Consider the following 72,089-nt stretch of genomic DNA (forward strand, 5'->3'; position numbering starts at 1 on the left):
CAGCAGATAGTTCACTATATGCAACATGGTTGGCCTGAAAAGCTCGATAAAGATTTCAAGGATGTTTATGCTCAACAACAGGATTTGGAGTATATTGAAGGATGTTTAGTTTACCAAGACCGGGTCATCATTCCAGGAAGTTTAAAAAAGCGAATCTTGAGTTTATTACATAAAAATCATTCAGGTATAACAAAAATCAAACAGTTAGCACGCAGAACAGTTTACTGGTTTGGAATGAACAGTGACATAGAGAACTACATAAAAACATGCAATATTTGCTGCCAGATTAATGCTGCTCCCAAGAAAGTCCCAGTTCCAGGATGGATTCCTACAAATAAACCGTTTACTCGTATTCATGCCGATTTTTTCTATTTGGACAAAAAGATGTTTCTAGTAATTGTTGATAGTTACTCGAAGTGGTTGGAAGTGGAATATATGAAGTTAGGAACAGACGCGATCAAAGTTAAGTCAGTGTTTATCAGCGTTTTTGCTAGATTTGGTTTACCTGACATTATTGTAACAGATGGTGGTCCACCGTTTAATTCAAAAGAGCTCATCAGTTTCTTCGAGAGACACAACATTAAGGTGATGAAAAGTCCGCCTTATTTTCCCTCTAGCAACGGACAAGCTGAAAGGATGGTACGAGTTTTAAAGGATGGTTTGAAAAAGTTTATGCTGGATCCTGAGCTTCGAAGTTTATCGACCCAAGATTTGTTGTCGTTTTTTTTGTTTGGTTACCGTAATACCTGTTTCGGTGACAATGGTTTGTTTGCTTCAGAGAAATTGTTTAGTTTTAAGCCAAAGACGCTTTTGGATTTAGTAAATCCTAAAAATAGTATTATTCTTTTTAACGAATAGTCACCGTTGATTATTATTTTATGAAAGTTTAATGGCATTGCGGTGAACTTGTTACTACGAAAATTCTTGATAGAAGAATTAAAGATTGAAATTAAATGACGGATAGACAAAGCAGATGCTTAATAGAAGAAAATTGAAAGATGTTGAAAATGAGCCAAGAGCATATTTTATGGAAAGCTTCAAAGGTGCGTTCTAGACCCTTTGTCCCACATCAATTGAATGGCTGAGAGAAGTAATAGCGAGAGGCGCAATTACGTTCACCCATACATCCAACCCGATGGATTGGTAAAGCACGTGCTTCCCAATCGGACAGTCTGAAAATTTACTTTTATATTGGACTTTGACAAACGTTCCAAAACCATGTAAAGTTTTCTTTCACAGCTCGCTTTGTCGCTACCCGCTATCAAAACATCATCAATGTAAACATGAACTCCGTTGATTCCAGCCAGGATCCTCTCCATAAAAGATTGAAACAAAGCCGCTGCAGATGAAACACCTTGTGGAAGACGATTGTACGTAAACAAACCACGTATTGTGTTTATGACCATTAGTTTTTTGGACTTTTTTGATAAACGCAACTGTGTATACGCTCCTGCCAGGTCAAGTGAGCAAAAAACTCTGTAGCCAGCTAAAGAAGCAAAAGTTTCTTGGGGCAGAGGCAAAGGATAACAATTCGGGATTACTACTTTATTTATGGAAACCTTGCAATCGATTACCATTCGTATCCCCCCATCCTTCTTTACAACTGCGATGACCGGAGATGCCCATTCGCTAGCATCTATCGGAGTTATTACGCCATCCTTCTCTAAACTTTCTAAATGTTCAATTACTTTATCTTTTAAACGGAATGGCACATCATAAGCCTTTTTAAATATTGGATAATGATTTGGCTTCAAAACTAGATCAGCAACAAAACCTTTGATTGGAGTAGACAGGGACTTGTCAAAGATATTGGAAAACTTGCTTTGTATTTCCTTTATCGTTTGATCCGTTGACACAGCCAGTTGATTTATTCTGGACCCAAACGCATTACGCCAGTTATCAAAAAACGTATCTAGCCAGTCCCGACCCAATAGTGGATCAAAAATGCTATCACTCCTCAAAACGATCAAGTAAACATCCTTTTTTAAATGATTTAACTCAACCCGAACCAAAATGCGACCTTCTACTTGTAAACGACTGCCGTTAATGACAGCCAAACGAGTATTACTTTTTTGCAAAGGGATATGCTTGAGCTCTGCTTTATATTGAAATAAGCTTATGACTGAAACAGCAGCGCCACAATCAATTTCCATCTTTAACCATTTTTTTGAAACTAAAACGTTCCGAAAACAGGGCTCGTGTAATTTGTTTACAGTGGAAATCTTCAAACAATCATATTCATAATCTGAAACGGAGTGATATGAATGATGACGTAAACTTTTTCGAAAATCATTTAACATGGGAGTCAACTTCTCCAACTTTATTTCCTGCAGGTCAAAGAAAAACCTACGCACATGCCCTGATCGTTTGCAAAAATAACAAAACAATGGCCGTAGGTTGGGCGAAAAACTTGATCTGCAACCAGAAAACAAACTACCAACTCTTTGATATTGACACGACTTAGATTTCATTTTTGATTTATTTTATTTATTTTACTTTTTATTTTATCTTTTATTGCTTCTGGTTGTACTGCTTGTTCTGTTTCTCGTTCACCAAAGTTGGTTGAGGTCTGGAACGCTTCATCAAATCGAATTTTGTGCGAATTTTCCGACCCAGGAGAGCTTCAGCAGGAGATTTGTTCTGTGGAAGTGATGCGTTCGGAGTGTACCTGTAGGTTCAATTTTCTTCTATGAAGCATCTGCTTTGTCTATCCGTCATTTAATTTCAATCTTTAATTCTTCTATCAAGAATTTTCGTAGTAACAAGTTCACCGCAATGCCATTAAACTTTCATAAAATAAAAAAAAATAGTATTAAGAATCACTTGACGAAGGATGTTTTTGAAGATGTATCAAATAAACCCAGAGAAGAACGTTCAAAATTTGATTGGGTTGATCGTTTACGTTTTGGAGAGCTGGTTTATTATAAAATTTTTCGACCGACAGACAAGACGTTGGCTCGAGGCAAAATTTGTAAGACGAATTTCTCAAAACACGTTTGAAGTTTCCGTCGAAGGCAGGTTATACTCAGCACATCGTAATCAATTGAAAGCGTTTGGGCTTCAAAGTCGGTTTAAAGGTGTTTATATTTCTGGAAATACGAGGACGACAAAGCGAAAAAGGGAGGATGACAAGGATGAAGACGATCGAAGCTCAGACGATGATGGCGATTTTTATGGTTTTCCATCGGATTCTTTCATTTATCAGGACAAAGATATTGATTCAGAAAACAACGCTGAGTTTTGGTCAACGGATGCGCTGATCAGTTTATGCGTTTATGATCAGTTTAAAAGAAACGTCTATCAACAAAAAGCTTCAAGCCCCAGTTTAAAAGATCCAGACACAGCACAACCTCTACGTCGTTCCAGTCGTATTAAACGGAGTCGAAAAGAACCTAATTATCGCTATTACAAATGAGTTGTAAAAAGTATTTAAATTTTGCCAGTTTTCCTAGTTTAGAAAAAGAAAGTTTGTAATTGTTTTATTTTTAAGTTTTTTCCAAATTATATTTTTAACGATGTTTCTCTTATCTTAAGAATGGAGATGTTATGGTCACCCTATTTACCACAGCATCGCTGGCCGATGCTGTGCAATAAATCAGTTTATGTTTGACCATTGACGCGAACACAACTTCTTTAACACTAAACGTACCGGATGCGGTCAAATGACGGTTTTTGAACTTTAAACGATGATTACGCCTTATATAATTGTTTTTTCGCAAATTTAACGACAGGACTATTTTTGTTTTTGAAATGCAAGTATTTTTGCGTTTTTAAATTTTTTTTAAGTGTTACGGTTTTCGAATAACGTATGTGGTATACCTATTCATACCACGAGCGGTCAAATGACGGCAAACACCGTTTTCGCTAAAACTCCCTTGTTTCTCAACCGATTTCTACCAAATTTATAGTTTTGAAAAGCTTATAACTCGACTCAAATATGTTTCTCAGACAATTTTCAGTTACAATCAATAACTTTAAAGTTATTCACAGTACAAGAAAAATTTTATGAAAAAACATGCTTCAGGAAAAAGGTTGTAAATCAGTTATTGAGTGCTCGAAAAAAATTTCACTTAGTGCCTGAGAAAGCTGAAGTTAGAAGCTATATGTTGCACATATGGAAAATTTTTTTAAAAATTTTCTAAGATCATGGCCACAAAAAATGTAAAAAAGTTGTGTAAAACCCGTACTTTTCAATCAATCAACTGCCAAAGCTGTTCCTGTTACAGTAGAAAATTTTGAAAAAGTGAATTGAAAAGTAGACGTAATTTGTCACATTTTGGCATCTTTAGATTTTTGAAATACGAAGAACATAATTTATGACGACTTTTCAAAGGTAGCTGTTTTTCGAACTTTTTATCAATTTGGATTTTCTAAGACAATTCCTACACCTAAGCTAAGCTTTGCACTGGATTTTGAGTACGTTAACGTTAAGTTTAGGCAATAAAACTATATGCAAAAGAAAGCTTATTTCATACCGGTTCTAGTGATGTAACTGCATTGGCGGTGCAATGCTTGGAAAAAATTTGATAAATAAAACAGTGAACTATTTTCTGAATTTTGAGAAGTCAGCACAAATTCTTGCTTGGCAGACGGGCGCAGTGGATGGTAATATCTCAAAGCTATTTAACACACGAAGACGGGTGAAAGGAAACGAAAAAACAAACGAGCATTCGCTCAAATTTTCTGGTTTTACTTTCAGAAATATATTTATTATATTTTTGTAAAGCATTGCACCGCCAATGCAGTTACATCACTAGAACCGGTATGAAATAAGCTTTCTTTTGCATATAGTTTTATTGCCTAAACTATACGTTAACGTACACAAAATCCAGTGCAAAGCTGAATTTGGTTGTAGGGATTGTCTCAGAAAATCCAGATTCACAAAAAGTTCGCAAAACAACTACCTTTGAAAAGCCGTCAAAAATTATGTATATAGTATTTTAAAAATCTAAAGATGCCAAAATGTGACAAATTACGTCTACTTTTCAATTCACTTTTTCAAAATTTTCTACTGTAACAGGAACAGCTTTGGCAGTTGATTGATTGAAAAGTACGGGTTTTACACAACTTTTTTACATTTTTTGTGGCCATGATCTTAGAAAATTTTTAAAAAAATTTTCCATATGTGCAACATATAGCTTCTAACTTCAGCTTTCTCAGGCACTAAGTGAAATTTTTTTCGAGCACTTAATAACTGATTTACAACCTTTTTCCTGAAGCATGTTTTTTCATAAAATTTTTCTTGTACTGTAAATAACTTTAAAGTTATTGATTGTAGCTGAAAATTGTCTGAGAAACATATTTGAGTCGAGTTATAAGCTTTTCAAAACTATAAATTTGGTAGAAATCGGTTGAGAAACAAGGGAGTTTTAGCGAAAACGGTGTTTGCCGTCATTTGACCGCTCGCGGTATGAATAGGTATATACAAAGTGTCGGTATGTTTAGTGTTAATTACTCCCGATAATCACCTCCCGCATATAGTGTAAATATAAAAGGTGCAACAGTAAATCTTTGCTCGACTTGTAATGTTACAAATGATGTGAAACATGTTTTGTTAGAATGCCGTAAATATGATAATGAAAGGTGTGAATTTAATTTAAACGGCTCATTGCAGTTCGTACTAGGAGATGATAGGGAAAGAATAGAAAATCTGCTGGGTTTCCTACAAAAAACTAATTTATTAATTGATATTTAGAGGAAAATTTTATATCTTAATATGTATGTTGACAATTGTAATAATTTTTATGACACGAATAGCCTCATAAGCCTAGTCCACACTAGGCAACATGAACTGCGATTTTCGTTATGAGACGAACTTTGTTGTCTGTTGTTGTTGTTGGAAACCTGAGACGGTCTCAGTGTCTCCCGAAGAAAATGGGAGACGCTGAGACCGTCTCGAGACGAGCCGTCTCCTAGTGTGGACTAGGCTATAGGTGTAAAGTGTCACTAATAAAGGAAAAAAAAAAAATCTGAAAATATCATTCGATTTTGAAAGGTGTAGCAAAGCAGCCGGGTCAGCTAGTTGATATCATAAATCCCAAACATAATTTCAAATCAAATCTTACGAAACCTCATGATGAGGCAGATGTTCTTTTTAAATGTGATGATACATATCTTGAAGGCGTACAACCGGAAACAACATGCCAAGATGATTTTACAGGGTTGCTAGCGAATTTTCGTTTTAAAATTCCAAAGTTTTTCCCGGTTTTCCACCGGCTTTTTCCCGGTTAAAAATTATGATTTTCCCGTATTTATTATACTCGTTTTTGAATATAAAATCATGGTGAATAAAAAAATCAATGTGAAGCCCTCAATTTTTTATCAAGTGTTTTTCAAACCTTATTAACCAATAAGAAATCGAGAAAAAACTTTCGACGTATTTTAACATGTTGTCGTTTCGTATCAAATTAACAGGTTTTCATAAATTTTTGGATCGAATGCAACGAAATTGGCATCTATTAGTGTTCAACTTCCAAAATAAAATGTGGTTTTTTGAGCAACAGTGCCAGAATTTCAGTTTTTCTAGAATTGGTATAGAGTTGTTGAAAAAAAATGTATAATTAGTATAAAAAAATGTAGAAAATATGCATCGACCCATAGCGTCATATCAGCTTGCAACTTAAATAGGGATTTCCATACAAAATTGAAAATCATCAGATTGCAGGAAAATATTTAGTTATTTTCCAAGTGCTGATATTTTTTTTGTACAAATTCAAAGACATGTTTTAGAAAAAAAAATTGTTTTTAACAAAACAAACAATAACTTTAGTATTGTCATTTGAACAAAAGATCCGTGAAAATATAGAAAATCGTGAATAAGACAGGACTGAACTTTATGGTTTGAATGCAGATATTATTTTGTATCAACATAAAGACCTTACATTTCGATAGGAGCTTGTTAGGTTCCTTATCCCCCATGGTTGTCAGCATCTCAAAGCATTGGTGAGCTCTTTCCATTTATTGAATTTGTTATTTGTGAACATTATATTTCTTTATTCATCAATCCTATCTGTCAAGTAGGAATTTCCATCAAAACGATTAACCCTTCCCTTTCCTGTCTGAAACAGCATCTTTACATGTAGAGTCGTATGAGTTTTCTGCACCTGAAAAGTTCATCTAGCTGTTCAGACTATCCCTATATGATTACATTGACTTGCCAAGGTGTGCATTGTGGTATACACTGATTCTCAATAACAACACTTGAAATAAGTATTGAATCCAGGTACTTACGGCGTGTTCGTAAATAGATTTTTTCTATCGAAGTGATTTTTTCTATCGATGCTGGCGTTCGTAAATTCAACCAACTGTATACAAAAGCATTGGAAGGTGATTAAATCAAATTTTGACATCTACCAAAAAAATCGATGCATCACCCAAACAAATCAGTTTACGAACACGCCGTTATTTTGGCATCTTGTGTTGGGTTTGATTATTAGTTGTACCTCGTGTATCAGCCAATGCAAGATGTGTGCTATGCTATGCTATGCTACATAAAGACCTTACATTTCGATAGGAGCTTGTTTTTGACACAATTTTTACATAAGACGTTAGACATATATTGAAAAACAAAACATAACATACAAGGCTTCGTTCCTCAGGCCAATTCAAATGATATAAATACCCAACAAGAACAATGAAAAACAATATCTTTTCTGGTGAAAAAGAGATTCCTTTGGTCAGAAAAATGTAACTTTGCTTAAATATTTGCTTTTTGCATAAAATAATGTTATAAAACATGTAAATTGAACACTGATTCATTTGACGTCAAAAGCTAAAACTGGTATGTAGTCGGAAACTAGAAATAAGGCCCTAAGAAATTTACTTCTCACTGGTGAAAATTGTACAAACTTGGTATCATTGAGTTACCAAACATTTTGTATTTAATTTTGTTGATTAGAGTTTCGCTTTTAAATGTTTAACATTTGAGTTCTGCTTGTAAAAGGAGCGCGCTTGCGTAGAGAGAAAAATTAGATATCTCTTATTCGCTCCGCAAAATTAGTAAAAAGGCGATTGTAACTTCGTTTGTCAACTAATGAACGGAAATAAGCGTTGATGATGTCAACCTATATCGAGACTGTCGAAACTAGTCTTACAATTAAATATAAATTAAAAAATATTTTGCTAATTCAGTGAAAAAATTTCAAACATGACAATTTTCCCGGTTTCCCGGTGACGCGATGAAATTCCAAAGTTTTTCCCGGTTTTCCCGGTTCGCTAGCAACCCTGATTTTAAGAATCTGACTAAAGGAGATGCAATTTATTATAAAAATAATAATAAAAATTCTATTCAAAAATGGGTGCAAGCACAGTTTTTAAAACAGCTTTCTACGACTATTTCTCAGGTGATGGTAGGCGGAAGGATTGTTCTGGCTCATAGGCGCCAGCTGAAGTTGATGCCAGCTTCTCAACGAAGGACATCGGTACATTTTACAATCCAAGAAGAAGAAGATGATGATTTATTACAAAACCGTGGATTTGGCAATGGCAAAAGGCGACGCAGCGTAGATGAAACAGCTCAGTTTTTGTCCGATTCAGATTCTGACTTTTATGGATATCCAGCTGATTCGTTTATCTACATGGAAACAGATCAACCAGATGATACTGCACCGACCATGGATTTAAATGCTTTGAAGGCAATTCGAATAAGAAGATCTGATCGAAGATCAAAGAGAAGACGCAAAGAAGATTATATTTACTACTAAACAACGAACATTATAAGTGAATCAAAATATCGATTGAATTATTGGTTACGTTTTAATAAGTTGCATTCAAATATCATTTAAATAGTTAAAGTTTGGTTGTTACATTTATACTATAATATTTAAGTAAGTCTTCGCTTAAAAGGGTGGAGAAGTTGATGTATCTGCTCTCAGCGTGTAGAACGCTTTCGACATCATGGGCTCTTTCGAACAAGAGAGGAAATTCTCTCAGAGTATTAGAAGGTGATGATTGAGGGACCTAGACTTGTATAATGTAGGATTAATACAGCCTCTTTGATTCTATCATCCAACCGAACAAGGTGTTTTATTTGGTTCCGGAATTTGGCTATCCCTTAAAATAATTTATTAATTCCCCTGCGTTGAGGATATAAAAGTTGTCAGCTGCGGTACAAGAGGCTCTATGGTGGCGACGACTGCGTGGAAGAATTGAGGAGGAGTAGGCTGTTGTAATCCATTGCGACAACCAAAGCGCTATTTTCGTTGCCCAGAATGGTGGATATCATGCAAGGATCAAACACATTGATATCCGTCATCATTTCATCAGGGATGCATTGGAGAAAGGCGAAGTTGCTGTTGACTACATCTGTACGGAAAAGCAAACTGCTGATGGACTGACCAAGCCACTGAATCGAGAGACGATACATTTCTTTCAAAATGCTCTCGGTCTGCAGCATCCAGAAGTTTGAGGAGGAGTGAAGAAGTTTTCCAATCGAAGCAATCAGGTATTCTTAAGAACACTGGTTGCTATGAAGAATAAATAAAATTTTCATTATGTTACTTGCCCTTACGAAAACCACACGCGTTTTATTTTACTCTGCCCATTACACATGCATCTGCATTGATGACAACGATTAGTGCGTGTGTGCAGAAGTATAGGCAAAGGAATGACCGATAGCAATTGTACTCAACCCATTATTGCAGGGCTCTGTTGGTTAGTAGAGAGCAGGGAATCCAAAAATCGGTATCCTCCGATAGAATTTGCCGATCAAAACACCCTTGAGAGAGATTTTCATCCTCCAGAACACTTTACCTAGCGCTTATCAACTTCAATTTTGCTCCCGATAAGTTGTGCTTTCCTATTCAAATTTATCGTCTCTTGTAACGTTAAGGATAAGCAACAACAATTTGCTGGCACTCAAGGAGGACACCAACAGAGATATTCTTTTAAAAAAATTGGATTTTGCTGGCATTCGGGGAACATCGTTGAGTTTATTTAAAAGTTATCTGACTGACCGATCTCAATATGTCAGCATGAGTAATAACCAAAGTTCTATACTACCTATCAATGTCGGAGTCCCACAAGGCTCGGTTTTGGGACCACTATTTTTTATTATTTACTTAAATGATATGGCCCTCCTACCTTTGAAAGGAACACTAAGACTCTTTGCTGACGATTCCTCCACGTTTTACCACAGTGATAGTCATACAATCAATGATAATAACTTATGCAGTGATCTTGTTTTATTGAGTGATTATTTCCGTATCAATAAACTAACTTTGAACCTAGATAAATCAAACATATTAAGTTTCAAACCTAGTAATCGTTCATCATCAAATCCCTTACCAGTTACCAAATCCATATATCCCAGTATAAAAGTTGTCACTGAGTGTAAATATCTTGGAATAATTCTTGATGAGCAATTAAATTGGAACCAGCATATCGATAATCTTTTAGCAAAGCTGAACAAAATAAATGGAATTGTTTGTAAAATAAGACGAAGATTGCCACTAAATGTACTACTTATAATATATCATTCACTTTTTCACTCAATACTGACATACTTGGTTTCAACTTGGGGTAATGCATGCAATAGTCAGATCAATAAATTACAGATCACCCAAAACAGAATTCTTCGCTTAATTTACAATCTTCCTATCCGTAGCCACACAGTTGATCTTTACAATAGTATCAACAACATCATTCCAGTCAGAGGTTTGTACATAGTCCAGATTTGCAGCTTCATTTTTCAAAGTCTTAATAGAACTACTCATTGCAATATAACATTTAACCGTTCTATCTAACCACCAGTATCTTACAAGAAATAGAAACATGCTCGATCGCCCCACCGTTATTTCTTCTATTGGTGAACGTTCTCTTGCCTTTAGTGGCGTTAAATTTTTCAATTATTTTGAAAACAAATGTGGATCTTTTAATAATAACGTTCAACTGAAAAAACTTATAAAAGAACATCTTTTGCAACCTCATTTCTTATCAACACTTCTAAAATCTTATAACATCTTTATATTATAATTTCAATTTTACTTTTAATAAAAAAAAAGAGACATCTGTAATATAGTCATTTTTGTTATTTGAGTTTGATAGATTATTAAGATTAGTTTAGGTATAAGTAGTATGTAATTTGGGTACTCCTTAAGCGGCTTGACCAGTGGAGTATTAAAGAAATAATGTAAATAGCAAACTTATGAATAAATAAAACATCAAATCAAATCAAACAATTGCTTGATGCACAAGGTGCCGGGCCGACCCGACCGGTAGACGCACCAACAAAAAATACCAACAATTGCTTGATGACGCACAAGGTGCCGGGCCGGACCGATCGATCGGTAGATGCACCAACAAAAAAATACCGAAAATGCCAACAATTGCTTTATGACACACAAGGTGTCGGGCCGGACCGACCCGATCGGTAGACGCACCCACAAAAAATACCAACAATTGCTTGATGACGCACAAGGTGCCGGGCCGACCCGACCGGTAGACGCACCGTCAAAAATACCAACAATTGCACGGGGCGCACATAAAGAAATCTGATGTTCACAGAGCAAAGTTCGAACAAGTTATCTTGATCGGCATTGGAAAGGGATGAGAAGTCATCAGTTTTTAAAATTTATCGCTAAGTGTTACGCAAGTGATAAACCATTTATCATTATCAGATCGGTTCGATTTGTTTCCCTGGTAGAGAGACGAAGAGACTAGCTAGAAAACGCCGGTGTCGGTCGGTCGCACAGAAAATACAGTCCATTTATTCGAAGTTGAGCGTTTTGATTTAAGTTTTTTCCAAATACATGTTCCCTGTGATCGTATCATCTTATTAGTGCCGTGTTGTTAATGAGTTATCCGAATAATCAATGCCTGGGAACTCCGTGGCTTAACCGGACCAGTTACTTTAGGGATTGGCCCTAACACAATGTTTATGTTTATATTGTTTGCAACAATGCAATTTGCACTGGTGCATGTGTGTGCGTGGAAAAAGTCGAAGCTCGAGCTTCGATCTCAACCCGTCAACCCTAATTTGGCGCTAGTGTTTTGTCGCTAGAATTTCGTGGAAGCCGATAGCGCCTGCAAATATCCAAAGAAAATCTGCCCGTAGTCATTATATTGCACATACATTTACTGATTGTCACACAAGTTATTTCCAAGGTTGTAATTTTGTTTGAAATCCCATACATATCGTTACACGGCTCTGTCGATTTAGGTTAAGCGCAATATACCTTTTCATCTACCCTATCTTGACTTAGCCCTACTCTTCTTCACAGTTGTACCATTTGTACTGTGAAGCAGGAATGCAGGTGACTTCAAGGAATATTTAAAGGAGGTAGTGCCGAGGCAGCCTTGCTTTAGTATTAGTACCGTCTGTGACGTCACTGTTGCCAATAATCTGTGAATTTATATGGAAATTTTTCCTTTTTTGTTAGCAATTAAAAAAATTTGAAGATTTTTTCAACTTTGAAGGCACACAATTCTAGAAATATTATTGTTCTTCAAGACTGATACTGAAAAAGTTGAATTTAGTACTTAGTTGTTTTGCTTTAATTCAGACGATTGAAGTTGCTGAGGTATCTAACTCAAATTGACAAAACTTGATAATTAGTTCAAAATTTTGCTTATAAATGTTGAAATCAGTTAGGTTTGAATCGTTGATAAAATAAAATAACCAAAAATAGTATTTTTCGAATCCGAACCCAATCTTTAATTAGAATTTAGTAAACCAAAGTTGCAATGGTTTTATTGGGGTTAATTGTTCTAAACTAGAAATTCATATGGTACACCATGTTAGATTCAAATCATGACGATGAGGTGCACTGCCATAAGCTACCAATCAGACCTTTTGAAAAGGGAAAATTATTATTTTTGCTCGTTTCACATAGAGCATGACTGTGCATTCAATAACAAATATTAAATACAAAGAAACCTCATAGCACAATCAAATAGTGGCCTTACAACCTAATACGAATAAAATTGAATTTTAATTTAGTTCGTTAATGTGTTTAACTTTGAAATTTGAGTTTTACTAGTATAAACCTTCGACAGCTTGGCAACAGTGACGTCACGAAAAAAATCCAATATGGCTCTCGGCACTACCTTCTTTCAATATTCCTTGAGGTGACTTAGTGTATTTTACAACAATAAAATGAAAAAAAATCCGTCATCAGATTCGTTCACAACCTGAGGCACCTGAGGAAGGACAATTACTGGTTGTGACCTTCCAGCTAACTACTCTTTACGTATCGGATGCTTCATGTTCAAGGCCTACAACAACAACGTTCCGGATTATCTACTTCAGCACATACAGCGCGGACAGATGGATAGAACTAGGACATTAGTTGTCCCCCAGCATACTAACAGCAGCGGAAAAAGCGTCCTTGTCTACGGAGCATTTCAAGGGAATTCTTTAGCACTACCTATCATACACTCAGAGGAAATCTTATTATAAATTTCATAAGATACATCTTATGAACCACTTTTTTGCGTCCAAACTAATTTTTCATAAGAGACTTATGAAATTCTTTCAATTTTCATACGATGTTCTTATGAAAAATAGAAGAAACGGTATTGTGAAAAAATGATGAACACATTCATTCATAGCATCAGTTTTTTTTCATCATCTACGAAGCAATCGCCAGTTCATAGTTATTATAGTTTTCCTTCAATGTTAAATGTTATTGTTATCTCCGGAATGGTAAGTTCGATTTGATGTTTTTGGTGTGAACGTTGAATATATTAGTAAACCAAAATACATTATTTGTTTACTTTTCAGCAAGCTGATCGGCAAAAAACGAAAGGTCGAAGATTAAGATGCGGCAAAAAAAAACTTTGATGGAGCCGTCTGTTGATGCGCTGCTGATGGTGACCATGAAGGATTTAATTTTAAACAAATTTGGCAAACAATAAAGTGAATGTTTTCAGCATGAAATATCGAGAATTTTTCTTATTAGAAAGTGATCTACTGTTTCCATAAGAATCTCTTATGAAAAGCAACAACCTCTCAATGAAGTAGGCGTTCATCTTCAGAATTCATTCGCGTCATAAGACAATCTTATGAATTTCATTAATTTTTCTTATGGCGCCACTTCATAAGAGAATCTTATGGCATACATAATAGTATTTTTCTGAGTGTACAGAAAAACACTATCTCCTCATTTAAGTCAGCTTTCTCTTTAGAATAGGCTAACCAGATACTTTCAGAAATAAGCGGGACATTTCACGAAAAAAAAGCGGGAAATTGCCGAAAAAAGATGGTCATTTAGGAAGCTCATACAAAACATAATTTTCATGACCATCCTTATAGATATAATATGGTCAGTGGATATAAGGTACACCGGGGTAAGTGGGGACGGGTTTTCGTATAGTTCGACTTTAAAAAATCATTAAAAAATCAGCAGTGGGTAAATTTTGATAAAATCGCGTTCAATGTGATGCAGAACATGTTGTTCACAAATGCTGAAGAGATGAGCTTGATAGACGCAAAGCGAAAAAAGTTATCACGTAAATTGTTATGGACTGCTGGTGTCTTCACTTACCCCGCTTTATGGGGTAAGTGGGGACGGTACACTCAGGCAAATTCTTATTATAATTTTCATAAGATGCATCTTATGAACCGCTTTTTAGAGTGTAAAATAATGTTTCATAAGAGTCTTATAAAATTCTTTCAATTTTTATACGATGCTCTTATGAAAAATAGAAGAAACGGCATTGTGAAAAAATAATGAACACATTCATTCATTGCATCAGTTTTTTTCATCATCTAACTGTACGAAGCAATCGCCAGTTCATGTTATTATAATTTCCCTTCAATGTTAAATGTTATTGCTATCTCCGGAATGGTAAGTTCGATTTGATGTTTTTTGTGTAAACGTCTAATATATTAGTAAACTAAAATACATTATTTGTTTACTTTTCAGCAAGCTGATCGGCAAAAAACGAAAGGTCAAAGATTTAGATGCGGCAAAAAAAAAAACTTTGATGGAGCCGTCTCTTGATGCGCTGCTGATGGTGACCATTAAGGATTTAATTTTGAACAAATTTGGCAAACAATAAAGTGATTGTTTTAGCATGAAATATCTAGAATTTTTCTTATTAGAAAGTGATTTACTATTTCCATAAGAATCTCTTATGAAAAGCAACAACCTTTCATTGAAGTAGGCGTTCATCTTCAGAATTCATTCGCGTCATAAGACAATCTTATGAATTTCATTAATTTTTCTTATGGCGCCACTTCATAAGAGAATCTTATGGCATACATAATAGTATTTTTCTGAGTGTAGATTTTCCCTTTAATTTCTCAGGAAATTTTCAACAAATTTGTGTTTTTTTGGTTGAATACGTTACTTTATTACTCGAACGGTCCAAAATTTTGGAAAAAGTTCATGGTACTATTAATAAGGCATCTTTCAATGATTATTGTGTGTTATCCTATATTATCGAAAATATATACTTATTTAAGAAAAAAACAAGTACTTTTCCCAACTTTTCATGATCTGAATGCTAAATAAAGCTAAATTGCATTGAATGAAGGAGAGAAAATGGAAAAAATGTGTAAACATCAAGTATTTATAAAGCCGTCCCCACTTACCCCAGGTAGGGTTTGGAGACAAAATTTTAAATTTTTGCAAATAAACCCTTTTTTCTCAATTTTTAACCTTCGTTTCTTTTCCTAACTGGTTGTTTCGAATGTAAGGATTGTTTCAATGTAGAGTTTTTCGTCAAGAGCCAGCTAGTTTACGAGAAATTTGCGATTGAAAAAGATGCACATGAACTCCACATCGTAGTTAAAAATAGAAAATTTACAAAAAGTCACCGTAAACATCCGCAATAGTCGGAACCGTATCTCTTTTACAGTTATTGGATAGATTACAAGTAAATTTAAAATTCTGCATTAAAAGTTTGAAAAAATAGTCCACAATATTGTTTTAATAGCCACCGTCCCCACTTACCCCGCGTCCCCACTTACCCCGGTGTACCTTATTTATATGTTCCTTCAGCAAAAATAGTTCATGGGAAGTAATTAAAAATCGACAAATGAAATTTGTTAAAAAAAATTAGATTCTTAAGAATACCTACTTCCATCTTTGTAAACTGCGAACACTTCAGTCAAAAATGTTGTAGTTCAGAGTAATTTAAAATCCCGAATTTGACGAAAGTTTTCATATTTTTCAACAGCAGTTTTTGATCATCTACCAAGTTTAATCAATTTGACTAGTCAATTTATTTATTGTTTGATTGAAAATATATTTTATCGCTCGATAGTCCAGTTCCATGTTATCTGGCGTTTTTCAAAAGAAAAAGCGGGATATTTTGAGAAAAAAGCGAGACGGCGGGACATTTTCTAAAAATCCGGGACATGTCCCGCTTTTGCGGGACGGATGGCAACCCTACTTTAGAAAGATTTCTAGGAGCGTGACAGAATAGAATTAATTAATTCACTTGTTACTATCAAATTGTATTTGCTTGACCCTAACTATGATTTTATATCGATGGGCTGACTTTAAATCAATAAAGCACAATTACAATTACAAAAATATATTTACAAATCATGCAAATGTCCTTTATTTTGGAAAAATGAATGAAAAGCTGTATAAAAGGTTATCAATATAAGCTGAACCTGAAGATAGCTGTTATCCCAACTATCCTAATTGCCGAATTTGCAAAATTTTGCACTACGAGCTACAAATTTTCTTCTGGTCAAACTAAAATCTAAAAAAGTAACAAATCAAATTGTTGTCCCGTTATTAATCTGTATTTATCTTTAATTGAAATACAATAATCAGTACTTACTTTTTTGGTTATCCGAAAAGCGTATCCTGATTGCGATTTAATAATTAAATATCCAGAAATTATAGGTAGATCTTCCATCATAACATTTTTAGAGGAATAAGTGCACAAAACTGTGGTTTACACGGTAACCAAAGTTACTGTATTCTGTATAAAATTTCATACAGTTTCGGAAAAAGTGTCTCCACTTAGTTCTATGTTTGGGCGCTTTACGCAGAGCGTGAGCAAAGAGCTTTTACATTTGAAAGCTTTTGGCCAGTTGCTCAATGAGGCTTGTCGGGAAGCGCTCTAAACTAGCGACCGCTTGGAGTCGCCACTCTCATTGCACGCTCACTCCAGTATACTCAAATCGATACACGCTAACTTTTTTTTCTTAATCTGAAACACACACTTAAATTTATAAAACTTTACACATTATGCAGTTACGAATATTCAGAATGGAATGGAAATATTAGTTTTAAATCACTGATCGTTGCAGATTTATTTTTGAGTTACAAATATAACCATTTATTAAATGCAATGTTTATAATGAATTTGATATGTTTTTGCATTCATCATCCCCAACATCAAGTTTCAAGCTTCTCGATCAGAATATTCGGGATGGATTGTTCTGTATGAGGATCAGAACGCGGATGTCAATACATAAATTGAATTATTCAAAAATTTGAATAAATGGGAAATTGCCCGTTGCATGGTTGGATTTTGTGAATTGTTGTGCAGTTGCAGCCATTATACTTATTTCACCATTTCTCCAACTTGCCAACTTTCTTACACTCAGTTTCAAGGTGAAATTTATTTAATACAACGAAACTTTTTTTAACACTAGAAGGACCGGCAAATTGAATATACCTATTCGGACCGTGACCAGTCAAAATGACTGGTAAAGGGGAAATTTTTTATATCATAATATTTTTAACTTTTTTCTTCTGAAATTATTTTATTATTTATTCAATCACATTTTCGTTAAAAAATGGAAATATTTTTTCACCATGGGTGCACGGAATCACCTCAATTTGGCATAGTTGACGAATGCGTGTATGTCATAAATTGAATATTTCAAATAATTATCAAAAAACTAAAACACATTATCAATCTAATTATAAAACCAAGTTAGATGGCTATAAGTATTGACCATGGGGGCACGGTTTCACTTTAGTTTTGTTTTAGTTGATATTTTCTAGCATCCATCGCTCTGAAATTTTTCAACACGTTGCCTATAAATTATACCTGATATTGTAGGTTTTAAAGCGTATTTTCTCTATAAATAGAGCAACTTACCATGGGTGCACGGATTCACCGTCATTCATCCAAAATCAATTTTTTGCATGCTAAAGGTAAAACATAAAAACTTTTATAGATTTAAATGAAAATTTGTGTTATATTTATGGTTTTTCACTATGGGTGCACGGATTCACTGCATTTTAATCAAATATTGGACTTTTTGACAATTTTTTAAAAGCATTTTTACAAATCTTAATTAAACCAAAATTGAAACCATGGCTTTCATGTTGAGACACAATGATTTAAATAACGATTTTTATTTTAAGTTCCGTTTTTTATATATCAATAATATCTTGAAATATGAAATTTATTAATTTTTTATAAAAAAAACAGGTTTTTGCAATCGTATATTTATCTGATAAGGTCTGATAAACATCCAAGAAATTGGAAAACCGTTACCATGGACCGAGTAAATTTTTGAAATTATATGCATCAAGTTATGTCGTGCGACGGAAAACAGTGAAATAAAAATAATGAATCAACATTGTCAAATGTACACGTTGATTTGTTTTTCCTTAAAAGTTTTTCGATTGACCAATATTGCATTTCAAATACCTATCATATCTAACTCAAAAATAATTTGTGTTCTGAAGCAAGTTGAAAACTATTTATCTATTATATAAAATTCTCTTGTAACGGTGTTTGTAGGTGGTTTGTAGTACTACTCCTCTGAAATCACCCAACCGATACAAATGAAATTATTTTTAGAATATTCTGTGGGCATGCGAATCGGTTTATATCGAATAAAAACAACAAAAAGTCGCATCAATTGTCCGCAATCATTAAATTTGTAATAAATTGAATCAAATTAAAGTCATGGCCTTCAATTTTTTCGAGATTTTCTTTACTTTGGGCGCCGGGCGGGCGGTTTGTTATTCGTCTCCATGGTCGAGGCGTCGCGAGCAAACGTCGTGAGAGGATAGTAACCAGGGCATAGCATACTGATCAGTGGGAATATTTGGGCGCTTATTTCTCAACCAAGCATACTTTCAATGCACGTGGTGGCGATATGAAGCCTAGATGTGTTTTTTTTCTACTTGATTCCTAGCTTATTTGTACAGCACATATGAATAAATGAAGCCTAGATGTTACCCAGATTGATATTTTGCCGATCGAATTAAAACCATTTAAACGATTTTGAAATTTACAACTATTTTGATTTCGTGTTAATTGAAGCAGCAATTGTTATCTTAAAAATATGAATTTAATTCTGATGCATAAGATATAACGGTATTACTCTTCGCGGAATTTTGAATAAAAAAAGAAAGTGAAATGATTTACGTACAATTGTATAATTTTTATGCTTAGAAGGTTAGTTTTGATTTATACCGAAAACAGTAAAATGAAAAAGATGTATTCAACAGAATAGATCTAAAACATTTTTTGAACATGTACAAATGTACTTAACTGAAGACGTATCAAGCGTCTTTAAATTTGAAGAACAACAACAAAAGCCATTTAAAATGAACAGATATAAACTGAAGAAGAGCCTGTCCTTTAATGTAAATATAAATTAACTCTTCATCTATAAATTGATGGGTCCAAATTAACAATCTGACAAAATAAACTCAACTTTTTTTTTAAATCATTCACCGAAAAACTGTTTACACATTAACTGTTTGTTTACACACAATTCAAGTACGTACCTAATATTAAAAGTGTGTTTTGTTTTACATACTTTGTCTACATTGAAGAGACTTTTGATCCACTCTTCTGTTGAAAAGTTTTTTTTTGTGATTGATATTCCGGTGGCAGCAGAATTTTTTCGATATATTTTTAATATGACCTGATACAAACATCGATTTTGGCAACATTCGATTTTGGCAACATCCGATTTTGGCACATGTGCCAAAATCGAACGGTTTTTAGAAACAACATTACCTTTTGGTTTTTGCTATAACAGGACCAATTTAATTTAGACAAACACCATTAAAACATTTTTATGTTCTGAAATGGTGATAAAATGTAACAATAAAAACAAAAAAAAAATTAAAAAATTTGTAAAGTATCCAAAAATGACAAAAAGATGAAAAATTCAAAAAGTTCAAAAACAAATTCAAACAAAAGAGTGAAAATGATAGAAAACAACTAAAAAATGATGAAGAATAACAAAAACAGCAAATATGACAAATGAAAACAAACATTATAAACAAAACCGTGTGTCCGTTCGGCACATGTGCACACTCACATGGCGGTCGAACCATCCATAATTAACTGTATCGAAAAATGTAGTGCCTTCTCTATTGGGTACTACTTCTTCAATACAGTTAATTGATGCAGGACAAAGAATTTAGCATGTGGTAAAGCTTCTATTTCGAATGCTCTTCGCTCTTTTCACCACCTTAGAATTTTCTTCTGATCTTCTATCCGTCTTTCATTTCAACTCTTTAACCCTCACCGATAAAGCCGCAAATTCATTTCATAAAAACAAATTCACGGTGATTTCTCCTCTTAAAACAAAACAAGAAAAGTGCAAAATGCATCAAAAACATGATGAAAAAAAATTAAAAATGACTACAAATCTTCGGAAATTGACTAAAAATAACGTTTTTGATCATAATAATAGTTATTTCGTAAAAATAACTGAAAAAAAAAGTTGAGAAAAAAAACCGTTCGATTTTGGCAACATCCGATTTTGGCAACACAAAATGTACGGGCGTGTTGCCAAAATCGAACGGGGTCTGTAATTCCTGTCATTTGACAGGATGAAACAAATGCAAACACGCCTTTTTAGAGAATTTTTTAGAGAATATGAAAGTTGAACTGTGGTAATATCCGTTTGCACTTGCCCCGATGATTCTTTTTTGAAAATTTAGAATTACAATCAAAAAGACATTAATTTTTTTTATTTTTTTTGTTTCGATTATAGTCATTTACCATCTTTATGGCATTCGCGACTTTATCAACGTTACAGTTGGCGGATCGTTATTGAAAAACTTATCCGGTACAACTGTGTTCGATGTTTACTCTTGGGCTCGAACTCGCGGGCATCGGCTCAGGAGACAACAGACTTGCCAACTGAGCTATATCACAAGCCCATTAATTTTTTTTTATGGTTTTGAGAGATTGTTCCAGAAAATAAAATGAACTCATGAAACCATCGATTATTGCATTTTGTTCTGTTTAATATAAAAAAAAATCTGCTTTTTGATTAAATGTTATTGAATGCTGAAAATATTACATAAACCTAAATGAATACGCAACATACCACCAACAATGTTGAAGAAATTTTTAAATCAGAACATCGCAATGCTTCAATTAGAAACTCTTGATAAAAATGGGTTAAATTAGCTCATATGCCTTTTAAGATAAAGTAGAAAAAATGCTTTGATTCGGTTGAATAACAAAAAAAATTTTCAAACATATTTTTTCCTCCTTTCAAAACCAATTCTTTCCTGGATTCATTGGGTTAAAGTTCAAAGGAATTTAATTTGCATTTTTTGATTGCATGAATATTAAAAAATAATTTTCAGTATGAAAAATTGCTAGATTTCATGCCATGACAAGTGCATTTCGGGAACTGATTCGAGTAAACGGAAGGAGGGAAATGTAAAAAAAAACTAGGACAGTGAGACGATTAACAACTCAATATTGAATGCTATTTTTAAGTTAATCAGCGACGTATAAATCGAAAATGGGCACAAAGTTTGACATGGTAAGACGAAGTTTACTGGGTCTGCTAGTTTCTATATAATTTTCAACGGCGAATATACAGCCAATCTATCAGAAAGGCTGGCGCGAGCCTGGTCTAGGTATGCCATGTGTACTGGGTTCGATCCCCGATATCGGCAAGAAAACTCTTGGGTTCAAACTTCAAACCCCATACACTGAACAAAATCGGGCTATATAATATATCGGGTCAATCCAATAACTTCTATAAATTAGGGTATTGATAAAAGATAATAGCATTTCTAATGAAAAGTAAAAGAAAATCCAATAAATTCTAGCACTTGGTTTTGGTTGATAAAAATCCGTCTGAAACTACTAAAAGATCCTATAAATTCTATAAGGCAGTCACCCGTAGTAAAATGCATAAGAAGATCCAATAACTTTTATCAAATTTAAACCATTTAAATAATATCGATTCTGAAAAGGAAGATTATTCGTTTGTAAATTAATCATTGTTCATTTTCAAAGCTCAATCCAAAATACTGGTAAGTAGTTTATTTCGATCCAGCTCAAGAAGAAGACGATTTATGTGAGGGAAAAACTTTATTCGCAGCTTCATGTGGCTCAATCAAAACATCCAGCTTGATGAGATGACTTTTTTTTGACGTCGCAAAATATTTCGTCGGTAAGTTTATATAGTTTAATTATTTTGAAGGAAAAGTAATAGCGTTAAAAACCATTCCAGAACAAAAGTCCATTAACCATATTTTATGGATACCACCACACGGCAATGAGCAATACAACACAGGAAGAAAGACCAACTGTATTGAAAGTACGGAGAACATCCATAAGTGCATGATATGGAGGATGCGGTATATATATTAATTTAAAAAAAAACTAAATTTAAGGAAAGCAAGTAAAATAAAGCAAAACAAATTTTTAGCAAAATAAACATTAGTAACTTTCATTGGATCCCACGATACCGTTTCATTTCATCGGCAAAAATAATAAATCATATCAACTTGCCACACTACTGGATTTATCGGAATTTCCAATGAAATCAATCCTTCAACCATTTCAATAGAATAAATTCTTTCTAGTACTGGTAAAAAGTATTGGATTTTCTAGTAGTGCAAAAGCATTAAAATTTCCGATATTCTTTATAGCCCGATTTCGTTCAGTGTAAGTTGCCGACAGGTAAGATGTGTTCCTTTCTCTTATAATAAGAATGTTCAATCAGTTGCCAGCTGGCCAGGTATATACACGGGTGCCGGAATACCTGTTAATGAACTTACATTGGAAATTTGTCGAACCTAATAATCTAAGAATGCATGTGAATGCATACTTGGGCAGAAACTGCGATGAATCCGTGCACCCATGGTGGATAACCAACATATAACAAATATTCCGTGCACCCATGTTGAAATATCATTTAAATTATTCAGTTTCATAGCTGATGTCTTCAAATTTGAATAAAAAAGTACACAATTCATAATTATTTTACTCATACTAGTTTAGTATAAAACATATTTATTGCCTAAAACTACTCGATTACTCGTATTTATTCTAACATAACTTTTACAAATCTTGATGAAATTCCGCCAAATTTTGACAGAAAGTTTGATTATAGTTGAGCAACAAAACAGACCAAAAAAATTGGGAGTAAAGTGCTTGAAGCGCCACACAGCGGCCAGTCCGAGAACTTTTTATACAAATCTTCGTGACTTCGCATCGAAAATCAATAATTTCATAACGAATGACACACTTCTGCTCACCATAAATAAACTTGGGCTCATTGACTTGAATGTAGCTTGTAAATGAAACCAAAAGCAAGCGAAAAATTTTTATCTTGTTTGAGTTATAGGGTTGTGAATTTTACCAGTCATTTTGACTGGTCACGGTCCGAGTGTCCATGGCGAAATTTTTCTCGCTTATTAAAAGAGCTAGTGAAATAAAAAATACACAGTTTTGTAGAGATTCAAAATTCATGAAAAGTCGTATTTTTTGCGAATTTTTAAAGCGTAGTGTTCGAAAGATATTCAACAAACGAAGTGCCCAACCATTCATTTTGACTGGTGCGGTCTTTCTAGTGTTAAATATGATAGCATCTTTTCAAATTCTGGTAGTGTTAGTTTGAATAATGGTTGCACAAATTGTGCTACATAGGAAAAAAATCTGATACTTCATTAATAAAAAATATTGCATTTCATAGCGTTATCAAAGCACAGGAACGAATTGAATTTTTTTCAAGTTTTTTTTTCAAGTGATTATAAATAATATTTTTATTTTTCTTTAACAAAATCCTACACTCAGGGGAAATCTTATTATAAATTTCATAAGATACATCTTATGAACCACTTTTTTGCGTCCAAACTAATTTTTCATAAGAGTCTTATGAAATTCTTTCAATTTTCGTACGATGTTCTTATGAAAAATAGAAGCAACGGCATTGTGAAAAAATGATGAACACATTCATTCATAGCATCAGTTTGTTTTCATCATCTAACAGTACGAAGCAATCGCCAGTTCAAAGTTATTATAGTTTTCCTTCAATGTTAAATGTTATCTCCGGAATGGTAAGTTCGATTTGATGTTTTTTGTGTGAACGTTGAATACATTAGTAAACTAAAATACATTATTTGTTTACTTTTCAGCAAGCTGATCGGCAAAAAACGAAAGGTCGAAGATTAAGATGCGGCAAAAAAAACTTTGATGAAGCCGTCTGTTGATGCGCTGCTGATGGTGACCATGGAGGATTTAATTTTAAACAAATTTGGCAAATAATAAAGAGAATGTTTTCAGCATGAAATATCGAGAATTTTTCTTATTAGAAAGTGATTTACTGTTTCCATAAGAATCTCTTATGAAAAGCAACAACCTCTCATTGAAGTAGGCGTTCATCTTCAGAATTCATTCGCGTCATAAGACAATCTTATGAATTTCATTAATTTTTCTTATGGCGCCACTTCATAAGAGAATCTTATGGCATACATAATAGTATTTTTCTGAGTGTAGAAAAGCGAAACAGAACACGCTAGAAACTATTAAACCATTTACGATTCAAAAATAACCATTTTTGACCTTTTCCCGGGAAATGTCATTTTATGAGTTCTCCATGAGAAGCCATAAAATGACTTCTAGGGGAGAAGTTCAAATATGGTTATTTTTCAATCGTAAGAGACAGCAACCTAGAGGTAGAAAAATGGTTATTTTTGAATCGTAATTCGGAAAGCAGAATAGCAAATGTGGAAATTTTCAAAATTGTAGATAAAAACTTAGAAAAAAAAACAATGTTTCATTTTTTTAATATTGTATTTCTTGTTTGTTCAACACTCTGGTTTCTCTGGTCCCGATTGGCTTTCCAGTAAAGCAAAACTTTGTTTTCCGGTTCTGCTCTGAACTTTTAGGAATGGCGTTTTTTTTCATTTTTGATTGATTTTACTGGCGGATGTAACCAGCCAATCGAACAGTGTATTCCTCTACCTCCCTCAAATACTTCTTAGCCGAAGCGCCTTGATCTGGGCCGTTCCGGCCAATCCCGAATCGTTCTCATCATCGAAGTTGAAATTTCTTCCAGCGGCCTCAAAGGTTTGCCCCTCTTCCTCATCGCTGTCGTTTTATTTTTAAGATTTTTCCAGCTCCCGGCGAGCAGCCTTTCCGGAAGATTCTTCCTAGGCCGGTTTGGTTTTGTCAAACTGAAAATAACATGTAGTTTCAATGGCAAGTTGGAGGTTTTCAAAATCGAGCGATACTAACCTTACGTTTGGTCGCTGTTCCATCCGGATGAGCGTTTTTTGGATTTTTTCGTAGCTTTTCGGCGTTCCGCCTTAAAAAAGGAGCATCAATCAACTTATCCTTGACGACGAAGGACGAGACGATAAATTCCGAAGAAAATGCGGTTCCTGCAGAGTTTTGATTTTTAAAGTTCAATGTCTTTAAATAGGATGAATGTTAATGAATAAAACTTACCTTATGCGTTAATGGTTGCAGCAGTTAAGTCTTCACGTTGAATCCGGAGACTGTTGAAAAATTGTACTGCAAATTACTAATAAATAAAAAAAAATCGGAAAAATGCAGCGCGAAGAACGACCCCATGATTGCGGAAATGTACAATATTTTTCCGTTTTTTTTTTAATTGAGGTTAAATTTTCATCCTTTTTTTGGTTAATACCCGAAAACTAGAAATATGGTTTAAATGGTACCATAAAATATTGTTGAAAAATAACCATATTGGCAGTTTTACAGGAAACACCAGAAAATGGTTATTTTTCAATAAAAAATGGTTAAATTAAAATGAGCGTGAACTGCATTTGCAGATAATATCTGCCTCTAGAGATAATATCTGCCGTTTGTAGAATTTCTCACTTGAGGAACCATCATTGAACGTAGGAAATGTGTGAGGGCGGGATTCACACCATGATTTGATTAATGTTATTTAACGGGACACATTATCCAACCTTATGATGAAATATTAATTATAATTTGAAACACTATATGCCTTCTTTAACCTCCCCAATCTTCACCCAGAAAGCAATGTAATGGAGAAAAATGATAATTTCCTCCTTATCACAGTTGTTTTTTTTTCGTTCTACCAGACAAAATTCCAACTGCAGATTTAAATTGCTATTCTGTGTACTTCTAATTGGTTAGTTATTATCTTTCTTGGAATGAAAATAGTTTTACTCTGTATTTACATTGGATGCAAAATTGGGTTATTCATAAAAAGTGTAGCACTTACACCTTCAAAATTATTAATCGATTGTTGCTCAAAAATTGTATTTCATTTATACAATTTTGGGTAATTTTGGGTAGCCAATATACAGATGTAAACTAATGCCATATTCGTTTTCATCCTGGTGGTGCACCGGTAGTGCACCAAGTGCTGTCAAAGCGTTTTTTTTATATGAAGATGACAGCAGTTGGTGCACTACCATCTTTCCACCAGATGAAAACGAATATGGCATAAAATTCGATTATTCAGCTCTGTATAAAAGTTTGTTGTTGGTGGAAAGCTTTGGAAGGGGATGTTCAGCATTGAAATTTTCCAAAGTTATGTTATGATGTTTTTTGTTTTCCATATTTTTTAAAGATGAATCATCAATTTCAACTCCCAAAAGGTACGTACAATTCTTTGACTTAATTCGTAAATGTAATTGTTTGTTTTTATGGAGAATGTCCCCACAAATGCTGCTGTTCAAGAAACTTTTTTTTTCTACAACCGCCTGATAAAATTGTCCTTCGTGTGTGATGCTAAATGAAGCAAGCGCAATTTTCGCACAACTCCGAAAAGTTTTACGATAAGCTTCGAATAATGATAAGATGAACCGGCGAGCCGGAAGGATCGGGAAGATTAATAACAAATTGATGGAACGGAACATTGTAAGTGTTTGTTGCTGGCTAAAGGGTAACGTATCTAATACTTATTCAAACCACAGATGAATTTAAACTTCAAATTGATAACTGTATAAACCTTTTAATTATTTTTTTTGTAAAAATTAGTAATCTACCGACACTGCTAAGAAAACCTAGATTTTTTTTAAATTAATATTCTATTCTTTGGTTATCCTTTCTAGGAAAATTCCAAAAATTCTAGAGGGCAGCAGGATGTGTTTGATAAATTCTTTGCCCGTGAATCGGAAGGATCCATCGTTTAGTGCTCGGGATATTGCTGATCCACTCTTTTTTTCTATTTCTGCGATAGCTGATTTGGGCTCCCGTAGGGTACCACTGTAAAAAAAAATTACAGTATTCAAGAAAAAAATGAGCATTGTTCTACATAAGGATTATTTATCGACTGAAATTAAATCGGATGAACAAGTGGAAAACATTGAAAGATGATTAAATAAAAAGTTGTCAAACAAACGTGTATACCAAATTTTATTATCGGATTATCTATTGTTTATAAATCAAAAAATTGTGTTTGCCTTGAGCTTGGTCAATCAGCGGTCAAAATCACGGAAAAATTAATAATAAAATAACCTGTTTGCGATGAGGGCAATCGGCGGACAAATTCACGAAAAAAAAAATGAAAACCTGTAGTTGTTTAAATAAGTTTAGAGTTCGACGACACGGTAGCGATCACTCATTGAATGTTGGATTTCGTGCTATGTTTTGCAGTCGGAGTTATCCGTATAAAGTTTAACTAAAAAGCGGTTAGCCTGTAGAAAACCATCAGATTTTATACTGATTTGACAGATCGCACAAATTCCGCAGTTATGAGTTCGCAGTCCAATTTTTTGCGATGCAAATGGTATTTCCAAGCAATCAGAATTCCCTTAAAAAGGTTTCATAGAAGCTTAATCAGCTCTCGTTTGTGTCTGAAGGGAATGCTAATCAGCCCAAAATTTAAGTTCTTAAAGCTACTTTCAAGTTCGTTTAGGTGGTTGTAGAGAACGCTCTTCAGCTGCTAAGAGAATGTCAAGAAACTTCTACGCGCCGAAAAAAAAATCCGATTGACAGATTGCTCTGACAACCAGATTGCTAGGTTGCCGGTCTATCATGGTCTATCTCATTGATTTTAATTTTATTGTTTTGATTACAAAAGCTGCTTACGCCTATATAGAGAATTGAACCGCTGCTCTCTCGGTTGCAATGAAACTCACCAGCCTCTCGACCAATCCAGCAATAGATAATTGCCACTGTAATAATTAGTATTTAAACTCAATATCATTTGAGATGATTGAATAGGTTGGTCAATGGTTTGTTCCTTATGTCGTTTGAAGGACTTTCAGTACACAATATGAATAATAACAATAATTCGCATCATCAAAAATTTATTCGAATATCTTAACATTTATAAGAAAAATTCGAAAAAATCTTGAATTCCATTTGTAAATATCAGTACAGATATAAACAAAACAAATACCATGAGAAGAAATTGACAGACATTTTTGACATGTCGCTCAGAATTCCCATATAGGTTCTTTAAAACACCTTCAAGTATCTTAATGGTGCGTTTTAGGATGTGACTCGAACGTTATCGACCTTCTTGAAAGACATTTTTGACATGTCGCATAGAATTCCCATATAGGTTCTTCAAAACACCTTCAAGTATCTTAATGGTGCGTTTTAGAATGTTACGCGAACTTTATCGACCTTCTTGAAAGACATTTTTGACATGTCGCTTAGAATTCCCATATAGAAGTTTCTTGACATTCTCTTAGCAGCTGAATAGCTTTCTCTACAGTTCTCTGAAAGTAGCTTCAAGAACTTAAATTTTGGGCTGATTAGCATTCCCTTCAGACACAAACGAGAGCTGATTAGGCTTCTATGGAACCTTTTAAAGGGAATTCTGATTGCTTGGGAAGTTCCATTAAATGCGCTTAGAAGTTCCGTTATCGAGAGTTTATCCTTTCAAAGGGCGATAGAAGTTCCTGAGTAACTTTTACGCGACAAGAGTCACCTGAAGTTCCCGTAAAACATTTTTTCAGCCAAATGTGAACTTCGTAGTTCGGAGTTAAGTAAAAACGCGACTTTTGGTTGCTTGGGTTATTTTCTATAATAGATTATTCACCGTAAACATTTCCTTTTTTTAATTTCTCATATACGATTTGTTACATTTTAACGACAACATAATTGAATTCAACCAGCATATAAAGTATCAATGACGCATTTGTCGCATCAAAAATCTTCGTCATGCCAAATTCGTTAATTCTCAGGCTATGGAAAAATGTGTTTTCAATAATGTAGATTGCTTTTTGTTTTGTCTGGGATTTCACGCTCGTAATTAAATCAATCTCAATGAATACTAAGAATAATAATATTTCATTCCGATGACTTCATGTTTTGTCCTCTCTTGCAAAATAATGATTGATTCAAGAATTTACTTCTTAACTTTTCAATGAAATTAGTGAGTAAGAGTGAATTTTTAACTGTGTTTACTGCTCCGGCTAGCCTACCGCACGGAAGGCTACCGTCGCGCGATTAGAAATTTTCCCAGTAACCGCAATATTTTGAAGGTTTCGCAGGAAAGAAATTTCCCCTGGTTGGAGCTACCCGATGATCGTATTGACACAACCGGGGGATTACGAGGCAATACTGTTCTATATGAGCTCCCCCAAAACACCAGCTGCTTTCGTACGTTAAAGGAAATCAATTTTGATTACAAACAATAAGCATCTATTCCCTTTTCAGTGGCTCTACTGTATCCGCCCAAAGAACCTGGGCAAGCTCCGGAAGCCAAGTTCCAAAAGTTACGTTTTCATGACGTTAAGGTAATGATATCCTTTAAATTTGATACTCATCAACAAACTTCAGTTTCACTGTTATCGGAAATTTGAAAATCTTAACTAAAACTTGTTCGTGTTTCTTTGCAGGATTCGACGCAGCCGTTTAAAGTATATTATTCCGTGGGTGGAAATCTCGGGTAAAAGGACCGAACTGAAAGCAGGAACGATGACTGGATGTCAAAAATTAAAAACAACAAACACGGATGATGAGCCAGCTAATTTTGTTGTTTCCAAAAGGCAGCCAAAATTTTACAATAGACTTCTCTCCTCCAGCGAGAATACAAAACCGGAAAAAAATAATTTGACGATGGTAACGAGCTCGCCGAGCACCCTTCAGCACCTGATTTATACCAATTTTGAAGATGCAGCTCAAGGCGCTGAGCTGCTACAGTATTTTTTTTTGCTGCCGGTAAACAATCGAGTTTACACGTTACTGGGTTGACCAGCTAAAGTATTAATTCGTATAATAAAGAATAATTGCTACGCAAAAGAATAAATTTTGTGATTCTATGCTCAATAAATTTTAAAACTTTCATTTTTGCTAAGAAATCTTAAAAATGCATGGGCATCCCCATGTCGAAATATACAGAATTGACTAACCTGTAATGAACCGGTCTAACGATATTCTAACTGACAGCTTTTTTTTAACCAAAGCGCCACCTGTTGCACAATAGCGTACTTATTCTTGTCTTGGGAGAAAAAAAACTTACAGCACGCACTCAGCTAATTATTCAAGTGTTAGTCGTTAGATGCCAGTATAAGTTCTACCCACCGATAAATTCCTGGATACCTATGACCGCGAAAAAAACAGATTCTTTTGTCCTCGGGAGCTTTTAGTGCCACCATGGCTTGGCTTGGCCTCTGAAACAATGAGGTTTTCACTTCTAAAGGGAACACCGAGTAGTTCAGGCGGGTTGTATCGCCAGTGTCCTCGATTGAAAACGTGCTCACGATAGTGTTCACGAATAGTGACATCACTCGGTGCGATCGTTGCTAGTGCGTTTTGGCACGATCACTAAACGTGAGTTTATCAAAAGCTATAAGTTAGGTAGATAGATTTTAATGTTATATTCTCTCGTTTGTTACATATAGTGGTTGGCTAGGACTTAACAGCTAAAAATCAAAGTCCCCAACGTGAGGATAGAACTTTTCAGTTGAGGTAAGACGTTTTGAAGCTCAATATAAGACCTATTTGTTAAAAAAACCACCACGTTGTCCAGGTTCTAAAACCCACACAATCGTGGGTCCAAGTGTGGGCCCAGCTGAGACGAGGTGCACTTGGCCTAAGCATTTCCGGCCGCCACGTGCCTCGTGGATCGCTTGCAGATCGGTAAGGTCGTTCGTAGCAGACAACTGGTGAGCTCAGAAGAAACCAAAAAAATTAACCATCTACCTGAAAAATTGTAAAGTCATTATGGGGCCCCTAAGAAGAAGAAGACGCAATAACATGTACATGACCACTAAGATGTGACTTCGTCTTTTTCTATGAGGTGTTCTCATTCGAAGTGATCGCGATAGATTTCCCTTATCGTTATTTTGTTGAATTGGATTTAAGAATCGGTTTTCCTAGCAGGTCTTGCTCCTATCCTTTCCTATTTTCCCTGAACTTTAACTTGGCAAACGACAGTTGGGTTGGCAAGATTGTCGAAGTGATTGAGCCACTATTTGAAACCCGCCGTGGGAGGGAGTCTTTAGCCGGTCAGTGACCTTGTGTCAGCAGCCTTCCATTTTGGGAGTGGCGCCTTTAAGTTGTTGACATTGCTGGAACAACTACTTCCGTTACAGTTTTGGCGCCCAACGTGGGGCCTTGCAAATAGTCTATAGTCAGGTGAAATGAGGTTAGGTTAAAAGTTAAACATTTAAAATTTCGGTTTGAAAAACAATCTAGTTAGATCAAGTTAGAATCTGTTGACTTTTTAGAATCATAAATTACTAGGTGTACACGAAATTTTGAGTTGAGCTGTTTTTTTTTTATATATATTTTTTTTGCGATTGAGCTAATATTATTTTTTTTCGAGATTATTGAAACATTTCCCGAATAGACCAAGACCATGGTTCTACATTGTAATAACAATGGTTTTCGTCTTAACAATGAAAAACAATGTAAAATCTCAATCCCTTCCAAAAGTAAAATTTGTGTTGTACTGTGAAATTACCGTAAATATAACGATAACCATGAAATATACGGTTAATACATAATATTTCACTGTATGTATTACCTGATAGCTGGGACTTCAAGATGAGCGTGTACGGTTTGATTTTTTTTCGTGTAGAGGAAAATTTCCATTCCAATTGCACGCCATTAATGCGCGCCATATTTTACATTTCTTGTGGTCGAAACCGGGTTATCCCGGACAATTTGTGCGGGAAACACCTGAAAGATTATGATCGGAAGACGACGGCACGGATTCTGATGGTGAGTACTTGTATTTTACATAAGACTTAAAAGTTATTTGTGAATTATTTTCTTCCAGAGGCAGATGGAGAGAGCGGAGTATCACAGAGTTAGTGCTTCAAACTTGGGCGCATGCAATGGTACAACCCGTGCTAATTGTTCGCACATCCGGAGCCTGGGGTTAGAATGTGTGCCAGAACCGTCTCCCGAGAATGGTTCCGCGTGAGGTAGTCAGTCGGTGCGCAGTGCAGATCAATAAAATCAATCAAATTAGTGCCAATTTAGTGTATCACAGTGTACTAAATTTTCTTTTCTTAAAACTCCGACTATCAACCGTGATGTGTGAATCAAGTGTTCCAAATAAAGAATAAATGTAAATAAATAATTAATTTTTAAATCAACCATTCTATAAAAATGATGACAACCAAAAAAATATAAAATAAAATCCCACCACGAGCAAATTTTTTTTTTTATTTCAGTGGGTTAACAATGAAAATAACAGGATTTTCATGGTTCTACTATGAAAAAATGGAAGCTGTAACTACCATGAACTTTATATTTTTGGGCTTCTGAATGTATGGAAAATCGCAATTTTTTTCATGGTCACGCTGCATAACAATACCCCTTTTTCATGGTTATTTTCGTCAAAACGATGAAATGTATGGTCATAAACTATGAATTTCAACGTGCATTCACGGTATCGTGGACCATACACACTACCAAAAAAATCTGTGAAATTACATCATATATGATGTAAATAAAAAGAAGCATCATATATGACGGAATATTCAGTGCGAGTTGAAAATTACATGTCGCTTAAATTTAGAAGAAATGTAATATTAATCTCGCATAGAAAAGTCAGACAAGAATGTCGCTTGCTTTTGTTTACATCATATGTTATGTAATTTTAATGGTATTTTTTTCTAGGGCTTTTTCGTTTCCAATAAGAAATAAATCCATTAAGAATTCTATTCTTTCCAGTTTTTATTGGATTTTGTTAACATTGCACTCAAAAATAAATAATAATTGCACAATATCACTTTACTCAAAATCTATCCAGAGATTTAAAAAAACTATAATCCCAAGAAGGAATTTCCACCACCCTTATCCTCCTCCATCTTTACGATGAGACACTCTAACGGATATGGCACATACGTAAGCCTCTTCCGGAAGTTGAAGCGATCATCGCTCTCCGGTCACATGTCGGATTCCATTTCTCAAACGGGTGCAACGGCCGTTGTAGGAGTCTGAAAAAGTTAGAATAAACAAATAAAATTAGAACTTCAGGTAACGATCAACTAATCATTATTTTATACAATCTGAGGAAAATAATATCAGCTTATCATATAGAAAATACACCTTCTAAAGTAAAGACAAACGAAAATATAGAAAAAAAAACTTACCAGCACAATCTTATTTGCTTTTCTCATTAAGGCCAGTATCTGTACCACTCTGTACTACATCTGTAAACACCTTCCTCAACAATAGCACTCCGAAGTAACCGATTCTTACGATGGCCATCCTTGATTTCCCCGGCGTACTGGATAGTTATTGAATTTAATGAATACTGCAAAGAGATGAATTTGTGATGTTAAAATCACATTAGCACTAAATAGAAAAAGAAAATTTTCTCAAATATTTTCTTAAATATTACTGTTTCGGTAGAGAAAGATAAGTAGAAAAAAAAATATTCAAAAACTAATTCGGGGAAAATGTTCATAAAATGCCGAATAAAGCAACTGGATTGCTTACCATTTCACACCGGAGCAGCTGTTCCATCTAGGGCCTACATGTTGTTGTCTTTGGATGCGTGACGTTTCCCAATAACATCTCCCCGCCGGGAGTTCTGTATCGCAGACTTTTCGGGAACGCTCCTATTCGCCTGAATCAGGTACAATTCCGTAGCATGGCATGGTTCAATCTGATGTAAGTGGGATTCAGATCCTTTAAGGAAGTGAGGAGGAATCCTCACTTTTTGAGAAACACATAAGGTCTAATCGAATCACTTCTATTTCGCTATCTGCGGGACATCGCTTGCACCTTTTTTCTACCTTCGAGTTCCGAACCTTGAAGGAAATGAAAATTTGTTCAATGATAGATTGACTCCGTATAAAATCAGCTCTACTAACCTTTTCTAAATTCTTAATCCACTCTGCGAACCAAATTGCCATTTCCAAACAGTAAACAAAACTGAAAAAAGCGAAAATCAGCATAAAGGAAGATAAATAGAATGACAACTTGAAATATTTCGCTATCTATTTTTCGTTCACCCGAAATCTTTCACTTGTTGTAATAACTTTTGATATATAGCTCGCACATTAAATAATTACTGTAAATTAACTTAAAAAAAAACTATGAATTCAAATAATTACTATGTCTAGCTTCTATATTTTGTCGATACCTGCGTGATTTTTTTACACCTCAAATATTTTCACGGAAATTAAGTTCAAATGCATTTGTAAATTTACATTACAAAAACGATTTCTGGGTCGTGTAATATTATTGTGCTTCTTTTTCAGTGCTTTCAAGGATTCAGATTTTGTGTGTACGAAAAGCATCTGTAAAATTACATTACATATGATGTAAATAAAAAGAAGCATCATAAATGACGGAGTTTCACATTAGAAAATCGTGTTCAATGTCATGTAAAATTAGTGTGCTTAAAATTCTGTGCTGCTAATGGTTCAATTTTTTTTATTTTGTAAATTTACATCATGAAACCGCGTTCAATGTCATGTGATATCAAGAGTTTTCAGATTCTGTGCTTCTAAGGATTCAGATTTTTTTGCAGTGTAGAAATGATTGTGCCAACCATACAATTGATTGTAATGTGAGCATGAACTTCATGGTTTTTTCACGGTGCAAGTCTATTCGGGTTGGTTGGTCAACATGGAAAAATATCGAATAAATCCCGAGTATTTAGAACCCGATGAATTGGATTACGAACTGAAGATTCGTAATCAATCCACCGAAGGATCAGTAGGAGAGCGAATCAAAAGATTGTTAGATCTAATGAGGACAGAGGATCCTGAATTCGTGCTTAGCATTTCCGATATGAATATGGCAGTAGATTGCCACATTGTACCTTTCAAGCTCCAAGAAATTGGGCGAGCATTATCGAGGGGAGCTTCTAAACCATTGTTCACTCGTTTAGTCCACTATAATATGAGAGTAAACCGTTATGTGCCAAAAACTCGAACTCAGGAAGAACAGCAGAAGTCATTGGCCGATTTACTGAAACGATTGTTCACAGAATATTTCCAAATTAATACTGAAAGGGGTAAAGAGTTAGATTCAAATCAGTTTCCGGAACTTCGATCTATTGATTTTAATCCTGGATTTGATAGTCGGAAGAATTCTACAGAATTGGAAAGTAGATTTGTGGGATTTACTAACCCAGGTGGGTTTGATGAGGCAATTGGAGGCCAGGGTGATGTGTCTTCTGAACCTGAAATGCAAGAGAAATCGTTGTTAACAAATGCTCCCTTAGGGGCAATTCCAAAAAAATTGACTTTTAAACCGTCAGTGCATACCTTACCTGATGACCGTTGGACACAACTAGGGGTCACAAGAGGATCCCTCAAAACGCCCAAAGTTCAAAACTTTAACGAACAAAATCCGCTAGGTACTTTAGGACAGGTAAACCCTCCATGCTGTTTGATTGATTTGACTTCTGTCGGGTCGTCCGAGGAAAATAAAACCGCTTTGAAAACGTCACCAGGCAATGTCGGAAAACTAGAATCGCCGCGTTTCAGATCTTCCGAAAATCACACCCGCCCTCCGTCGGGAATCAAACCAATGCGGGCCGAATGGAAAGATAGCGAATATGTGCATATTTCGGAAATTGAAGCTTACGTTCAATGTTGCGTTCGGGACATGCTTCAACCCGCTTCTCTCAGTCCCCTGGGGCCGAACCAGGACATCGCGAATCTTTCGAAGAATTTTTCGAAATTTCGTCTCTCGGATTACGACAATCCTCGCGACCGTATGGAAACCGCGCCGTTCCATGTTAACCCCGTAAGTTCTACGCCGGGAATGCCAAAGTTTGAACCTTCTCCTCCGTTGCAATTATCAGACATCAATAACTATCATCCGCGTTTCCATATCCCGCCGGTTACAGAAAATGAATGGAATCCAACATATCATAAAAGCCCGCGAAACTATAATCTTCCGGAACCGGATCCTTATCAGCCCAGGCCATTTAATTCCAATTGGATTCCGAACCCTTACGTAGACACTCGCGTTGGACCACATAGACTACCGCATCAACAATGTTCGATAATCGAAAAGTGGCCAAAATTTACAGGAGATTCTAATCAGGTACCGATAACAGATTTTCTCAGGCAAATTAATATCCTTTGTAGGTCTTACGCGATAAGCAAGCAGGATTTGCGTATGCACGCCCATCTGCTTTTTAGAGACGGTGCGTATGCGTGGTTTACGACGTATGAAAAGAAATTACCGACGTGGGACGCGCTCGAAACGTACTTAAGAATGCGTTATGATAATCCTAACCGCGATAAATTAATCAAAGAAGAAATGCGAAGTCGTAAGCAAAGGCCGAACGAGTTGTTTTACGCGTATTTGACAGATCTGGAGATGCTTGCGTCACGCATGAACGTTCGAATGACTGAAGGTGAAAAATTTGATATAATCGTTGAAAATATGAAAATCTCATACAAACGTCGGTTAGCCTTGGAAACGATCACTTCTATTGAGCATCTCGCGCAGCTATGTTTTCGGTTCGACGCGCTTGAAACGAATTTGTATTATTCTCCGACAACTAAATTACCTATCCATCAGCTAGCTTTCGATGAATCCGAGATAGATATATTTGAGGAAAAAGAAGCGGAACAAATATGTACCATTCGTGGTTCTTTTCCGCGTAAAGAAAACGTGTCTTTACGGGTCGACGAAAGAAAAGAATATCCATCGGGAAGCACTTTCAAGTGTTGGAATTGTTCGAAACCAGGTCATATGTGGAGAGAGTGCAACCAACCTAAAAGAATCTTTTGCCATATTTGTGGTTACATGGATACCACACCGGCGAAATGTCCAAACCAACACTTTGCCGAAGATAAAAAGGAACTTCCAAAAAACGGGTAGAAGAGGAGGAGGCTGGGAACCCTTCTCTCTTATTAGAAAATGATTTGGTTCCCCTTTCTAGCTTTTCTTATTTCGATCAGGTATTTCACTTTCAATTGTCGTTTAACCGGTGCCCACATCTTTTAGTTCGTATAATGTCCGAAGAGGTCGAGGGTCTCGCTGACACAGGAGCTAGCATTTCGGTGATAAGCTCTGTGGAGTTAATAAAAAAATTAGGTCTCAAAATTCACTCTAAACCTTTGACAATTTCAACTGCTGATGGCACAGCTTATCAGTGTCTAGGGTATGTGAACATTCCGTTTACATTCCAAGAGAGAACTCACATTATCCCAACGGTTATCGTACCAGAAGTAGCTAAACTTCTTATACTCGGTATTGATTTTCTCGAAAAATTTGGTTTTCAGTTAATCTATGAAAAACTTCCTAACTCATCTCGCATGACATCCCCGAATTTAATCACAAACTTGCCTGAATTATCTTTCGTTGAAAACTATTTCAGCGACTCTGAAGGAGAAATATGTTTTGATCTCGCGTTCGATAAAGAAACCGGAAATAGCAATTCCGTAGTTGAAGAGGAATCCGATCCAAGTCTCGATATGCCCACTATAGAAATACCTGAAAGGAAAATTCAGACTGCTGATGATCTGATGACAGAGCATCAACTGACCGAACTCGAGAAACTTGCACTATTAGAGGCTGTCCAAACTTTGCCAGCTACTCAGGAAGGATGTTTAGGTCGAACTCATCTTCTAACACACAAAATCGAATTAATCCCCGGATCCAAACCACGTCGTGTTGTTGCAATTGAATTTATATTTTACTTTAATAGTCCCTAAACTGATATGATACGAGCAACAAGGCAACAACTTCTTTTAAATAACCCATCCCACACTAAAGCAACACTACCGTGTAAGAACATTGAACAGGCTTACGCAAGAAAGAAACCCATGCAGAAAATATTTAGCGGAAAATGGGTAGAAAGAATGCCACTTATGGATGGAAAAAAGTAAGCGTGTATGGGAAGAACTGTCAACGAGAATTCCCGCGTGGCAGGAGTGGAAAAAAAAAGAAGAACGACCGAACGTGGTGAGGAAAGTGCGCGATTCTGGTGGAACTTTTTTTTCACGCGCATCAGGACAAAGTCCGGGAAAAACGGGTCGACGATCCGGGGCGACGAACTTCCGCCGTATCCGAACCGGGATTCGTTCGGAAAACAAGTGTGCAGCCGCGACTCCCGATAAAATCCGGACAGCGTCAGGAAGCGAGGTTAAGTTCAGGTAGGTGGAAAAAAGCCATAGTACAAGCCGCCACCTAACCCTATAACCACCTGCAACAGGAAGACGGAACAACTCAAGGGCAGAGAGGCCAACTCCAGTCCAGGAACCGGGAAAAACCGCGCACAAGCGACCTCGGAAGAAACGTGGAACCACAGAGCACTCCAACCGGAAGCCACCAGAAGGAACGGCCGGAAAAAAAAAAAAAAAAAAGAAAAGCCTGCCCCTAGAAGGAAGCAGCAAAGCCACCAAGTAGCACAGGCAACTTCAGTCGGAAGACCACCAGAACGGGTGGAAGGAAGCAAAAACAAAAGAGTCGCTTAGCGTAAGTTCCCGGCATTCATTCAAGGGGCGAGGAGGACTAATCCTTTGAATTCCCTACAGGGCCCTTTTTTCTTCCGCTATCTGTGCTGGCACCATCAGCACCACAGGCATTTCACCGACAAGTGCGACGACCGACAGTACCAGCTACGGCCAGCGAGACGCGACGGAGTCGCGTGAGCCAATACGGTGTCCGGGAAGGCGCTAGCAGCGCGACAGTTACGCCAAAATCGAGTGTGGCGACCGGCAGCATCGGCGAGAGACGCGACAGGGTCGCGAGAGGCAAAATATCGCCCGGCAGAGGCTCCATCGGCACGGCAGGTGCTCTAAAAACGAGCGTGGTGACCGGCAGCACCGGTTACGCTCAACGAGAGACGCGACAGGGTCGCGAGAGGCAAAATATCGCCCGGCAGAGGCTCCATCGGCACGGCAGGCGCTCTAAAAACGAGCGTGGTGACCGGCAGCACCGGTTACGCTCAACGAGAGACGCGACAGGGTCGCGAGAGGCAAGTCATCGTCCGGCAGAGGCTCCATCGGCACGGCAGGTGCCCTAAGAACGAGCGTGGTGACCGGCAGCACCGGTTACGCTCGACGAGAAACGCGACAGGGTCGCGGGAGGCAAACTGTTGTCCGGCTGAGGCGCCATCGGCATAGCAGGTGCTCCGAAAAGGAGTGTGACGACCAGCAGCATCGGCGAGAGACGCGGAAGGCAAAAAATATCATCCGAAAGAGGCGCTAGCGGTGCGAGAGGTGCGCCAAAATCGAACGTGGTAACCGGTAGGATCGGTTACGCTCGGCAAGCAGACGCGACAAGGTTGCCTGAGGCGAGGCATTGTCCGAAAGAGGAGCCAGCAGCACAACAGGTGCGCCAAAATCGAGCGTGGTGCTCGGCAGCGCCGATTACGCTCGGCAAGCAGACGCGGCAGTCGCGTGAGGCAAGGCATAGTCCGGAAGAGGCGCCAGCAGCACGACAGGTGCGCCAAAATTGTGCGCTGCGACCGGCAGCACCAGCTACTCTCAGGTGAGAGGCGACGAAGCGTCCGGAAGAGGCGCTATCAGCAACAAGGCGCGCTTCAGGATCAAGTGTGGGGGCCAGCAGCTTCGCTTGCACTCGAGCAGGGCCCGACAGAGTCGCGTGAGGCGAAACAGTGTCAGAAGAGGCACCATCGGAATCAACACCATCGAACGCTGGGCTCAGCCATTTCGGTTGCGCTCCGACGAGGCGCGACAGGGTCGCGTGTGGCGGCCTCCGCCTCCTACGGAAGAGCAGCACTAGTGGAGGATCGCGCAAGCATGAGGCGACGCTGCGAGACGAGCGACAGGTCCCGGGTGATAACCCCAACGAAGCGTAAGTGAAAGCCTAATGACACACATGTTCTAGCTGGGAGAAGGGGGTTTAAAAATGTTGCCAAAATAGAAAATTTAGCTCAAATTTTGAATTGTTTATTTATGTGGCACCGACCACAATCTGCCTCCATAACAGTGTCCCTTATTACAGATGGTCCCCTACTATTGAACAAGTTATTGAGACGGAAGTACAACGTATGAAATCTCTCGGTGTAATCGAAGAATGCTCCGGAGCAGTTGATTTTTTAAATCCCCTCCTCCCAATAAAAAAATCTAACGGTAAATGGCGGATATGTCTAGATTCTCGGAAGCTCAACGAGTGTACTCGTAAGGATGAGTTTTCTTTTCCCAACATGATGGGAATTATACAAAGGATTCAAAAATCGAAATATTTTTCCGTAATCGATCTTTCAGAGTCGTATTACCAAGTGGGTCTTGAGGAATCGTTAAAAGATAAAACGGCGTTTAGGACAAATAGGTCAATCTATAGATTTACGGTTATGCCCTTCGGACTGCGGAATGCTCCCGCTTGCATGGCCCGACTCATGACTGTCGTATTAGGTCATGACCTCGAGCCAATGGTCTATGTGTATTTAGACGACATAATTATTGTGTCCAATACCTTTACCGAACACCTTCGACTCATAAAAGTTGTCGCGGAACGCCTTAGAAAGGCTGGACTAACCATAAACTTGCAGAAAAGTAGTTTCTGTAAAAAGGAAATCCGATATCTTGGATATGTCCTTTCGGAAAATGGGCTTTCAATGGATGTCAGCAAAATTAAACCGATCTTGGACTATCCGTCTCCGAAGAATGTAAAAGAAATTCGTCGCTTATTAGGTCTGGCAGGGTTTTACTGCAAGTTTATCCCGAACTACTCTGATGTCACAGGTCCAATTACTAGTTTACTTAAAAAACATCATAAGAAATTTATTTGGACGGAAGAAGCCGAACAGGCTTTAACTCGGCTCAAGACATTGTTAGTAACAGCCCCAGTTTTGGCAAATCCCAATTTTGCAGAACCATTTATTATTGAAACCGATAGCTCCGATTTAGCTATCGGTGCAGTACTCGTACAAATTTTTAACGGAGAGCGTAAGCCAATAGCATATTTTTCTAAAAAATTATCCAGCACGCAGAGAAGATATAGTGCCACTGAACGCGAGTGCCTTGCTGTGTTACTCAGCATAGAAAATTTCAAGCACTTCGTCGAGGGAACACCCTTCATTATCCAAACGGATGCAATGAGCTTAACCTTCCTCAAGAGCATGTCGATTGAAAGTAAATCCCCTCGCATTGCGCGGTGGGCCTTAAAATTATCCAAATATGATTTAACATTGCAATACAAGAAGGGCACCGATAATATACCGGCCGATGCTTTATCTCGTGCCATAAATACCGTAGAAATAAACGTGTCTGATCCCGACCCTTACACCTCTCAGTTGAAGGAAATGGTCCAGCAATTTCCGCTAAAATACGCTGATTTCAAACTCGTTGATGAAAAACTTTACAAATACCTCTCAAATACACAGCCTTTCGAAGATACGTCTACGCGTTGGAAATATGTGGTCCCTCGTGCGGAAAGACGAGCGATTATTGCTGAAATTCATGACGAAGCACACTTTGGTTTCGCTAAGACACTTGCTAAGGTTCGTGAAAAAAATTACTGGCCTCATATGTCGACTGACATAAAACGATTTTGCAGCCAATGCGAGGTTTGCAAAGAATCTAAATTCCCTAATATCAACGTAACTCCATCTTGCGGCAAACCAAAGGTCTGTACGAGACCGTGGGAGATGATTAGTCTTGACTTTTTAGGACCTTATCCTCGATCGAGGAAAGGGAATATATGGTTGCTTGTAATTTGTGACTTTTTCAGTAAATTCGTGATGGTGCAGTGCCTAAGAACGGCAACGGCTCCGGCTGTGTGTCAGTTTTTGGAGAATTACGTTTTCAATGTTTTTGGTGCACCTGCTATCTGTATTTCAGACAACGCTAAAGTCTTCACGTGTAAACTTTTCGAAGACTTACTTGCCAGATTCGGTGTAACACATTGGAATCTATCTGTGTATCACCCAGGGCCTAACCCCACTGAGAGAGTCAACCGAGTGATCGTTACAGCGATCCGGTGCTCTCTAAACAAACAATCGGACCACCAACAATGGGATGAATCCGTTCATGAAATAGCCCGTGCTATAAGAACTAGTGTGCATGAAAGTACGGGATACACGCCCTACTTCGTGAACTTCAATCGAAATATGGTTACGAATGGACATGACTTCGACGTCATTCGGCTTGCCTCTGCGCAGAATAATTCTCTTAAAAATTCTTCTAACACGGATTCAGAACTGCTGTATAAAGTTGTGCAGGAAAACCTCCGAAAAGCGTACGACAAATATAGTCGAAATTTCAATCTCCGATCTAATGCAAATCATCGTTTCAAAGCTGGTGATGTTGTTTACAAAAAGAATGTCCACTTATCTAACAAGGACAAAAAGTTCGTGGGAAAATTTGCCCCTCTTTACACGAAAGTTCGTATTCGCGAAGCGTTGGGAACAAACACGTACGTTCTAGAAAATCTAGATGGAATCAAACTTCCTGGTTCGTATCACGGATCCTTCCTCAAACGATCATAAATTCGCCTTATAATATCAGCTATGACGGTGTACTGAGGAGTACACATAAACAAACGTTAGCTCCGCGAACGAAGAAAAATGAAGAAGATTTTACATTTTCCTGTTGACCACAAAACCATTATCAATAATGCATTCCTTAATTCTTAAATTTTTCACATTTAGAGTAGTGCCCGAATTGTGAATTCTTTGTTTTTTGATTTTCAGTAACCTAAAATAAAAGAAAATTAATTAATTACACATCCAATTACCTTATGTTCGTACAAAAATTCATAAATTCAAAATTGCAATTCTGATTCTCAATCGTTTCATATTATCATTTTGTTTGTTATTGATTGACAGTTCTCAACTCACAGCATTCAGTACACTAAAAAAAATATTAATAATCTTTTAATCTGTAAGTTGGTTTGATAAACATTAGATTAGTTCAAATAAATATTTTAGGTAAAATTGTTTTCTATTAGGATTATATTTTGATTGCTCAAAAAATTTTTTGAGAGATATAAATGAAATTTGTTTCAAAGATTTTTGAAGTATACTAAAAAAAAAAAAATAAAAACAACAAAAAAAAATGACTCAATGAAATTATGAGTGGATGCTCAAAACAGGATTTTGAGGGTAATTAGGATTCGATTGGCTCAAATATTTTTGAATTTACTCGGTTGGTATGAAAAATTTATTCTCAGATTTATTCTGAGGTCGAATGTATTTCAGACATATCTGAAGTTTGGGAAAGTTATGTTTAGCATTAGAGAAAATAGATTAGGCATATCAAGTAGAAACAATCCATCCTGAAAAAAATTTGAAAAGGTTCATAAAAATAGTTTTGATAAAAATTTTGAAATCTTAGATTTCAAAATTTTTATCACTTGTAGCGTAGGCGAATGTAATGAACCGGTCTAGCGATATTCTAACTGACAGCTTTTTTTAACCAAAGCGCCACCTGTTGCACAATAGCGTACTTATTCTTGTCTTGGGAGAAAAAAAACTTACAGCACGCACTCAGCTAATTATTCAAGTGTTAGTCGTTAGATGCCAGTATAAGTTCTACCCACCGATAAATTCCTGGATACCTATGACCGCGAAAAAAACAGATTCTTTTGTCCTCGGGAGCTTTTAGTGCCACCGTGGCTTGGCTTGGCCTCTAAAACAATGAGGTTTTCACTTCTAAAGGGAACACCGAGTAGTTCAGGCGGGTTGTATCGCCAGTGTCCTCGATTGAAAACGTGCTCACGATAGTGTTCACGAATAGTGACATCACTCGGTGCGATCGTTGCTAGTGCGTTTTGGCACGATCACTAAACGTGAGTTTATCAAAAGCTATAAGTTAGGTAGATAGATTTTAATGTTATATAGTCCTATTTGCCGCTGGTAGTGTTCGTGATATTATGCTGGTTGTTTCACCAACACTTTTCAGTTTTGGGACAATTAACCTCAAAAACGACCATGTGCGTCAGCCGGCTGCCCGTTTTTTGTACCGAAAGTTTTTGAGGTTAATTGTCCCGTCTCATCTGTACACGCTCAGCAAGTGTGCGTAAGAAATGTCAAAAACAACTCTATTCTCTCGTTTGTTACATATAGTGGTTGGCTAGGACTTAACAGCTAAAAATCAAAGTCCCCAACGTGAGGATAGAACTTTTCAGTTGAGGTAAGACGTTTTGAAGCTCAATATAAGACCTATTTGTTAAAAAAACCACCACGTTGTCCAGGTTCTAAAACCCACACAATCGTGGGTCCAAGTGTGGGCCCAGCTGAGACGAGGTGCACTTGGCCTAAGCATTTCCGGCCGCCACGTGCCTCGTGGATCGCTTGCAGATCGGTAAGGTCGTTCGTAGCAGACAACTAGTGAGCTCAGAAGAAACCAAAAAAATTAACCATCTACCTGAAAAATTGTAAAGTCATTATGGAGCCCCTAAGAAGAAGAAGACGCAATAACATGTACATGACCACTAAGATGTGACTTCGTCTTTTTCTATGAGGTGTTCTCATTCGAAGTGATCGCGATAGATTTCCCTTATCGTTATTTTGTTGAATTGGATTTAAGAATCGGTTTTCCTAGCAGGTCTTGTTCCTATCCTTTCCTATTTTCCCTGAACTTTAACTTGGCAAACGACAGTTGGGTTGGCAAGATTGTCGAAGTGATTGAGCCACTATTTGAAACCCGCCGTGGGAGGGAGTCTTTAGCCGGTCAGTGACCTTGTGTCAGCAGCCTTCCATTTTGGGAGTGGCGCCTTTAAGTTGTTGACATTGCTGGAACAACTACTTCCGTTACAAACCGAGTGAAAGCTCGCAAATGTATAAAAGCTCTTTGCACACACTCTGCGTACAACGCCCAAAGTTAAAACTAAGTGGAGACACTTTTCTTGAAACTGTATAGGTTTTTATACAGAATCGAGTAACTTTGGTTACCGTGCACATTTTATGAGTAGCTGAGTTTTTCCGTGTGGAATAAATATCGAATTTGGGTTCTCTAAGCTGAACGTGAGCTGATGTCAACATTTGTAAACAAACTGGAGGAACCTGGTCAGCCGAAACAGCAGGGAGAAAAACCAATTTCTTGAAGCCGAAACTCAAGATCTCAAGTTTGAAGATTGAAACCAAGGGCTCCTTTGCAACAAAAACCTCCTGCAAGGTAATCAATCAATCATAATTATTATCTTGATCTAAATATGAGTTTATTGCTCTCCTCTAGGATTCGCGCTTTTTAGTTTCACCACACATGCACTTCATACCCCATTCAATGCTGCTTCCGATCACAACCAAAACTATCGCTGCTCAGAACTGAAGTCCTCGCAAGGACCTCCCTCATTAAGTGCTTCGTTCAACCGATTCGGATATCACGAACGTAATGTGCTACTGACTTTGTTACTTCAAATGGGCTCGACACTAAATTTCGAGAGCAGTGTTTTTATTACGCAGCTTCAAAGCTAAAATACAGTTTTGTTTTAATACTAATTTACATTTTTGAAATCGATCACACTTACATTTTAGTGCGAGAGTTGCCTACGCTAAACTGCTCGTTTTAGATTCCGAGTCTATCCGGACCCGATGAGGATATCACTAGACATGAAACATTAAACAAACTATTAAGATCGAATTTCACTTTCAGTCAAAAAGTAAAAAGAACTTACGGTCAGCAATGCTCTAAATTCCTGTCAGATTATTTGTCGAGTGCTGCCGAAATCGAGTGGTATCGGAACGGTATCACTGTTTCGAAAGCGTTAATTAGCATCAATCTATCGTAACAATCATAACTACTTACGCTTAACGAAACAATCTGGCAAAGTAACGATTGTCTACAAATCGAGTGGGTTCGGAATGGTGGGATCACTGTACGAACAATATTGAATCGCTAGTTAGCAAATAATACCCTAACAAGAAAGTATCAAAAGGCAACTTACGGTTTGAGGAATACAATGAGCAACTTAACTTCACCGAGTGATACTTCTCATGCGGGAAATAATCCGAGAAAAACTGCTAAAACGCGGCCACTTAAACTTCTTTCTCTATAATGCGCACAATGCGAGGGAAACCTTTTCAATTTGTTTTCGACGGAAAAAGGTAGTCACACACGGTGCTGCTTATTGACAATCAGAGCAGTGCTGCTAGTGGTGCCGACATCCTCCCCCGGGTGCATCTCAGCCGTCCCTGAGACTGCACTGTTTTGACCATTTCCGCTACTCATGTCCAGTCGTGCTAGGTAATGGACCGCTCGCTTCAACACACCATTCGCCGTCTCCACCACTGCTGTACGGGCCTGGCCATCGGATCCGATGAATATCTCCACCACACGTCCTCGTACCCAACCGTTGCGGGTCCGTGGGTCCGCGATCAATACCAAGCTGCCAACTTCAATCGGTTCCGCGTCTTGGAACCACTTGTCCTGCCGTCGTAAGATAGGAAGGTACTCCTTCGTCCAGCGTCTCCAGAAGATATCGAGTTCACGTTGAATAAGACCCCATGTATCCCGAAGGTTCCGTTGTTTTGCAATTGGAACTGCGGGTTGTTTAATACCGTTGGAACTCCCCAACAGAAAGTGGTTCGGAGTAAGTGCTTCAAATTCAGCGGAATCTAGAGGAAGGTAGGTCAGAGGCCTTGAATTAATTATGCTTTCAGCCTCCACTATCAAAGTATTGAGCCCTTCATCGTCTAGTTTACCCTCAGAGTACCCATCTTCAATTGCCACCTTGACAGATCTCACCAGTCTTTCCCACACGCCCCCCATGTGTGGTGCCCCCGGAGGATTGAACTTCCACTTAGTATCGGCATTCGTGAAAGTGTTGGATAGTCCTTGGTTGATCTGCTGCTGAAGTATTCTTGACGCCCCAACGAAGTTTGTCCCGTTGTCGCTGAAGAATATAGCCGGTGCACCGCGGCGTCCCACAAACCGTCTGACTGCAAGGATACAGGAAGATGTGGAGAGTGAGGACACCGCCTCAAAATGCACGGCTCGCACGGTCATGCAGGTAAAGACCGCTATCCACCTCTTCACGTTTGACCGACCAATTTTGACGAGAAGTGGGCCGAAATAATCCAACCCCGTGTAGGTAAACGGGCGCTCTCGTTCAGCTAGCCTAGCTGGCGGCAATGGAGCCATCGGAGGGACGGATGGTTTAGCTTTCCGGACTCTACAGGTCATACAGCTTCGGCTAATGCGTCGAGTAAAGGTACGGAGGCCAGAGATGGAATACAGCTGCCTAACCTCGTTGACGACGGTTTCGGAGTTTGCATGGTTGTAGCGTCGGTGATAATAATCCACGATCAACATCGTCACACGGTGCTTTTGCGGTAAAATTACCGGGAATCGGACGTCATAGGGAGCTGATTTCGACTCACGAATTCTGCTATTCTCCCGGAGCACACCGTTTTCGTCGAGGAATGGTACAAGTCGTATGATCGGGCTCTTTTCCGGAACGTTTTCGCCTCGCTGTAGGGCAGCGATCTCCCCCGGGTAGACTTCCAGCTGGACTTGTTTGTAGATAGTTTCCATAGCCGCTATCAGCTCTGGTTGTTCGAGGATTTCAAGGCTTTCAGATGATTTGTAGAAACGACGAGAAAGACGGAGAATGTAGGCAACTGTTCGGTAAAGCCGCTCCCACTTTGAGAAAGGACTGAAGTCGATCACGGGTTGATGAACTCGATGTATAAGCACAGTCGCTCGTTTCTCTTCGTCAGTTGTCTGAACATTCGTCGACGATCCTGGCCAGTTTACCTCCGGTAATCGTAGAAACTCGGGTCCGCTAAACCACAACGCATCCTCCTTGAAGTAGGGTCCACATCCCCATTTGGTAGCTTCGTCAGCAGGATTCAGTTTCGACGGTACCCACCGCCAATCCGCAGCCGTAGTGTGTTCCAGGATCTCGCCTATCCGATGTGCCACGAACGGTCGATAGTTCCTCGGGTCTGCGTTTATCCACGACTGCGCAGTTCGGGAATCGGTCCAAAGTACGTATCTCGTTATGGAAACGCCAATGTGTTGTAGAATGAAGATCAGCAATCGAGTTCCCAACACGCAGCTCTGCAATTCCAATCTGGGAATCGACATCGGCTTGAGTGGCGCCACTTTCGCCTTGCCGGACACTAGCTGACACTCCGCTGTTCCATCTGGCCTGATAATTCGGATGTAAGCCGCACAGGAGTAGGCTACTTCACTGGCGTCCACGAAGATGTGGATTTCTGCATTTTTATAGGTTTCAACTCTCGCGTCAGAAAAGTAGCAGCGCGCTAGCCGTACGTTATCGATGAAATCTATCATACGGGTCCACTCTAACCACCGCTCGAAGACAGCGTCGTTGACTGCTTCATCCCATCCGCTTCCCGCTCGCCACAAGTCCTGGATGAGCACTTTACCGTGCCAGCAGGCCCAGCGGGTCAAAGAGAGTCATGACGCACCTCAAAATCTGCCTCTTGGTTGGCCTGGATTCAGTTCGAAGAAGTTCCCTCACTTCGACGCTCATTTGGGTCGAGAATCCGAGTTCGTCTGTTGACGGTCTCCACAGCATGCCCAACACTCTTGCAACTTTTTCCTCGGTTATCCAGTTCAGGGTTTTGTCTTCGTTATTTTCTGCTACGCCGAGATGTTCAAGAACTGCAGTACTGTTCGATCTCCAATTATGCAGAATAAAACCACCGTTGCGCTGTACTGTTCGAAGGTCTGCAGCTACGCTCTTGGCCACTTCTTCATCTCCGAAGCTCTCGAAGTAGTCATCGACGTAAGTTCGAGTGCTAATTGATCTTGCCGCCTTGGGAAACTGCTTCTCGTGCTGTTTCGCGTTCAGTTTTTGCACGTATTGTGCCGAGGCGGGCGAGCATGTGGCCCCGAACGTTGCCACGTCCATAAGGTAGATGTCCGGTTTTTGACTGGGATCCGAGCGCCACAGAAACCGTTGAGAGTTCTTATCCGCTGGCCTTATCTGGATCTGGTGGAACATCTCCTTGATGTCACTGCTAACGGCTATTCGGTACAATCGAAACTGGAAAAGCACTCCTAGTAACGACGACAGCTGATCTGGTCCCTTCAACAATTGGCTGTTGAGTGAAACGCCATCGACTTTGGCCGCCGCATCCCAAATGACTCGTACCTTCTCCGGCTTCTTAGGGTTTATCACCGCTCCTAGCGGCAGGTACCATATTCGGTTCCTATCTGCAGTCTGTAGCTCTTTCGGAGTTGCCTTGTGCGCATATCCTTTGGCGACATATTCAAGAACTTGCTTATGGAGATTTTCTTTCAGCCTTTCGTCACGATACATTCTTCTTTCTAGGCATTCCAAGCGCCGCTTGGCCATGCCATAGCTATCCGGGAGGACAACGTCGTCTTGTGCCCATAGTAGTCCTGTCTCGAAGCGATCGCCAACACGTTTCGTGGTCTTCTTCAGAATCGCTAGCGCTCGATTATCCTCCTCTGTCTGCGGCTTCGATATCGCTGCTCCAACATCGTCGATAATAAACATCTGTTTCACCAGGATGCTGAGCGATTCATCTGCTTCACACTTGCAGCTGTGAAAGTTGAAGGATGTACTGCTGCTTCCGCTACGCCGACCATAGACGCACCATCCAAGCCGTGTTTTTGTCGCAATAGGTCCGGATCCATCACCTTCTCTTGTTTTCAGAGGTACCGCCAGACGAAGATTGTCAATCCCGATAAGAATCTGCGGCTCGGCGTTACTGTAGCTGGCCAACGGAACTCCACGGAGGTATTTGTACTTCAACGCTGCCGCCTCCGCCTGGAAACTCTGCTTCGTTAAGTTCAGGCATCCCACTGTCCGAGCGTTCGATAAGATGTACCGCTTCTCTTTATCGGGACCCGAAATCTCGAAGCTGACGATGCGTGAATCGTGCTCCACTCGCGACGCATTCCCTGTCCAGCGTAAGCAGAGAGGTTGAAGACTTCCACCCAATCCCAGCTGTTTCGCAAGTCCGTCCTCTACGAGCGTCAAATCCGATCCCTCATCTAGGAACGCAAAAGTATCTACCGTCCCAGACTTTCCGTATACCGTAACAGGCACAATACGGAATAGTGTTCCTGAATCTTGGAAGCGGTGAGTGTGGTTCTCAGCAGTCTCTGTTGAGCTTTTTTCCGGCGAAGAATGTAGTAACGGATTATGTCGATATTTACAGCCAACGATGTCACACTTGATGCCGCTTCTGCAAGGGCGCCTACCGTGGCTGCACAAGCACGAAAAACAAAGATGCCGTTCACGAATGAGTTTCCAACGCTCGGATACCGAAAGGGCCTTGAACTTGTAACAATCCCTAACACGATGACCGTTCTTCCCACAGCAAACACATTCCAAGACTTCGGAGTTCTTCTGCTTCTCCGCCTGCGCTTCCACCTTGTTCTTCCCTGGATCATGCTGCTCGGGCGATGAATTGTGAGAGTTCACAAACCCTCTAGACTTGCTGGGCTTCTCACGGTTGGCTGTCTTATGCTGCTCAGGTTTGAATGGAATAACACTCGCTGCATCCCGGACAATCCCGGCCATGTAATCTCCGAAGATCTTCAAGTTCACCACCGACAGGTTACGACAATAGGTAGCCCACTGCAGTTTCTGATCATCCGGTAATTTGGCAATCAACTCTTGAAGCAGTTGAGGATTGCATAACTGGTCATACTCATTGGCTGCCTCGATGTGGTGACACAGCGCTTGCACGGCTGTTCCGAACTCCATCAATCCTTCCAGCTTGTCGACTCGATGTACCGGAATCGCTCGCACCTTCTGCAACAGGTTGTTGATCAACAGGTCTGGCCTCCCATACCGCAACCGCAACGTTTCGATCACATGAGGTATTGTGGCCGGAAGAACTAAACTACTCCTCACCACCTCCAAAGCTTGTCCCTTCAAGCACCGTTGTAAACGCAGCATGTTTTCGCCATTTGAGAAACCGCACACCGCCGTTGTGTATTCGTAGTTTGCGATGAATATCGGCCACTCCGCTGGATCACCGGAAAAGTAAGGCAAATCCCGTGAAAACGACTGCCTGGCTGCTAACTGCTGGGGCGTCAAGCTCGTCGGCGCACCGAAATCGTTCCTTGGAATACACTGAACTCTGGTTCCATCACTTCGCGGGATTGACTGGGGCAAAACGTGTTCATTTGACTGGGAGGTTTGGTGGATTTGTGTTGGCTGACACGTCGTAATGGGCAAAGACGTCAAAGGTGGCATAGTTGGTACAAAATTATGTTGCTTAGCATGAGGCACCAAATTGGGCAGCGGATGCGTTAGCTGTTCATGCATAAATTGCTGCGACACTCTCGGTTGTGAGGGCAAAGGTTGTGCAATTGTTCGTGCGGAAGGCTGATACGCTATTTTTGAGGGAACATCTGCAAAACTAGACACGGACTGCTGAACCATCTCTGTCAATGGACTAGAATTTTCGAAAAAATGTTGCCGATGTGCAGTCTCCGCGTTAAAAAATGTAGATTGATAGTGGGGTTCAAAATTGGTCATATTTGTATGGGTGGAGCGCGCGACCATATTGCGCTGCTGCTCTAAAATGTGGGGTTCTGGGGGCGCGACATGGTTTCGCTGCTGCCCAATTACCAAGGCTGATTCATATGTTGTGGGGCTTTTAATATTTGTAGCATAATCAAAGGCTTGACACTTACCAAGTGGTCCAATACTTCCCTCTAACTCAGGAGCTTCGATGGTTACCGATTTCCTTTTCGGCACTGTCCCGGTGAGTGACGTCAAAGCATGTTGACCTGTCTGCTTGGCTGCCATGTTGCTACTTGCTGCCGGTAGTGCGAGCTGTCGCCGCTCAGAACCCGGCTGGGCACCTACCGGAAGAACGTCGTTCGTTCCCCCAGTCGTCAAAGTTGAAAACAATTCTTCGCACTGCTGAAGTTGGTTCCGAAGACTCATCAGCTGTGCTTGCGTCGGTTGGTGCTCATTTGCACACTGTTGAATTTGTCGCTGCATCGCCACGAAGCATTCCCGAATAGAAAAACATTGTGGAAAGACCATGAATTTCATTTTCACGCAACCATGAATTTTATGATTCAAACTATGCGAATCATGGTATATGAAACCTTGAATGTACTGTCAAATTCATAGTTTTTGACAATAAAATTTATGGTTCCGGTAAAATTTACCATGAAAAAAGGGGGTTGTTAAGCAACTTAACAATGAAAAAATTAACTTTTTTCCATACATTTTAGAACACAAAACTATGAAGATTACGGTCATTACAACTTCCAGTTCTTTCTCGAGGAAACTGTAAAATTCATCGTTTTTCATTGTTTTTATATTGTTTTAACGATGATGAAATTCAATGTTTAATTATAATATGCAACAGCCTTCATGACCGTGAAATTTCATGGTTGGAGTTAATATTTATTAATTTTCTTTCCGGAAAAAATATAAAAAAAAGAAGCCGTATTTCCTTGCTTTTTTGATTTTATTTATATCTAGAAAAACTTTGTTACACTCACTGAGACACTTGTTTTTTTTTATTCATCATAACTATCACCATCACTGCAATGCGTACCGGTGCGCCTCCGGCGCAACCAATCTCTGGTAGACGGCTCCGGCACACCTTCAAGATCCATGTCCCGTATGTGCGATGAGTACGGTTTGTGCGCTAAACTTCTATTTGATAGAAGTAAAAATTGTTTGCAGCTCACGCCTGAAGCACCGGTTGTGATCTTCTGCCCTTTGCATCTGCCTCTGGAAAATAATGTTTAAAGTTAGTTTTCAAAACTACAATTTATGTACAATAAAAGCAAAAATTATCCATTACAAGATTCGGAACTCTTGCAGAAATCCACGGACAAAATCCAAAAGCGCCACCATCAAATGCTGCGGCAGAAATGCAACTATTCAGTAAAACACGCTAAGAAAAAAAAAAACAATTTATATTACACGGTCGGAAATAACTGGCATTTTGAAGGTTAATTTGCACAACAAACACACTGAGATCTTTCTCTACGTGGACTTGGCTCTCCAAAATTAGCACGGTTTTCGGTATCAGAGTCGTCATTCGCTATTCAAAGCTTTTTTTTGCTTGGGGGTCGTTCAGATACCACGTGGATAGAAAAATGCGATTTTAGACCCCCTCCTTCCTCTGCGTGGACAAGCGTGGACGTTTGGCAAACCCTAAATCCGTCCCCGGATGTCCACGTGGACAGGTTTGAATTTTTTTTTCTAAATCTCATTTGACAGTTAGAAAACACTACTTTCTGCTTTTTTGTTATAGAAATGGCTGGTTTTGAAAAAAAGCGAAAAAGCGTTTCCTGATATGAAATAAATTTTAAATTTCTTAATTATGTTATTTATCACTTAAACTGAAAAACTTTGCAATTTTAAGATGCAATACAAATAAGTTATCTGTTTAAATTGAAGATTATTATTTTTAATTGAGGAAGCTGAATGCGCAAAAACGAGTCAGGTTCTCAATTAAATTGAGTCAGTGGCATACACGCTCATATTTTTTTAACCAGAAATGACTGTTTTTCATACATTTTATGGTATTTATGGTAGAACCCCTAAAGTTGTTATTTTTCAATCGTAATGAATCGTTTAATTTTAACCATTTTATGAGTTCATGACGAAAATTTCAATTATGATTGAAATTCAACAATGAAATGATTGGAAAATCAGTCGCCATTTTTGCAATCGCAGAAGTCTTTGTTCTTTTCCTGGTTCCGCGTTGGACTTGCAATTCCGCTGAATTTCTTTATAATCAAAACTGTAAGTATTCGCTTGATAATACTTATTAATGAAATTATTAGAAATTGAACCGCCAAAGTCGCTATCTTTCAATTCCATTTGCAGACGAGAGTTGTGAAAAAAATATGGATTATGTGAAGTTGGAAGCAGCAGCAGTTCAGCCGCAGACAGCATTTCGTCGGTTGACTCAGCGGAACTTTAACATTCTTTGTTACCAGTTGCCGTTGAATTTTTGGGTAAGTTCTTGTCATTATTGAAAATCCCTATCAGCTGTTGCTAGAATAATAGCCTTGAAAAATTAATTCTAGGATGCTCCGGAACTCCCCCGTGTTGCTGCACCAAGAGGTACATTTCGGTTCCGAAAATCTGCGCAGAAAAAACCAGCACTTAAGTAAATGCAGAACGGGAAGCGAACTATTGGAGGAAACGCAGCAGCATCCGTAATTGTGACCGCCGGATAATCAACGCAATCAGCACTTTTACTTTTTCCAACCCGTGAACGGAGACTAGGAACATCATGTCTTGAAATAAAAAATCAGCTGAAAATCGGTTTGAATTCTTTTATTCTGTTTTCCTGTGCTATCCAGATTTTTAGATAGTAAATACAATAACAGCCCCTTGAATTAGATTTGAAATGATTCATAATAAAAAAAACAATTTTTTCCTTTAATTCCGGCCCATTTTTACTTTTTTGACCATGCTTGAAAAATAACCATTATCCAAGTTCTCTGTGGAATCTCATTTTATGAGTTTTCGCTGAAAACTCATAAAACGACTTGATCCACAAAACTGCCATTATGGTTATTTTTCAAACATTAATGGTTCAATATGGCCGAGCGTGTAGCATTTCTCCAAAAATTGACGAAAGTAGTTCAGAGTACATTTTGCAAATGTATTCCAAATTTGAACAAAAGCATATTAGAGTGCATTTGAACCCCCCGGAACGAGGGGTACAAGTGAAAAATTCAATTATCGAGAAATGTTGACCTTTTCTGTCAGTAGATGGTGTTAAGGTTTGTTAAAAGATTGTCCGTTGGCGTTTATATGAAATATTTTAAGAGCTAGGTATCTTGGAATATATTATTTTTGATAAAAGTACTCACCGCCGTTACCTGAATTGATGCCATTGTCTTCCGATCTGATTATGGCCACTTCAATACCAAAAACAAATAAAAACTTGTCCGGGATTTCCGACCTCTTCCGACCGCAAAAAACGTTAACAATGGCGCGCATGAAAATTTTCCTCTACACGAAAAATTATAATCAAGCGAAAAAACCTAAAATCTACCGTTTATCAAGTGCTCGAATAATATTTTGATATTAGGATGAATTTCATTGTCAAATTGGATATCATGGTTCGGTTATATTAAAACCATGATCCTTGCTATTCGGGTTGTGACATTCCGTCTCGCAACGCCGCAGCATCCGCAGCTGTTGGAGGAGCAGGTTCGCCACCCACTGCACCAGCAATTGGGTCCACGTGTGCCACCCACTCTGCCGTTCGTTGTTTGCCATGTTCCCTCCGGTTAGAACTGGTTTCCTTCATCAGCGCATCCTGCTCGTCCAGGAAACGTTGGCGCATATCCAGCGCCACTCGCTGGAGCTCGAGTTCCTGTCGTTCACGCATCCGGCGCAACGAATCCGCTCGGCTGGATACGGATATCTTGCTGTTAACGCTAGGGGCTTTCTTCCGGAGGATACAGTTCCGGCATTCCCAATCCCGGTCCTCTATTGATGCGCCAACACCAGCACAGCCATAGTGCCACCAGGTTGAGCAAGTATCGCATTGGCACATGTCATCAAACGACTCCGATTTGTCGCAAACCTGGCAGTGAGTCAGCTTAGAGTCGTCTACCTTCGATCCACGCGATTTTCTCGAAGTTCTTCTTCGTCGACCATCATCTTTTCCGACACCACTCATCATTTTGGATAAAATCTTTGAAGAATGTTACTTCAAATGGGCTCGACACTAAATTTCGAGAGCAGTGTTTTTATTACGCAGCTTCAAAGCTAAAATACAGTTTTGTTTTAATACTAATTTACATTTTTGAAATCGATCACACTTACATTTTAGTGCGAGAGTTGCCTACGCTAAACTGCTCGTTTTAGATTCCGAGTCTATCCGGACCCGATGAGGATATCACTAGACATGAAACATTAAACAAACTATTAAGATCGAATTTCACTTTCACTTCAAAAAGTAAAAAGAACTTACGGTCAGCAATGCTCAAAATTCCTGTCAGATTATTTGTCGAGTGCTGCCGAAATCGAGTGGTATCGGAACGGTATCACTGTTTCGAAAGCGTTAATTAGCATCAATCTATCGTAACAATCATAACTACTTACGCTTAACGAAACAATCTGGCAAAGTAACGATTGTCTACAAATCGAGTGGGTTCGGAATGGTGGGATCACTGTACGAACAATATCCCGGATCGGAACGAATTCGCAACCGGACCAATAACTGTCACAATTTTAGTTGTCAGTTCAAATCCGTTCGATTTTTCTTGGAATTCTGTTGGATTTTCCAACCATTTCTCCGCTGCCATGCAAATCTGTAAGAATGACAGAAATCGAAATCGATCAGTTCGAATCGGTAAGATTTCGATTTGATTTCTGTCAGTTTTTCTTGACGGGTTTTTTTTTGTTTTCGTTTTCGGTTTTTATTTTGGTTTTGTCACCACGCAGCGTGCATTTAAAAAACGGCAACTGGAACGGAACACTCAGAAATTAATAAAATATAAAAAATATTTATTTTTAATTATCCAGTTAATTTAAGGCGATAAATTTTTTCAGTCATTAAAAAAAAGGTATAGTCCTATTTGCCGCTGGTAGTGTTCGTGATTTTTTGCTGGTTGTTTCACCAACACTTTTCAGTTTTGGGACAATTAACCACAAAAACGACCATGTGTGTCGACCGGCTTCCCGTTTTTTATACCAAGAGTTTTTGAGGTTAATTGTCCCGTCTCATCTGCACACGCTTAGCAAGTGTGCGTAAGAAATGTCAAAAACAACTCTATTGCGATATTATTTTTTAATGCACTTGAAACATTTCTCCATGAGAAATCATCCGGTGCATAAAAATTAGAATCGCGAAACATTTCAATCCATCATCGCTGTCATCGCTTTGTGGTTTGTTTTCATTCGAAATTCACGCAACCTTACTTTTTCCGGATTGTATTTCTGATGTTAATCAGCCGAAAGCAGGAAGTGTTATGTCGGGTATTTCGGAGTATAAAGTACGTACAACTTACTCGGATGGCCGTCGTACCAAACTGAATCTTTTATTCGTCTCACACTTGGAACATGGTCAATTGTATAATCAAGGTATGTCAAATTGTTGTTTATGATTGTATTAGTCTTCGGGCGTAGTGTACGACACTACACTCCTCCCTTTCTTTATAAATTTGTTATTTCATTAAGCGTAAAGTCTTTGAGATAGGCTGGTCGTTTGGAATCCCTTCGAGCACGTTTTGGACATTCGTTTGTCGTTTCCTTCTCGAGACTTTCGTTTCGCGTTTCCTCCTCGGGACTCCTTGTTTGGTGTAAGTCGGTCAACTCTGAATCTTCGCTATGAGGAGGAAGGTTGCATGATGTGGTCGCTCCTCCCGTTGTATCTGAAAAAAGCTTTTTGAGATGTGAGACATTTCTGTACATTGTAGTGCCAGTTGAATTGGATTTCAGTTTAACCCTTGACCCCTCCCTTTGGATAACCTCAAATTCTTCTGGGTCGAATGTTGTTGACAGTTTGTTATCTTTTTGAGTCCTTTTGACGACAACTGTTTCTCCCTCCTTCAAGCTATTGTGTTGTGTACCACGTCTGTTGTTGGCATATTCTGTAGATTGAAATTTCTTAGCCTTGTCACGGTCTTGGATTTCTTCGAGAATGTTTTCCGGTTTTGTCATCAATCCTGGTAACTTGTCTTTCATAACCCGTCCAAACATTAATGAGGAAGGAGCTACTCCAGTTGTTGAATGCGGCGTTGAGTTTTGCATCAAGACAAACATGCGTAGATCCCATTGCCAATCGGACCCTTGTTCTTGGGAAATTTTCATTCGTTTTCCGATTGTTCGATTTATTCGTTCCACCTCCCCGTTAGCTTGAGGCCAATACGGAATGGTTCTTCGATGTTCTATCCCAAATTGCTCCAAAAACTGACGAAACTCTGCGCTCACAAACTGTGGACCGTTATCTGTTCTTAGGGAAACGGGCATGCCAAATCTACAAAACGTTTCGTGAAGAGCACGAACGGTGAGGGTAGCGGTGATGGTTTTCATTATTATTACTTCTGTGAACCTACTAAAGTAGTCGATTATCACCAGCAAATTGTGCCCTGACGGAAATGGTCCGGTAAAGTCAATGGCCAAGTGAGCCCATGCCTTATCTGGTAATTTTGTGGAACAGATTGGTTCTGGTGGGTTCAAGCCTGATACTAAGGTGCAAGCTTTACACTTTTTAACGTAGGATTCTACTTCTTTATCCATTAGGGGCCACCATACCTTCTGTCGTAGGTTTCGCTTCATTACCACTATACCGGGATGTGTTTCGTGAGCAATGTCCAGTACCCTCGATCTTAGTAAAGTAGGTATTATTAGTCTATCTCCTCGGATCAACAGGTTTCCGGACCTTGACAGTTCCGAAATGAACGGTTTGAAAACTTGAGGTACCTTACCCAATTCCCCTGTTTCTAAGGCAGTTATTGTGTCCCTTAGCTCTGAATCTCTACTTGAGATGTCTTCAACTTCTTCAAGCGTAACAGCTTTGGGTATATCCAGTCTGGCCAAGTGATAAATGCAAGCTTCTTCTGAAGGGTCAAATTCCTTAGGAGTTTGTACTGATAATCTTGACAACGCGTCCGCCAAATTGCTGGATCCGGGTTTATAAACAACTTCAAAATTATAAGCTTGTAGTCTCATCACCCACCTTTCAATCCTTGCGCATGGTTTCGCTCGTACTGTAAACAAAAATTGAAGGGGTTTGCAGTCGGTAACTAGTTTGAATCTGGTTCCAAGAAGGTACAACCGGAATTTCTCGACCGCCCACACTAATGCCAACGCTTCCCGTTCTGTCTGGAAGTATTTCTTTTCAAGGTCTGTCAAAGCTTTACTAGCAAATGATATGATTCGCGTTTTTTTATAAGTATCCATTTGCAACAAAACGGCACCCAAACCTGCCGGACTAGCATCTGCAACCAGGACACATGTATCTTTGGGATTAAAATAGCCGAGAAATTTTGAAATCTTAACTGATCTCTTTATGTCTTCGAAGGCATTTTGTTGCCTAGAGGTCCAATTGAATTTTTCTTCACTTCTAAGAAGTTGTCTGATTGGCTCGGTTTTGTCGGCCAGATTTGGGATGAATCGACCGATGTATGTTACCAATCCCAGGAAGCTTCTTAGTTCCGATATATTATTGGGTGCTCGAAAAGACTCTATGGCTGCAATTTTGCTTTCAGTGGGTCGAATTCCGTGTTTTGACAGTTTGTGACCCAGAAACTCTATCTCAGACGCATTAAAAACACATTTATCTTTGTTAAGTAAGATATTAGAATCATCCAGTCTATTTAACAGTGCTTTCAGACGTCTGTCATGCTCATCTTGAGAACCTCCAGTAACTAATATATCGTCGAGATATACAATTACTCCCTCGAGTCCCGCGACTATTGATTCCATTACTTTTTGGAATAACTCGGGTGCGCAACTTATACCAAACATTAAACGTTTGAACCTGTCAAGGGAAAATTGTATTTATCAATAGAGAGAAGAAGAACAAGGAAAAAAAACACGTTTACATTGTTTCTCCTGAAGCAAAAGTTTATTTTAATACATTGTTTTTTTTTATTATACAAAGGAATATCTGACTCGTTTGGATTTTACCTGAACAATCCCTGTTTTGTTATGAACGTGGTTATGCCTCTGGAACGTTCAGATATCTCCACCTGATGGTATGCCTCTTTGATGTCAACCTTGGAAAACAAGGTTGCTCCGTTTATTGATCCAAACAACTCGTCCACAATCGGTAAGGGGTGAGTTTCTCTTAACACCGCCTGGTTAGCTTTCCGCATGTCGACACATAGCCTTATCTCTCCAGAATCTTTCAGTATAGGAACAACTGGTGACACCCATGCTGAAGGTTCTTGAACTCTTTCGATAATATCTTGTTCTAGAAGATATCGAAGTTTAGCTGCTACCTTTTCCTCCATAGCAAATGGTACTCTTCTATACGCTTGCTGTATTGGCTGAACGTCATGATTAATAGGAATCTCAACTATAACTCCTTTTATCTTTGGAAAAGTGTTCGTTTCTTTTAAAGAATTGATGTTGAAACCGATTTTCAAAACATTCAATAGTTTTGCAGTTTCATCTCCAAGGAGACATTGCTTCCCATCTTCTGCTATGTAGAACTGCGCTATGGTTTTATTATCCCCGGCTCTTATTTCTGACGTGAACATTCCAACCAATTTCAAAGGCTTTTCAGAACCATACGCTTTGAAAGAACGATCTACGTTTGATTCGAAACGAACATCTGCTCTTGATTTTCGCAACTTATCCCATGTCTTCAAGTCAATCAGATTGGCTGCCGCTCCTGAATCAATAGCCATCGGGATTCGAACTCCACCAATCTCAAATGGGAAAATATTTTGACCCATAACGAAACAAATTTCATCGTCTTTGTTATGCAACTCTTTTTCGATAGTTTTCTCGGGAAAGACAGCTCTAATCCGTTTAGCGGATGGCTCTCCTTCTGCTCGGGTGCACCAATTTGCGAAATGTCCAATTTTACTACACTTGTAGCATTGAGCATCTTTGGCCAGACATTCGTGGGAGTCCTTGATATGTCCGCGTTGACCGCAGCCGAAACAAATCCTATTGTCGACCTTAAACTGATGTCTATCCGTTGGAAAACTTTTTCGATGAATGTTTGATGATTGATAACCTCCACGTTGACGAATGTTTTGAAAATCTCGGCGGAAACTTGTGTTATCTTTTCCAATCCATCTTCCACGGGAACTATTTCCAAAATCAGGTCGCATAGTTCGGACATTTGAAGCATCTTGTCGGGGGTATAGATAGGTTCTTGGGGCCCATCTGCCTTGGGAGTCATAACCATACTCTGGTCGCATAGATCGTTGTTGGGCTTGTGTATACTGGTAGCGACGTTCTGATGACGGCATAAGCGATGAACAGTACGGACGTGAAGTCAATATTGGTCCATCAAACTGGTGTTGTTGAACACCAACCTTGCAAACTGCACCTGTTGGTCTTAGTGAAACTTCCGCGCTTTCTAGCTCTTTGCACTGTTCTTCTACTTCCTCAAGTGTCCTACCAATAGCTACTACTTCGTTCAACGTGCGATCTTTTTCCAAAACCTTTTTTCTAAGAGCTTTAGACGTGCTATGTTCCCCAATTTGATCAATTATCATGGATTCAAAAATGGCTTCATCAAAATCGCAACGACTTGCCTGAATGCGTAACCTCATTACAAAATCGTTGAATCTTTCCCCGGTTTGCTGTCTGATTCGTCGCAAAATATTTCTTTCGTATGTACGTCTACCAGCCGATGGTTGGAAATGTGCATCTAGCTTTTCGATTGCCACATCGTAAAAAGGAGGGTCCTTAGTGACATAACGAACGTCATTTACTCCTGGTAAGTGCTCGAAAATATCCTGAAGTTCTGGACCACCCAAATGGAGCAACTGGTTTCTCTTAGCCCGCTGGCCTTTAATCGCATTGGCTTCCAGATAATATTCGAAAGCTCGTTTCCATTTCCGCCATTGAGAGGCGAGTTGTGCTTGGTCAACGTTAACATCGAATGGCTTTATCGCTCGTGAAGGATCCATGCTAATAAAAATAATCGTTGTTAATTTTTTTTTTTTTTTTAGAAACAAAACTTCCTGTGGTGAAGTATCAATTATGCCTAGATACACAAGAAATTGCAACTTATGCGGTTTGAAATTTATTTTTACCGTCTTCTCCGTCTTATTGTTCTCGCAGTGGAATAAATCCATCTAATCCGTCACATGTTCTCGCAAGAGATGGATAAAATATTCTGAAATGTGTTCTTGTTATTCTAAGCAGAACAATCGGTTATTGATTGCTTGACTTATTCAAAGTTATTCCATGTTTTTTTTTTTTATACTTCCAGTTTAAAAATTTACCTTAGCTTACTTCTTGTTCTGCGTATCAAATAATAAAAAAACAAAATGTTTATTAGAGGTGAAATTTTCTCTCATTGTAAACTCTGTCAATTCAGCAACACTGTTTTACTACGACTTATCATCGATGACAATTATTCAACTGGCCAGCAAGAGAACAAGAAAGTCAAAGTACACTCACTCACCGACCTTGTTTCCTTTCCTTTGATTTGCGTTATTATTTTCCCCTTGCATTTATACAATCACAACTACATCGATTCATGTACAAAGCGAATCACGCAACATGTTTATTTGTCTCTTTCCTTTTTTTTCACGACTCTGACTCTCAGTCATTCCTCCAAACGTTTGCTAACGATATCTCGACACCAACACACGCGTGTGAATCCGACCCTCGGTCCTTTTCACAATGTTTCGAATATAGTGGCTCATTCATTTTTGTAAAACAAATTTCTCCCACGAATCTGACTCTCGGTCACTTTGCCAATCGTTAGTTCAAAACATCTAAGTACAAACACACGCGTGTGAATCCGGCGCTCGGCCCTTTTCACCATTTTTCGAATATTGTGGCTCATTCATATTTTAATCTAGCGAAGAAAGTTTTCCTTTTTTTTTTTTGAATATTATGGATTTCGATATCTACCAGTATTTGTGAATCCGACACTCGGTCCTTTTCACATCTCTCCCAATGTAATTCATTACACAAGGGCTCTCTCCAAAACAGTAAATCCGGCGCTCGGCCCATTTTACGTTTTATCCGTTCACTTTGCTTCTGGTGCAATGATATTGGAGCACTAAAAATAAATGAAAACTTACTTACGTGTCCAAAGTTTCTAATTGCGATGTTGGAAAAGGAAAAATCTAGCCTCAGTAGAGCTACGAAAACTACGAGCAGTATTTTCCTCCGGGCGATTCGATCAGCTGTTCTGTGGGACTCACTAAGCCTCGTTGCTTAACTGTTTTCATCTCCTTTCACTGGAGTCACAAACACAATTACCATCACATTTTTCTCTCTCTGAGTTACCCAAATCGCTCTGCTGGTAACACTACAACCACACTTTTCCACTCGGTCTTGAATTTTTCATGAATTTAAAAAATGGCCACTTCTAAAGATTTTTTCATTTTCACCCATAAATTGATTTTTTTCCGATATAAACACATTTTATTTGAAACACAACTTTCTATCATGACCAACTCTTGGTCATTTGACTTCATCGGTATCCCTTCTTTCACTACCCGCCAATTCAATTAAATTCCCAAGATCACATTTTCGGAAGCCATCTTTAATACCATAGCCATCAATCTATATAGCTCCAATTTTCACCACAGGTAACTTATGATTTCTTTTCTAGAAATTAGATCACATTTTCGCATTTTCGGAAGCCATCTTTAATACCATAGCCATCAATCTATATAGCCCCAATTTTCACCACAGGTAACTTTTGATTTCTTTTCTAGAAATTATTTCTTATACTTTCGGTACTTACATATTTCACTCCCGTTCAATTAACTTTTTCGCAACCACAAAACGCAACCGCAAAAGACCGCTTTTTTTCCGTCGTCGCCAGTGTTATGTCGGGTATTTCGGAGTATAAAGTACGTACAACTTACTCGGATGGCCGTCGTACCAAACTGAATCTTTTATTCGTCTCACACTTGGAACATGGTCAATTGTATAATCAAGGTATGTCAAATTGTTGTTTATGATTGTATTAGTCTTCGGGCGTAGTGTACGACACTACAGGAAGGATCCCACAGTCATAAATATTGATTCAAAAGTCTCGACAGCAGCACGAAAAGATGCTAAGTGCACTTTGTCTCTATCCGGTGCGAAGGGGGCTTGAATATTTCTGGTTTCCCCCGAAGGTCCCATCAAGCGAGATATCGGTAGTGCAAGCTTTCCCAGTAAACATCGTCCGTGATGGTAGGTAACCTATTATAATTATGTCTTGTAGGAGTATTTAACAATTGTTTGAAATGGAAATTTAAGCACTCCTCCTCCTTTAGACATCTCTGAAAAAGAACAGAAAGTAACCTGTTCAAATTTTTTTGATATCGTTGACCATGTACAACAGTTACATGTAACTTCAAAGCTATCGTAAATTAGAATTTTTTTTTTTCAATTTACAGGTGGTTCCCGAAATGCTGATAAAAAAACCAGAAGTGATCATCCTATAGAAACATGCATGTTTAAAGAAATCTATCACCGCCACATGCGTCAGCTCATGTCCTCCGGGTTTTTGAATCAAAACTCCGAGGTATGAAAATGATTTATTCTCAATGATCCGGGAACGATTTTCTCAGGGTAAAGTTTTCGGCCAACATATTTTTTGCAGAAGAGTATGATAAAGGGGGCGGGAGGTGAGATGGTAATGTAAAATTTATTAATTGAATAAATCATTCAAGTTGAAAATTCTCAAAAAATTATTTCTTTCCAATGATAATGCATAATATCCACAATAGTTCCTAAGGTCAACCGTCATATTGAATTTCGTTCTAATAATCACCACCAGATGTCACTGTCGTAGATATTTCTCAATGCATAAATTTTAATAACCGAGATATTTCTCGGCGAGAAATATTTCAGTTACTACACGCCGAGAAATAACTCTGGGAGTGGGCACGGTAAAACGTGAAAATACATGAAAAATAATATATTTACATTTTTTTCAGTTCTGAGTGAAGGTTAACCGGGATACAATGGTCATACGTTTTTCGGAGATCAAAATCGAGTGGAGCCACAATCGTGACAACATGTACCAGTAGCTGCTGTTGATACAAACGTTCATAGTTTGTCATTACGGCGGAATCATCCGGTACTCCGAACGATTACAATTAAAACTTCCAGGATTACAAATATTCTAGACTTTACTTGAACAGAATTCGCAGCAAGCGTTCCAGGAGGTTGGTTCATGCATAACTTAGTTGCAGTTCCATTTTAATAAAATTTAATATTTTTTAGGTCCTACGAAGCTATTAACAATATCTGCACTCCGTCAATCAGCAGAGTTCCGATCAGCAAAATAACATTGCTTTCTCTTATCAATTGTCGTGTGGTTTCAAGTTGTCAGAGCTAATGGGGTACAGATCCCAGGAACTCAGCGAGACCACCGTGCCTTTAGACCAGGTTTACGAAGATGCGCTCGCCTCGATTAACTGTTACCTACGGTGGTAATCCGAATCACAACGGACAAGTAACGACTCTGGTTTGTGCGGCTCTCCAGCTATGTTCCACTCTGAGCCAAAACTATCTTCTGATGAAGCCGACTTCTATATGGCCGGAGCTCAACTGAACACCATGTCGGAAATTCTATTCGAAAACAAAAGCATCCACTTGAGCTCAACAACACGTTATCCGAATATGTTCGCCAAGGGCCTCAAGTGTCTCACGCAATGTGTGGCTATCTATGACGGAAACGATGCGAGGAATCATTTCCGAAAATCAGTCCATCATCTAGAAGATTTCTTCGGTGTCCAATCTTCAGGCAAAAATAACACCCCACGAAGAGTTGTTGAACGAGCTAAACCAGCACATGCAGTGCGTCGTGATGAGTATTCCTTCGGCCCACGGACAGTCGCTGGAGGTCGTGGAGGAGCTGAAACGGGAGGTTTACTTCCTGGGTGAGCGGTATAAACTGCAGGCGGTTTTTCGGTTTCAGAATTGAATAGGTATTCTGATTGTTTTTTTTTTTTTCATTTCAGGTTCTGATTTTCCACCCAAAAGTGCTGGAAGCGATCTTCGTAGTCAAACGTGTTCGTGAGTTTTTCACATCCTGCCTACAGATGGCTTGCGCAATCAAGGGCACTGGTTTAGCCACCCAGCTGACCGGGAATTCTTTGGTGTGACCGGTTTGGAAGTTCATTGCTGATTTTGTGTATCATTCGATGTTAGGGGTCGGTCCAACAGCCGCAGGGATTGTTATCTGTGGAGCTATCAAACGATTCAACTTTCAAGCTTTGGCGTTGCAGAATTGTCGGACAAATGAAAAGGACACATAATTCTGTCCGATTTGTGCAACAGCCACATGGAGCAGAAGGTCTCGAATGCCCGTGTAAGCGTACTAGAGTTTAACCAAATACACTTGAGCTTTACGTGGCTGAAAATTATGCGAGTAAAGCTGCTTTCGGATCGCATACTCACCGAGTAAACGGTTCTGAATCGACTGCAGACGGTCTATGTCGTCCATAGCTGTTTGCATGAAATATCGAATCAAATAATTCCGGCAGTTGCCAGTGTACCGCAGCAGATTGATTTGAAAGCAACCAATCTATAGAACCCTAGGATGTGAAATGTTTCAGTTGTAGTATTTGTCTCGATAATTCAACTTCGAAACCACTTGAACGACAAACATCTCAGCTACATCTATAAATGCCCGTCTGGCAAGCAGATGAGTTTTCCCCAAACCAAAATAATGGATTACAAGGATGATGACGAATTTGATTTCAATGATGATGACGAATTGGATTAAAATGATGATGACGAATTGAGTACCTGGAACCGGTGCTGTTTGCCGATAGGTTTGTTACGTCTGCAACAGAGCTAACATTCATTTATTACAAACTTTTTTTTTCGCAAATTTCAGCGTAGGCCAAACCACAAGGGTTATTTGCTACCGGATGTGTTTTCAGTTTTATCGCAGAGCCGACATGCAAGAATGCCATGCATTTCTATTACAGCTGAAGGATAGTTGTCCAGGCACAGATGCTTTAAAGCCAATGTTTATAGCTCCGGAATATGTTCCCTCCTACGTTTGTATGGAGTATACGGCCAAAACTGAGGTCTTGAAGTCTATTGAACAAGTTTATAATAATTCCGAAAAATGTTTGCAATCCCTAGAAGAAACGGTAAAAAATGTGAAGAAACCAGAGTGGGTTGAAAAATTGGCCGGATGTGTCTTCAATTTGATCGCGGAGCCGACATGCAAGAGGGCAATCCATTTCTGTTACAGCTGGAGGATAGTGGTCCAGGCACAGATTCTTTAAAGCTGATGTTTCTAGCTCCGGAATATGTTTCCTCCTACGTTTGTATGGAGTGTACGGCCAAAACCGAGGTCTAATTCGATTCAACTTTGGAACCACTTAAACGACGAGGTTATAATATTCATTTGGGCACACATGTCGAGAGGAATAATCCATGCCAGAACGAAAAGGTAGTTCCGAGTTGGAAAGGCAACCGGGGTAGAACACTCACAGAAACTAAGAACAACGAGATGGACCGATTCCTTCGCTAGATGAACATCCTGATGGTGAATTGATTTTCACAAGTCAACTCCCCAGCCCAAGGTCCAGCAGCAGATACCGAACCACCCGGAATTGCCGCGCAGTTTGGTGTATTATGACGGAAGGAAGTCGCTTGTGGCCACCAAGAAAGAACTTTTCCAAGCGCGAACCGGAGTCAGTTGGTACACCGATGCGTCACAGGTAATATAAAAAAAATACGAAAACCTTCATAGCGAGTTCAAAATTATTTTTAAAATTCATAGCAAATAACCCAGCTTATGACCTCTTACACGGATGGTCTGGTCCAATGGATTGCTTCACAAGATCGTCGATCTCTTGGAGAACTGGACATCACCAAGCAGCAGGATGTGTTGACGAACAATCGAGCACTTGGGCCACCGAGTCATCATCGGCAAGTGTTGGACTGCCGCGAGGGACAATTGTGAAGAAAACTCCCCACCCGGTTTCCACATCTTTCTACAAGTCAACAGCAAATCCGACTTCTTAAGGCTGCTTCTGCACATCATCGACGAAGCCTATTCTTGACACCTTCATACCATTCCCCGGACGCAAAAATATCGAGAATACTTCCCCCTATGTGCTACAGATCCTGTGCCGCGGCTCTCAAAACACAGATGGCGAATTTTTGGTGTTCTAAGCAGCCGATCATCTGCCCCATTGGGCAAATCCTATCAAAATTTCGAACACCAACAATGTTTTTTTTTAATTTTGTAACATTGTATATGTATTGTAAAATATGGCATCCAAAATTTATTAAAAATATCAATAGATCTTTTTTGTTTTATTTCCAAAAATTTGGAATCCGAATAAAAATAAACATCAGGGCAGAAAAACAACAAAAACAACAGGGCAAAGCGTTCGGATTTTTTGTCCGATTTCGATCGGAAAACCGTCAAATTTTGATGGGAAAACCATCTGATTTTGGTAGGGAATCTAACCGATTTCCGTCTTGAAACGACCCGGTTGTTTTGACAGCTCACTCGCAAAAACTTATCGTCGTCAGGAAAGTTGTTTCACCAGGGCACTGAATTCGTCGGAAATCGGTTGGATTTCTCGTCAGAATTCTAACCGATTCACGGGTTGAACGGGCGGAAATCCTACCGATTTTGGGCCGATTTTTCGATCCGGGATTGAATCGCTAGTTAGCAAATAATACCTTAACAAGAAAGTATCAAAAGGCAACTTACGGTTTGAGGAATACAATGAGCAACTTAACTTCACCGAGTGATACTTCTCATGCGGGAAATAATCCGAGAAAAACTGCTAAAACGCGGCCACTTAAACTTCTTTCTCTATAATGCGCACAATGCGAGGGAAACCTTTTCAATTTGTTTTCGACGGAAAAAGGTAGTCACACACGGTGCTGCTTATTGACAATCAGAGCAGTGCTGCTAGTGGTGCCGACAGACTTGGATCCAATTGCGCTGCTTGCACCAGTACTTTCTTGTTGCGGTCACGGCTGCTTTCTGTCCTTCTTCCTCCGGCAATCGTATGGACGTGCAGTGACACCACGTTCAGGATGGCAATGCCGAGAACCCTTCCAGGAGCACCTGTTTATGGAAGGAGTCCTCGCTGCACAAAAGGATTTACATGCCTCAAACCACCTGGAACTGGAAGCCATCCCGAAATTGCGCTTAAAGGCGATTCAATCAAGAAGCAGTTTGCCTGGTGTTACTACTACTGGTATCTAACCAATGAGGGTGTCAAAAATCGGCGCCCCTGGCTGCAACTGCCCATGAAGTTTGTTCGGGGTCCGGACAAGAAGAGAGACATTGGTGCCGGAGCCGGCGATGTGAAGTTCCGTGGGAGATTCAGATGTAGATCTCGACCCAATAAGCTACATTGGTTCAAGATGCACAACAAAACAACGTTGCTGCGAACACATTCGTCCTTTTTGTGTACATTAACCGTCACTAGCTAGATTTATTTCGACTGTACTAATTCGCCTCTGCTCCATAAATATAAAAACAAATGTTTGAAGCGGATCCTTGCAAAAAATAACTGCTTAGTTTCTTATTTCGTTCACTGTTTCGATGATATGTTACTTATTAAATAAAAAGTACCATACAAGTGCTTGAGTCTTTTTGATTGAGAGCATGATTAATGATACCAATGTTACTGACTAGTTGCTATCTGTCTAGATTTTTGCTAAATTGTTTGCTAGAGGTTTTAAGTTGTTACATGTTACATATCTGTAGATAGTTGATAAACTAACTACTGCTACTATTACACATATTTTTGTTGGCACTCTTTTGCCCCACAAATTCAGCTTCAGCCACTGCTAGTTAATAAGCGTTATAAGTCAAAATACACATTGGGTCGATTTTATTTTTACTAACGAGTTTGTTACCCAACAAACATTTTTTGCTGAACAACTGCTGAAACATTGTTTAGTTCTAATTTTAAAACAGCTATCTTGCTGAAAGAAGGCAACCCAAATTCAGAGAGAAGCTGCTGTTCAGCCCTTAAACATCGAGATCTGGAGAAATTAATCAGCGAAGATGACATGAAACCACATGGAACGTCAATTGACGGAGCAACAAAAAAAAACAAAAAGAAAGTTGACCGATGTATGTCCGATGTTTGCCAGCTAATTTTCACCTCCCGTGTTATTTTTTCTTCATTTGAACTTGTCTCGAACTTTGAACCTACGACTTGTTGGTCACATGCCGCAGAAGGCAGAACCAACCATGCATTCTGCGAAGGAGCAGAAAAGTGTCGCTCTTAAGCGACCAAAATATTTCTCAACCAAGGTCAATTTCATATGAAGAAATTGAAATTGCTACGAGAATAAAATGTTAATTTCCCGGCAAGGCCATTTTATCATGCAAAATGAGAAATTTCGAATCATTAGACGATTCAAAAGATTATTTTGATTCGTCATGAATAACAAAAAGTTTGGTATTGCTGAAAGACGCTTTCGAAGCTGCCCTTGTACAGCTGACGGCTGTCAAATTTGAAGGTGTCAAAAATGGTTGGACAAAGGCTGAACGAGTTATTCTTCAGCCAATTTTCCCCTACTTTCTATTGGCTGAAATAAAACTTCCTTATACGCTGAAACAGCGCTGAAATATTTCTTTCTTCAGCCAGAAAGCTGAAACAGCAATCAGCACCTCAAAACAGCATACGATCAGAGAATTGGCGTTTTTAATCAGCAAAAATGTTTGTTGGGTACCTTCTATTTTTACCTCATCAGGCATAGCTTTTTGAAATTTCGTTTAAACTATTTTAAATCAAATGAATATTTTTTGGTCAATAGGTATTATAAAAAATGTGCCTATTTGAAATGAAAAATTTAGATTTTCTTATAATTTTTTTTGTTTAAAAATATAAATATAATTCTGCCATTTTAATGCTTGACAATGCAATAACATTACCCTAAATCTGTTTTCAATATAACTAACTTTTTAAAGATTATTTTGAATGAAAAAAAAAATAACACCAAAAATTACACATAAACTTCTTTTGATAAAATTTCGTGTAGCTTGTATGGAACCAGAGGTGCCAGGTGTCCTGATTTATCAGGATTTGTCCTGATTTTCGTGAGACCGTCCTGATTTTTCAAAAACTCTTGAGTTGTCCTGATTTTTTAAAATTTGTCCCCAAAATGTCCTGATTTGTCCTGATTTTCATAAAAATTTCTTAAATATGATCAAATTTGTAGTTAAACTATGAGAAAATCGATTAAAAAGGTTATAAAATAGTTAAACCCATTTAACAGATGGTAATCTTCGGTTGAGATGATATTCAAATGCTGTTTTTCGATATGAACTACCGGCCAGCCAACAATCTGCGTACTGTTGTTGCATAAATCAAGGCGTTTACAGCACCTGTATTGCGCCTTTATTTATGCAATTTATTCAGAAATTCTCATTATTATCATGAATCAAGTGGTGTCCTGAAAAATCCTGATTTCGACCTTTCCGTTGTCCTGATTTTCGACGAAACCACCTGGCACCCCTGTATGGAACCGATGCAAAAAAAATTACAGTGCATGTATTCATTTCGATAATGCAGAGATGCCAATTTTTTTCAAAACATTGAGTTTTGTTTTTTTTTCATTTAATGTTTTTAAGCAACAAATATAATCTGAATACATAGGGGCTTATTTTTGAATCGAGTGACAAGAAGTGCGAAATTGCAATTTGTCATCCTGAATCCAGAAAAGAAGTACAAACTCCGTAGACAGTTTGCAGTTCATTAGAGCCAATAATTCAAGCTCTGCTCTGATTAGTTACTATAGTCTGGGCTAAAAGATGAAATATGGGATGTCACTTATAAGCTTTTTCATCTGACATGATTAAACACAATAATTTAGTATATAAGCTTACATTTTTGGTTAATTTAAATTGATTGATATTTAATTTTTCTGAGATATTTTTGTTTACAATATTAGAAAAACTTAGTTTTCGAAAGTATTTCTAGTAAATTAGAATTCAACATATCTCTATATGAAAATTCAATAAGTTTAACACAAAATTCAACACAGTTCGGTTGTTGAATTTTGTCATTTTTTAATGTAATTGATAGATATCGATGGAATTCCGTTTTCCAGCTTCCAGCGTTTGTTAGTTTCAATTCATTTATAATAATATTTAG

At 38.5% G+C, this 72,089-nt stretch overlaps 5 protein-coding genes and 4 long non-coding RNA genes across 9 annotated transcripts in view; 3 read left to right on the top strand and 6 right to left on the bottom strand.

Moving 5' to 3' along the window:
* Window positions 1-24,771: 24,771 nt before the first annotated feature.
* On the bottom strand, window positions 24,772-25,699 carry LOC129740282 (uncharacterized). The gene is made up of 3 exons (XR_008736189.1): window positions 25,594-25,699; window positions 25,381-25,526; window positions 24,772-25,319 (listed from the first exon to the last, which is right to left on the bottom strand). It is a non-coding gene; the product is annotated as an uncharacterized LOC129740282 (long non-coding RNA).
* Window positions 25,700-29,437: 3,738 nt separating this feature from the next.
* Window positions 29,438-30,294, top strand: LOC129737672 (uncharacterized). Its single transcript, XM_055728834.1, has 3 exons — window positions 29,438-29,700; window positions 29,758-29,837; window positions 29,940-30,294. Exons 1-3 carry the CDS (start codon window positions 29,623-29,625, stop codon window positions 30,292-30,294), a joined length of 513 nt encoding a protein of 170 aa, XP_055584809.1. The 5' UTR covers window positions 29,438-29,622.
* Window positions 30,295-32,097: 1,803 nt separating this feature from the next.
* Window positions 32,098-32,644, top strand: LOC129739431 (uncharacterized). Its single transcript, XR_008735860.1, has 2 exons — window positions 32,098-32,268; window positions 32,327-32,644. It is a non-coding gene; the product is annotated as an uncharacterized LOC129739431 (long non-coding RNA).
* A 697-nt stretch (window positions 32,645-33,341) lies between these two features.
* Window positions 33,342-34,418, bottom strand: LOC129755797 (uncharacterized). The gene is made up of 3 exons (XR_008740008.1): window positions 34,000-34,418; window positions 33,651-33,814; window positions 33,342-33,494 (listed from the first exon to the last, which is right to left on the bottom strand). It is a non-coding gene; the product is annotated as an uncharacterized LOC129755797 (long non-coding RNA).
* A 12,075-nt stretch (window positions 34,419-46,493) lies between these two features.
* On the bottom strand, window positions 46,494-48,683 carry LOC129737675 (uncharacterized). The gene has a single exon (XM_055728836.1). The coding sequence runs from the start codon at window positions 48,681-48,683 to the stop codon at window positions 46,494-46,496; it is 2,190 nt and encodes a 729-aa protein (XP_055584811.1).
* A 91-nt stretch (window positions 48,684-48,774) lies between these two features.
* On the bottom strand, window positions 48,775-52,347 carry LOC129737676 (uncharacterized). Its single transcript, XM_055728837.1, has one exon. The coding sequence runs from the start codon at window positions 52,345-52,347 to the stop codon at window positions 48,775-48,777; it is 3,573 nt and encodes a 1,190-aa protein (XP_055584812.1).
* A 5,148-nt stretch (window positions 52,348-57,495) lies between these two features.
* Window positions 57,496-59,013, bottom strand: LOC129737677 (uncharacterized protein K02A2.6-like). Its single transcript, XM_055728839.1, has one exon. It carries the CDS (start codon window positions 59,011-59,013, stop codon window positions 57,496-57,498), a length of 1,518 nt encoding a protein of 505 aa, XP_055584814.1.
* A 7,095-nt stretch (window positions 59,014-66,108) lies between these two features.
* Window positions 66,109-68,609, top strand: LOC129739143 (uncharacterized). Its single transcript, XR_008735758.1, has 3 exons — window positions 66,109-66,767; window positions 66,833-67,670; window positions 67,733-68,609. It is a non-coding gene; the product is annotated as an uncharacterized LOC129739143 (long non-coding RNA).
* Window positions 68,610-68,867: 258 nt separating this feature from the next.
* LOC129737678 (uncharacterized) overlaps window positions 68,868-72,089 on the bottom strand; it is a 10,539-nt gene continuing 7,317 nt past the window's right edge. Inside the window, exon 3 of the mRNA XM_055728840.1 lies at window positions 68,868-69,040. Within this exon, the coding sequence (XP_055584815.1) occupies window positions 68,868-69,040 (173 nt within the window). The remainder of the gene's footprint in view (window positions 69,041-72,089) is intronic.

Source organism: Uranotaenia lowii, chromosome 1, assembly GCF_029784155.1.
Source record: "Uranotaenia lowii strain MFRU-FL chromosome 1, ASM2978415v1, whole genome shotgun sequence".
In the NCBI taxonomy this organism is placed as follows: Eukaryota; Metazoa; Arthropoda; class Insecta; order Diptera; family Culicidae; genus Uranotaenia; species Uranotaenia lowii.

Excerpts from the sequence above, each read along its gene's own strand:
- LOC129737672 (XM_055728834.1), top strand. The coding sequence starts at position 29,623 with ATGATCGTATTGACACAACCGGGGGATTACGAGGCAATACTGTTCTAT. Across the intron at positions 29,701-29,757 it reads CCAAAACACCAGCTGCTTTC|TGGCTCTACTGTATCCGCCC; the intron begins GTACGTTAAAGG and ends TTCCCTTTTCAG. Across the intron at positions 29,838-29,939 it reads TACGTTTTCATGACGTTAAG|GATTCGACGCAGCCGTTTAA; the intron begins GTAATGATATCC and ends GTTTCTTTGCAG.
- LOC129737677 (XM_055728839.1), bottom strand. The coding sequence starts at position 59,013 with ATGAGACTACAAGCTTATAATTTTGAAGTTGTTTATAAACCCGGATCC.
- LOC129737676 (XM_055728837.1), bottom strand. The coding sequence starts at position 52,347 with ATGCAGCGACAAATTCAACAGTGTGCAAATGAGCACCAACCGACGCAA.
- LOC129737675 (XM_055728836.1), bottom strand. The coding sequence starts at position 48,683 with ATGATAGATTTCATCGATAACGTACGGCTAGCGCGCTGCTACTTTTCT.